The sequence below is a fragment of the Hevea brasiliensis genome, chromosome 16 (assembly GCF_030052815.1).
Source record: "Hevea brasiliensis isolate MT/VB/25A 57/8 chromosome 16, ASM3005281v1, whole genome shotgun sequence".
Classification (NCBI taxonomy): Eukaryota; Viridiplantae; Streptophyta; class Magnoliopsida; order Malpighiales; family Euphorbiaceae; genus Hevea; species Hevea brasiliensis.
In genome coordinates this window covers 9,053,064-9,125,152 of record NC_079508.1, presented here as the reverse complement: position 1 = coordinate 9,125,152, position 72,089 = coordinate 9,053,064, and the positions used below count along the sequence as shown (strand labels likewise).

General features: G+C 34.6%; 3 protein-coding genes and 1 long non-coding RNA gene across 4 annotated transcripts in view; 1 reads left to right on the top strand and 3 right to left on the bottom strand.

Annotated features, from left to right (window-relative positions):
- The window catches only part of LOC131174585 (uncharacterized), a 4,051-nt gene extending 1,696 nt beyond the window's left edge, over nt 1-2,355 (top strand). The window contains exons 2-3 of the mRNA XM_058138341.1: nt 1-534; nt 2,087-2,355. The exon at nt 1-534 is cut by the window's left edge and continues 484 nt beyond it. Coding sequence (XP_057994324.1) covers nt 1-534; nt 2,087-2,355 — 803 coding nt within the window. The remainder of the gene's footprint in view (nt 535-2,086) is intronic.
- A 23,970-nt stretch (nt 2,356-26,325) lies between these two features.
- Nucleotides 26,326-28,658, bottom strand: LOC131174464 (uncharacterized). The gene is made up of 2 exons (XR_009144778.1): nt 27,953-28,658; nt 26,326-26,822 (listed from the first exon to the last, which is right to left on the bottom strand). It is a non-coding gene; the product is annotated as an uncharacterized LOC131174464 (long non-coding RNA).
- Nucleotides 28,659-53,897: 25,239 nt separating this feature from the next.
- On the bottom strand, nt 53,898-54,879 carry LOC110655307 (uncharacterized). The gene is made up of 2 exons (XM_021811562.2): nt 54,451-54,879; nt 53,898-54,227 (listed from the first exon to the last, which is right to left on the bottom strand). Exon 1 carries the CDS (start codon nt 54,815-54,817, stop codon nt 54,464-54,466), a length of 354 nt encoding a protein of 117 aa, XP_021667254.2. The 5' UTR covers nt 54,818-54,879; the 3' UTR covers nt 53,898-54,227; nt 54,451-54,463.
- Nucleotides 54,880-56,186: 1,307 nt separating this feature from the next.
- On the bottom strand, nt 56,187-64,960 carry LOC131174584 (uncharacterized). Its single transcript, XM_058138340.1, has 3 exons — nt 64,886-64,960; nt 63,667-64,070; nt 56,187-56,250 (listed from the first exon to the last, which is right to left on the bottom strand). The coding sequence occupies exons 2-3, from the start codon at nt 64,044-64,046 to the stop codon at nt 56,187-56,189; spliced, it is 444 nt and encodes a 147-aa protein (XP_057994323.1). The 5' UTR covers nt 64,047-64,070; nt 64,886-64,960.
- Nucleotides 64,961-72,089: the final 7,129 nt, after the last annotated feature.

The window sequence follows — 72,089 nt, the reverse complement described above, 5'->3', positions numbered from 1 at the left end:
CTAGTATTTTCATGAGGTTAATGAACCATGTGCTTAGACAATTCATTGGCAGATTTGTGGTAGTTTATTTTGATGACATTTTGATCTATAGCAAAAACATGGATGAGCATTTGCATCATTTGAGATATGTGTTTAATGTGTTGAGATCTGAAAAACTGTATGCTAATATGAAGAAGTGTTCTTTTCATTTAGATAGAGTTGTCTTTCTTGGTTATGTTGTGAGTAGCAAAGGTGTGGAAGTAGACGAGCAAAAGGTCATAGTCATTAGGGATTGGTCAACTCCTAAAAATGCATCTGAGGTTAGGAGTTTTCATGGGTTGGCTAGTTTCTATAGGAGATTTGTGCCTAATTTTAGTACTATTATTGCTCCTTTGAATAAACTTGTGAAGAAGGATGTTATGTTTGAATGGAAAAAGAAGCATGAAAATGCATTTGTAGAATTGAAAGAAAAATTATGCACTGCACCATTGTTGAGCTTACCTAATTTTGATAAAATATTTGAAATTGATTGTGATGCCAGTAGTGTAGCTATAGGTGTGATTCTGATACAAGAGAAATACCCTATTGCATATTTTAGTGAGAAATTGAATGGTGCTGCCTTGAATTACTCTACTTATGATAAATAATTGTATGCACTTGTTAAGGCCTTGGAAACTTGGCAACATTATTTGTGGCCTAAAGAGTTTTTCATACATTCTAATCATGAATCATTGAAGCATCTTTAGAGTCAAAATAAGTTGAGTAAAAGGCATGCTAAATGGATTGCTTTTGTTAATTCATTTCCATATGTGATTAAATATAAGCAAGGAAAGGAAAATGTTGTTGCTGATGCGCTTTCTAGGAGGTACTCACTTTTATCTACACTTGATGTAAAGTTGTTTGGGTTTGAATTCATGAAAGATTTGTATGCTAATGATGATGACTTTGGTATTTTGTATGATGCTTGTGAGAAAGGTGCATTTCAAAAATATTATAGACATGATGGGTACTTATTTAAAGAGACTAAACTTTGTGTGCCTAAGTGTTTTATACGTGACTTGTTTGTGTTGGAATCGCATAGTGGGGGTTTAATGGGCCATTTTGGCATGGAAAGAACTTTGGACATCTTGCATGAACATTTCTTTTGGCCTAAGATGAGAAAAGATGTTGAAAATTTGTGTTTTAGTTGTGTGCAATGTAAAAAGGCCAAGTCTCAAGTTATGCCACATGGGTTGTATACACCATTGCCTGTGCCTAAGGAACCTTGGACTGACATTTTCATGGATTTTATATTAGGGTTACCTAGGACACAAAGAAAACATGACAGCATAGTTGTGGTTGTTGATAGATTTTCTAAGATGGCACATTTAATTCCATGCAATAAAACTGATGATGCTAGTCATATTGCTGATTTGTTCTTTCGGGAGGTTGTCAATTTGCATGGCATACCTAGGACGATAGTTAGTGATAGGGATGCTAAGTTCCTAAGTCACTTTTAAAAAGTCTTATGGGGTAAGTTAGGCACTAAACTTCTATTTTCCACTATTTGTCATCCACAGACTGATGGACAAATTGAGGTAGTGAATAGAACACTAACCACTCTATTGCACGCTATGATCCAAAAGAACTTGAAATCTTAGGAAGATTGTTTGCCATTTGTTGAGCTTGCTTATAACCGTGTTGTGCATTCTTCCACAGGATTTTCACCTTTTCAGCTTGTATATGGATATAATCCACCACACCACTAGACTTGCTACCATTGCCTATTGATTATATTGATAGTCTAGATGGTAAGAGAAAGGCTGAATTGGTTAACAAATACATGACCAAGCTAGTGTACACGTTGAAAAGAAAAATGCACAATATGCTTTTCATGTTAACAAAGGCCGTAGGGTACTTGTTTTTGAGCCAGGTGACTTGGTGTGGGTACATGTCAGAAAGGAATAGTTTCCAAACCAATGGAAATCGAAACTGCATCCAAGGTTTGATGGTCCATTCAAGGTGTTAGAGTGGATCAACAATAACGCCTACAAAATTGAACTGCCAGGTGAGTATGGCGTTAGTGTTACATTCAATATTTTTTATCTTTCTACTTTTATTAATGCAGGGCCGAATTCGAGGATGAATTCTTTTCAAGAAGGGGGGAATGATGAGGAGACGCCACCACTGAGGCCACTTCCATTGTTCAAGGGTCCAATTACAAAAGCAAGGGCAAGGGAGTTGCAAAGCTTGGTTAGTAGACTTTGGAGGCGTCAAGAGGATCAGAATGGGCTTGGGCTTGGGCCTTTGGAGGACAAATGGATCAGCTTCACACAATTGGACCTTGGAGAAGCAAGTGCTGCCACATCAGCAATTAGGCCATGTCATGGCGTGTGAGGGAGCATTTAGCCAGCCATGTGATTTGATGATTTGGAGCCTATGTGGATGTGACATCACTTGTCCACTTGTCTTCATGCTATTCGGCTGGTTGGATTCCAAAGGAACCAAATTTGTGCCACTTGTCAAGGAAGAAGAGAGCATTTTTTTTTGTCTCAATTTCAACATGTGCACATATTGGTCCCCACTTTTATTTTGCAGCCACCTAGCCTCTAGAATATTCTATTTTTGTTTCTTTATGCCATGTGGCAGATTAGTTATTTGTAACTCATATAAATACTTGTCTTCTACATCAAATGAGGATAGCTAATATCAAACATTGAGAGAGCATTGATTTTCGGCCGTCGCCATCAATTATGAGAGCTTTATGATTTCTTCTTTATTTCTTGAATAGAACTTGGACCTAAGAAAATTGACCACTTGCTTATTTTATCTTTATAATCAATGTGCTCTAGCCTAGCTACTATTGTGTCTTGATTGGTTTTCAATTCTGCCTTGTTTGTTGTTAAAAGATCTAATTCCATCTTTAGATATTATGTCTCTAATCTAAATATTGGGGATGTTCATCAGGTTGGAATTAAATCCCATGCATTTTTAAAATGTATCCATGGGGATATATGTGGACTTATACACCCAACTAGTGGACAATTTAGATATTTTATGGTCTTAATAAATGCATCTTCAAGTGTATATTGTCAAGTCGCAACCTAGCATTTGCGAAATTGCTTACACAAATAATTCGATTAGAGGCACAATTTTAAAATTTTTCAATTAAATCTATTCACCTTGATAATGCTACAGAGTTCTTATCCCATGCTTTCAATGAATATTGTTTATCAATTGGAATAACTATTGAACATCCCATAGTATATGTTCATACACAAAATGGCCTAACAGAGTCATTTATTAAATGTCTCCAAATAATAGCAAAACCATTACTTATTAGAACAAAATTACCCATTTTTGTTTGGGTCATGCTATTCTTCATGTGGTATCACTTTTTCATCTCAAGGCTAACAAATTATCATAAATTGTCCCTATTGCAATTGGTTTTTAGTTATAAACCAAATATTTCTCATCTAAAATTTTTAAATGTGCTGTATATGATGTAATAGCACCACCACAACGCATTAAGATATGTTATGAAAGAAGGTTGAGCTTATATGTTGGGTACAAATCACCCTTTATTATTTGCTACCTTGAACTATTGATATGAGATTTATTTACAGCTTGCTTTGCTGACTATCAATTTGATGAAATAGTTTTTCTAGAATTAGGAGGAGAAAGGAAGGAAATCAAAAGAGAATTGAAAAGAAGGCTCCACCATATCTTTTTGATCCTTATGTAACCATATGTGTACAAGAAGTTTAAAAGATCATTCATTTGCAAAGAATAGCAAATCAAATGCCAGACGCTTTTATCGATTCAAAAAGAATATCCAAATCACATATACCGGTTGTAAATATTCTAGTTCAGATTAAAGCCCCTACAAGACCATCCGTCAATGCTATTGCTGATGAATCTAAAGTACGCCTGAAGTATGGTAGACCATTAGGTTCTAAAGATAAAAATCTTAAAATGAAGAAAACAATAAATAATCAAAATAGCACTATTAGTGAATCAAATCAAAAGGATTAAGATATCATTAATCATGAAATTCCTATACAAATAATTCCTAAAGAAATTCATATACCTGAACCTTAAGAAAATGAGGAGAAAATCAATAAGTTTTGTTAATGCCAGGAGAAATTTAAATCAAATGGCAACAGTAATTGATGATGTTTTTGCCTATGCCATTACGTTTAATATTATAAAAGATAGTGAGGATCTTGAACCTCGATCTATTGAAGAATGTCAAAAAAGATATGATTGGCCAAATGGAAAGATGTAATTCAATCATAATTGAATTCACCTGCAAAACGTGAGTTTTTGGACCTGTAGTCCAAACACCAAAAGGTGTGAAACTAATCAGATACAAATGGATTTTTATGCAAAAATGAAATAAGCATAATAAAATTATAAGATATAAAGACTGCCTTGTGGCAATAGGTTTTTCATAAAGAACTATATTAATTATGAAGAAACATATTCTTTTATTATGGATGCAATTATATTTCGATATCTTATTAGTTTGGCAGTACAGGAAGGCCTTGAAATAAATTTGATGGACGTAGTTACAACATATCTATATGGCTTACTTAATAGTAACATCTATATGAAAATCCTAGAAGGATTTAAATTGCCTGAAGCATATAATTCAAATTCCCAGGAATTATATTCAATTAAATCATAAAGATCTTTGTATGGTTTGAAGCAATCTGGGCACATGTGGTACAATTGCCTTAGTGTAAATTTGGTAAAAAAAGGTTGTATAAATGACCTAATTTGTCCATGTGCCTTTATAAAGAAATCAGTATTTGAATTTGTTATTATTGTTGTATATGTTGATATAAATCTCATTGAAACTCTAGCAAAGCTCCAAAAGGCAATGGATTATTTGAAGAAAGAATTTGAGATGAAAGATCTTGGAAAGACAATTTTGTCTTTATCTACAAATTGGACATTTGCCAAAAAGAATTTTTGTTCATCAATCTACTAATACAAAAAAGATTTTGAAACAGTTTTATATGGATAAAGCACACTCATTGATCTCAATGGTTGTTCTATCACTTGATGTGAATAAAAACTCGTTTTTGCCTCAAGAAGATGAACTCCTTGGTCCTCAAGTATATACCTCAGTGCAATTTGTGCATTTATATATCTTACCACTACTATAAGACTAGATATAGCATTTTCTCTTAATATGGTCGCAAGATATAATTCCACTTCTACTCTAAGATATTGGAATGGAATCAAGCATATATTGCGATATTTAAAAGGAGCAATTGATATAAGTTTATTTTTTTCCAATAAATCTAGACCAGATTTAACTAGTTATGGAGATGCAGGGTATTTATCTAATCCACACAAAGTAAGATCTCAAACAATCTATTTATTCACTTGTGATAGTACAGCTATATCATGGTGATATACAAAACAATCTATAGCTGTTACTTCTTCAAATCATACAGAAATAATAATAATTCATGAAGCAAGTCGAGAATGTGTTTGGCTGAGGTCCATAACTCATTTTATTCAACATAAGTGTGGCTTATCTTACAATAACATACACATAGTATTATATGAAGATAATGCAATATGCTAGCCTAGTTAAAGGGAGGATTTATCAAAGGAGATAGAACGAAACATATTTCACCAAAGTTCTATTCCACCAATGATCTTCAGAATAATGGTGATATTGATGTGTAACAAATTTGTTCAAGTGAAAATCTGGCATATTTGTTCACCAAGTCTCTACCTACTGCAACATTTGAGAAAATGGTGTACAAGATTGGAATGCATTAACTTAAGATTTTAAAAGCAAATCTCCATATGAGGAGTTAAATTTTTAGGCATAAAGAATACTGTGCTCTTTTTCCTTTACTAGGATTTTTTTTTCCACTGGGTTATTTCCTAGTAAGGTTCTAATGAGACATATTCTTTGTATAATGGACATCCAAGGGGGAGTGTTATAAATCCATATTTATGATGGATGTCTATTTAGATTTTTAATGAATCCATTTTTCTTCTCTATAAGTATATTTAATATCCCATTTGATATTGTGTTTCTTGAGGTATAATTTGTATACTATAAATAGGGGTTTCATTTAGACTCATCTTCTATTCATATGATAATATTCTCTCTACATTCTCTTATCTTTGATTACTGTTATTTTTATAAGAGCCTTTATTTTTTTTTTACCTCTTTATTTTTGCCCCTTAGATTAAATGTGTAAAAACAAATTTATACATTTTCAATCTCTATCTTTCTTTTTGTAAAAATAAATCTCTTCCTTTAAAATTAAGGCTTTAACCTGTTATAAATACCAACTTTACTGTTCATGAAAGTGAGAGCCATTTTTATATAGAAATTCACTATCAGTATAAACAATTGTTATCAATCTTCTCACTTAAATGAAGAAAAATCCTTTTTGCGCCAATTTAAATTTTCACCTTTAGTTTTTTTTTTTAGGATTTAAAAAAGACAAATTTGATCCATTTTTAACCTTGACCATTTTTTTGAAGATTTAATTTAATCCATGTTCTAGAAAAATTAAAAAGCAAAAATTGTTTTCATTAATCCTTATCCTTGATTTTATTTTGTCTTTATTTCTTAGCCATTAGATTTATGAGCATAAAATAAAATAGGTACAAATCAAACCAAGCCATCAATTTTCTTTAGGTTTAATTTTCAACCCATAGATTTAAGGTAATGAAAACATTTTTATACTATTCAATACATATCATCAATTTTTTTTTTTAAGGACAAATCTAGTCCTATAGATAAAAAGTAAAGAAAACAAAGATGGTACAATCTAATCCCAGCCATCAATTTTTGTTATGGTTTAATTACAGCTATTGGATGAAGAGTTTGTTAAAGAAAAATGAAGAAAAAAATTAATACAATTTGATCTCTACCATTGGATTTTGTGTAAGGATAATTTTCAAAACCTTATATTAAGAATTGGGGGGAAAAAAACAAAATAATCCTCATTTCATCTTAGCCTTCATTTTTTTACCTTTTTTTTTTTTAGCCCCTAGATTGAAAATGTAAGAACAAATTTATACAACATTAACTCTACCTTTTTTTTTTTTTATACTAGTAAATCTCAGCCTTTAAAATTAAAACTTTAACCTGGTATAAATACGCACTTTACTATTGATGAAGGCGGAGAGCAATTTGTTATATAGAAAATCACCATCAACCTAAATAATTTTTATCAATCTTCTCACTCAAAAAAAGGAAAATCCTTTTTGGGCCAACTTAAATCTTGACCTTTAATGTCAACCATTAGATGTAGGGTCTTGAAAAAAAAAAAAAAAAGAAAAATTTGATCCATTTTCAATCTTGACAAATTTTTTTTTAGACTTAATTCAATCCATAAGATTTAGGGTTTTGTTCTAAAAAAATTAAAAAGCAAAAATTTTTTTAATTAATCTCTACACTTGATTTTATTTTGACTTTATTTCTTAACCATTAGATTTAAGAGAATAAGATAAAGTTGGTTTAAATCAATACAAGCCATCAATTTTCTTAGCATTTAATTTTCAATCCTTGGATTTGGGGTAGTCAACCAACTTTATACTATTCAATATAAGCTATCAATTTTTTTAAGAATAAACCTACTCCTGTAGTTAAAAAGTAAAGAAGACAAGGTTAGTAAAATTTAATCCTAACCATTAACTTTTAATAAGATTTAATTTCAACAATTGAACGAAGAGTTCGTTAAAGAAAAAAGATGACAAAAATTAATACAATTTAATCTCTACCATTGATTTTTATGTAAGGATAATTTTCAAACTTTTACATTGAAAAATTGGAAAAAAAATGATCATTATTTCATCTTAGCTTTTTTTTTTTTTTACCTCTATTCTTTTTTTGGCACTTAGATTAAAAGTATAAGAACAAATTTGTATAAATTTAATCTCTACTCTTCTTTTTGTAATAATAAATCTCAGCCTTTAAAAATAAGGTTCTAACCTAGCATAAATATCCACTCTACTGTTCATGAAAGGGAGAGCCATTTTTGTGTAAAAAATCACCATCGGCCTAAATAATTTTCATTAATCTCTTCACTTAAACAGAGGAAAATCTTTTTGGTGCCAATCTAACCTTCACCTTTAATTTTTAATATTTAATGTCAACTATTAGACGTAGTGCTTTTAAAAAAAGACAAATTTTATCCATTTTTAATCTTAACCTTCTTTTTTTTAAAAAAAAATAATAATTCCATCCATAAGATTTTTTATTTTGTTTTAGAAAAATCAAAAAGCAAAAATTATTTCAATTAATCACTATCCTTGATTTTATTTAATCTTTATTCCTCAACCATTAGATTTAGGAGAATAAAATAAAATTGGTACAAATCAATTCATGCCATCAATTTTCTTAGGGTGTAATTTTCAACCCTTGGATTTAAGATGGGTAAAGCATTTTTATACTATTCAATATAAGCCATCAATTTTTTGAAAAGGGCAAGCCTAGTCTTATAGATCAAAAAGTGAAGAAGACAAGGTTAGTACAATAGAATCTTAACCATTAACTTTTATCAGGTTTAATTGTAACCATTGGATGAAGAGTATATTAAAGAAAAAAAAGAAAACAAAAATTAATACAATTTAATCTCAACTATTACTTTTTGTATAAGGATAATTTTCAAACCCTTATGTTAAAAACTGGAAAAAAAAAACAAAATAATGATTATTTACTCCTAGCCTTTAACTTTTTTTATCTTATTTATTTTTTTCCTCCTAGATTAAAAGTGTAAGAACAAATTTATACATATGTAAACTCTACTAGGGGTGGAGCCAGAAAATTTATATGGGAATGGGGGGGGGGGGGGTGGGGGGGGGGAGGAGAGGGGGGATGGATAATGTAAAGTTTCAATATCATAAATTTAAAATAAAAATCCATGTAACTAATAGTTAATTTTGTAATAACTAACATTAAAAAAAATTGAAACTCTTTGTTTTTTAAGTTGTGCTTTACGCTATTTCATCATGTAGAAATTATCTATGATCTTGTCAATTGTAAACTTTTCAATAATTTCTTTTTCAATGTATACAACCATAGAATCTCTAAGAAATTCATCTTCTATCCTACTCTGAAACATTATCTTTATAATTTTCATAGCTGAAAAAGCTTGCTCAATGGTTGCTATTAAAATCAGGAGAGTTAAAATAAGTCAAATCAATCTGTCCACCAAAGGATAAGCTTTTGACTTCCTAGTTTCTACCAATCCTCTACATAAATCACAATAGTAGACAATGCCCAAAATATGGATGATTAGATACATCAACCTCATAATGTTGCAACTAAAATTTCAAGTGAAATTTTTCTTGATAAAAAAAATCTTGAGGATAAAACTTCTCAACAAGAGTACATATATCATCAATATTAAATGATTTGAAAGCATCTCTAGGATCCAAAGCTATGCTTAATATAAAAAGTTTTGTTGCTTGCTCACTAAACTTGCTATTTAGCTCCTGCAATTAATGATCTATAGCAGCTGTGGATATATCTACTCAAAAATGATGCTCCACTATTACAATGTCCTTCTGACGGTGAGATCAAATTATATCAAAGAAGCATGCATTCATATCAGGAACTTGAATATTGTGATGCTTACAAAATGATACCACATTCTCCAAAAGAGTTTCCCAACCTATATATCTTAATTTATGGATCAATAGTTTTGTACTAAAGACTAGATGCATAGCATTTAAAATATCCTGAGATTTTTACTACAAAGCCTAGCAGAGAATATTAGTGATTCCCATGGCCTCTTTCACATTAAAATGAAAACAAAAGCAAAAGATATTAGCAACTTAATTGAAAAAGTAGCATCACCACGTTGAGAGTAGGTAGATCCTTCAGTTGTTATGTTTTGGAGTACTGAGAAAGTTTTACCAAACATTCTTATACGGCTACATATTGAATTAAAATGAGAGCTCTATCTAGTATCTCTAGGTCATTGCAAAGTTCCAATCTTATTAACTCCTTTTCCAATATAAAGCTCATCAATTTCAACCAAATGTGTAATTTCAATAGCTTAACTAGCTTGTAACTTATCATTGCGTTTACAAGAAGCACCAACAATATTAATAGTAAAAGTCATATTTTGAAAAAATGCATGAAAATCTATTACTTCTTTAGCTACAACAATAAGAGGTAATTATAACTGGTGAGCTAAACAATGCACATAATGTGCATAAGGACATTCTTTAAGAAATAAAGTTTGTAATCCATTCCACTGTCCTCACATATTACTAGCTCCATCATACCCTTGACCATGCATATTTTGAATATTAAAGTTATGATGAGATAGAACAGAGTAAATCTCTTTATTAAGAGTTACTGTAGATGTACCTCTAACATGCACTAGATCTAAAAACTGCTCTCGTACAAATCCATCTCTGTCAACAAAACTCACAACAAGAGCCATTTGCTCTCTTTTAGATTCATCTCGAGCTTCATCAATAATTAAGCAAAATTTTGCAACATTTGTCTCATCTCGGATTACATTTTCCGCATTTCTAGCAAAAACATATAAAATTTCCTTTTGAATTGCTAGTAATGTGTACTTGGCATTTTGTGGTGCATTTTCCAAATAACATCAATCACGTCCTTATTGAATGATACTAAAATTTGCAACAGTTCAAGAAAATTACCTTCATTTTCTAAATTTGGACTTTCATCATGCCCTCAAAAAGTGCATGCTTGAAAGGTTAGCCATCGAACAACATCTATTGAAGCTTTTATATGCAACTGCTTATTCAAAATTTGCTAAGAGGTTTGCTTTTAAATTACCTTTTCAATATGGCATGATTGGTTCCTCAAATCTTTAAAGTATCTAACAGTCATGTTATGTGAAGAATTAGGATTTTTCCCTATATGAGATAAAAAGGCACAATCTTTTCAATTGTTAACTTTTCTCTAATTTCTGAAGCCTATTGCAATGAATGTATCTGATCCAGGCTTCCTAATTTATTTCTTAGAAAAAAAGATAGCATGGAAGAGAAAATGCAACATCTTTTGTAGGAGAATAATCTAACCATTAAAAACTTTTAAGCCAATGAGATTGAAATAGGCAAGGATGACTTTCTGAACCAGAGAATGGATATTCAAATTCAAATGGAGGAGGACAACATGGCCCAAATTTGATATATGCTCTTTGAATTTCATCTTATTGATTAACTAGATAATCCTAAATTTAAGGGCATAAACTTAGATCACGAATTAAAGAAGTGATATCAAAACAGTAATGCCCCACTCATAAGGTATACAAAATTCATACCTAAAGAAGAGTTCTATGAAATTCCAAAGAGAAGAAAACCCAAAGAAGTGGAGTGTTAGAGAGAGGACCAAAAAGGAGGGTTAAAGTGTAATAAAGTTTGTCCAATTAAGTTTAGTTGTTGAAGGGTTGGAGCTCTTTCCATTTCTCTCCCTCATTTTTTCCCCTTTTCTTCTCTTTTCTCCCCTCCTCCTCTGTTTCCTCTATTCCCTAGCCCTAACTTCCCTACCTTAGTTCTTCCAATAAGAATAAAAATCCTAAAAATTCTAGAAGGATAAGGAGTACCATTTTTCCTTCTCTTTTATGGGTTTGAAGAAGAAATGTGAGAGATTTCTCTTTTGGAAGCCACAACAAAAAAGGGCAAGGCTCCTTCTCAATCTTCTTAGTTTGATTAATGGTTCCACAATAGTAATAAAAGAGTTGTTTTAGAAATTATGTAACGTTATTTTAATGTTTGATGTAAAGACTAGGGATTTAAGTTAAAATGAAGATATTTAAGTTAATAATGGATATTTCTACTTGTTTTAAGTCTAAAATGGTATGTCGACACCATATTTTGGCCGATCCCCAGAATTAATAAACTTTGAAACCGATCCCCAGTACTAAGTCTCCCTTTGACAGCTAACCACATTTCCGATCTCTCCTCACAAGGAATTGAATCAATACTAAGTCCTCACATCAGTCAAAGCCTTACCGGTCTATTAAATCACTCACCGATCTCTCAAACCCATTGTCGAATCTCCTGACCAGTCAAGTATATTCCTGATCTCTGTTGACAAATGAAATTGAACTGACACTAGATCTTTGTTACCATTTTTATTGCCGATCTCCCTTTCAAAAGTTTAAGAATAATCAAAGGTTCCGTTCCGGTTTAATGATGATCCCGATCTTAAATGTTCAAGCCAAATTTCTAATTTTAATCAAGTCCCGTTTAGCGTTGGTTCCCTACCGATCTCATACTCATTGTGTTTTCCGATCTCTCACACTTAGGTTAACAATCACTTAGTTATTTCAACATACTCAGACAATCAAGTGTTTAAATAATTTAGAAATTTTTCGATCACAATCATTCATCGAACAAAAGAGGCATTCCATCTCATTTCATTTCAAGAATTTGTACATGTTATTCAGCTAGAGGATCACCCCCAGCCTGATCTACATTTTGTCCGTCCTCTCTCTCACCCTCAGCCTCTTCCTCGCTATCCTCACCTTCATCCTCGGGAGCCAGGTTAGCCATCCAAGAGAAGTCTTCCTCGGGATAATGCTTCTTGAGCTCGGCCAGGAGATCTCTGTGAGCATTCACATAAGCGCCGGCCACTCCGGTCACCATCTCTTCTTCTTTTGCCTTGAGCTCCTCAGCAAGGTGAGCGAGTTGAGCAGCTTCATCGGCCCGGAGCGCTTGCACTTCTTTAAGAGCATGATCTCACTCAGCCAGAACATGAGCTTGCTCGGCCAGCTTGTCCTCATAGTACTTCATTCGCCCCTCGAGTTGAGATATGTAGTCCCGAGCGGATGATAGTTGGGATCGGAGGGAAGCTGCTTCATGCCCTATCCTCTCGACCTCTTTACCCAGGCGATGCGCCTTCTCCCGGACCATGTGCTGGTTCACCAGACACTCAATGTTCAGGCTCATAGATCTGGTCAAGATATCATCAAGGCTATCCGGAGACAGCCTATCCCGATCCTCCCGAAGGCAGATGGAGGACCCCAATACCTTAGCAAAACCTGGGTTCTCCCGAACAGTCCGGTTCTTCTCCAGCGAGTGGATCAGAACTTGAGCGCCGCGGGAAAGGGGCCTCACCTGTTGTTGGGAAGGACCCCCTTCCGCGCCCGAAGTAACTGGAGGAGGAGGAGGCGGCTCCTCCTGGTGAGGGGGAGATCGGACCATTTCTATGATCGGCGGTCCTGAAGGTTGAGATGGGCCTTCTCGTATTTCTCTGGGCTCATGACGTGGTGTCTGCATCTCCTCGGCCCGCTTCATCTCCCCTACCTTCCAGGAGATCTCCCTCTTTCGCTTCCAGCTCTCCTTGGAGGCTTCGCTGCTTGCCATACCTGCACAAAGAAGAGATCAGTGAGATCGCTAAGGTCCTGAGATCTGAGATGTAGAAAATACAGATGCCGAGGTCAGAGAGCTGAAGCCCGCGATCTTTGTCGGTAATCAATTCGATAGTCCAATGGTGCAGCTCGGCGGTCACTGCATCCAAGCAAGAGAACTTCTCTCTGGACACCTGCTCCTTCAACTCTATCACCATTGTGCCCTCTTCCCTATTCAACACGAGACGCTTCAGAATTAAGGGGCCTTGGTGTAGCCAGCTACGTGGGAAACCCTCAAAGCCGTTCGGAATTTTGCTCCTTAGAATAAAGAAGCGGTTCTTCCAGTTTTTCAGGGAGGAGGGCAGATCGGTGAAGAGCCCGCAATGTGGCTTCGCCTGGAAAAACCAGTACTCATCGTCCTTTCGACGAGTTAACCTATGCAATTCGGCGAATACTTTAGGCGTAGGACGGAATCCCTTAGCTCGGCAGAGGCCTCGGAAGGCTACTAAGATCCGCCACGAGTTTGGGTGAACTTGAGCTATGCACACTTGGAAAATTTAAGACTTCTTTAAAGAAGTCGTCAAGAGGGAACCGCAGCCCGGCTTTCAACTGTTCTTCGTATACCATAATCATGTCGTTCTCTTCGAAGAAATGATCGGCCCGGAGATCGCCGTGACACCGGATAAGTTCATATGAATCAGGCTCAATGTTGTACTCCTGGCTGAATGACTGCAGATCGGTTTCTTGAAGGACCGATGGCAGCTCGTCCATGGGAAGATTCTCTTTCCCTGAAGAAGGCGCATGCCTTGATGATGTCACTTGTTCTCGAGCTGGAACGGAGACTCTAGGAGGTTCAGGTCGCGCGCTTAGCCCGACCACCTCTACTTCATCAGATGACCACGAGAACTGGATGGAAGGAGGGCTCGCCGCTCTCTGACCTTCGGCGCCGCTCATTTTCAAAGGAAATAAAGAATTTAAACTAAAAGAAGGATCAAAACCCTTACCGGAGCTTGATCGGAGTCGGAAGAGCTTGAGAAAACGAGAGAATTTTGAAGTTGTTCGCGAGAAACTGAAAATGACACAAGAGAGCAAATGGCTAACCCCCACCCCTATTTATACTCGTCCGAGCATTTAATGCTCACGATGTTCCAGGTGGTGCATCGGATAGCGGGACTCGCCAGCTGTTCTGACACGTCTCACGAATATTCCCAAGATTCCATGAAGAGATCGGTTAATTATAGAGCGGCAGATCAAGGTGTTTTGAGTTACGGATCGGATAAGTGTCATTCAAATGAAGAATCAGATCGGATAATCACATAAAAGATCGGAAAATAATTAATGCAATAATAATAAGATGATAATCGACAAAATAAAATCTTTATTTCCAAAAGATCGGATTACATCATTTGGGCGATCTCTAGGGATCGGATTACACTAAAATTGGATTACATCATTTCGGTGATCTCTAGAGATCGGACTACATTGAAAATAAAATACATCATTTGGGCGATCTCAGAGACCGGTGGAACATCCCATCTAAAGGGCCTATGTCAAAGCCCACATTGTGACTGATCCAAAGGATGTCATCGACCGGAACCGAGCCGCTGTCGGAACACCCAATGTGGAGGAAAGCCGCTGTCGGAACACCCAATGTGGTGAGAAGCCGAATAAACTTGGAAGAGCAACCGCCAAGGGTCGGCGGAACATTAGCAGTCTTCTCGGCCGAAATCGGTTCGCCGATTATACCGGTCGAACGACTCGAGATCGGCACGATCGAGGTCCGCGATCCAGATCGGTTAATTGGTCCAGTTCTCTCACCATCATCAGATAAGGTTATCACAATTATTCGATCACCGGGGTCGTAAATTTTCAGTCGGGGAATAAAGAGGTCCATCAGGAAGGGATCAACAGCCACAATCATGGCCGGAACTACTACCGGAGCAGCTAGAATAGGGAAGTAAGAAGGAAGAGAGAAAAATCAAATAAGGAAAGTCTCTTCTGTCAGGGATATATATAGGGGAAAATCGGGCATTTATTGCTAAGCAGAAAACGAAGCGGACACTTCGGGAATCGAGGGAAATTAATGCTTTGACCGGACTGGGCCTGATTAAAGAAAATATTGGAATAATAGAGATCGGAAGAGGGGAGACCGGTATGAAAGATCGGAGAAGGATCATGTTAAGAAGATCGGAAAGGAATAGAGAGCAGAAAACAAAAAGAATAAGGCGCCTACCGTTGTCGCCATGATCAGAGCCGAGGTAGTTAAAGCGTTGCAGGTAAAATCTCAACCGCACGCCCCAGAATCACCCGCATTACTGACAGGTGCCAGAATATGTCATGACAGCGTTGTACCTCCCAATCTCCACCCTTGATCCAACTTGTAAGGACGAGTCCAAGGCCCTTGGATCAAAGAAGAAGACGACAAAACCAGCGCCTTTCACTCCTAGCCCTTGGATCGCCCCGGACAAGAGAATTTGGGATCGTCAGATTAGAGGAGGAAAAAGACAAATATTCTGAAGCGGATCTCGGCCGTCTATTCTGATTCTCTTTAATTCTTGAGCTTAGGATTATGTCCTTTGAAATCTTGACCCTCCATCTCCCTCAAGATAGATCCTGACCCTTCAAGGGGAACATCCGGTCCCTATAAATACCTGCATGAAAAACTGTTTAAAGGACGGACAAAAAAGGAGGAAGTTACTATAGCGGAAGAACTCTGAAATTTAATTCAGATCGTTACTCTGCTTTCATAAGAAGAACTTTTGGAACCAGTTTTCTGAAGTGTTTTCTTAAAAGATTTTGAACATTGAAACTCTCCATTTTCAGCTCGTTCATTATCCCGTAGCGTTCACATTTTTTTTTTCAGTTCCTTGTTATCTTTATTTTCACTTTCATCGCCCATGCTCAATCTCATTTAAACTCGGGTATAATTCTGACTCGATTGCATTTAGTGAAGCACTCTTTGTTCCAAGGTGAACCTTGGTCTCCCAGCTATCAACTTGCAATCTTATTGCGTTTTGTGATTCTCGGTTAGTTCACTAGAATCGACTCCTTACAGGTCAGTATTCATGTTGCCATTTTATTAAGTTTAGTTCTTGTTTTACGCATTTCCATTCTTCTTTCTTTACGTATGTTATTTTCTTTAATTTCATATCATGCTAGAAAGATACAGAGAAAGGTTATGCTCTAGTTTATTCCCGTGTTGATACCTTTGTTAATCTTTATCATTTCTGAGCGTAAGTCATCTAGTTCCAAGCGATACATAAGTGGTTGGATGAGATGTGGGTAACGGCAACTTAAGAGTCCTTTTGAAATAATGAAAGGTCTGAATAATAAGCCTGGAAAATGGTAAAGCTGAGTCACTAGAATGACTCAGTAGGTCATAGGGCAAGACGTCATAAGACAGAGTAAAACCAAACCCTGGATAACTAAATGGAATAGATCGGCTACCAAAAAAATGCTGGTGAAGTGACCATATAGGAAGGTCGGAGGATTCGGTTTGCATCCCCTGCCCAGTCCTAAGGTACCAATAAGTTAAAGAAGTCTTGCGCAGACCCCCTGACACCTTTGAACGTCAGAACCCTTAGCCTTAGGCCCTCTCGATAGGTAAAATTTAGAGAGATCGAAAAATCCTTATCCGACTACCATTTAATTAAAAGAGATCGAAGGAGGGTTCTTATCCGGTTCTCAAGCTTAAAAATTTTAATAAATATTAAAAGAGATCGGAGGAGGGTTCTTATCCGGTTCTCAAGCTTAAAAATTTTAATAAATATTAAAAGAGATCGGAGGAGGGTTCTTATCCGGTTCTCAAGCTTAAAATTTTAATAAATATTAAAAGAGATCGGAGGAGGGTTCTTATCCGGTTCTCAAGCTTAAAAATTTTAATAAATATTTTAAAAGAGATCGGAGGAGGGTTCTTATCCTGTTCTCAAGCTTAAAAATTTTAATAAATATTAAAAGAGATCGGAGGAGGGTTCTTATCCGGTTCTCAAGCTTAAAAAATTTAATAAATATTAAAAGAGATCGGAGGAGAGTTCTTATCCGGTTCTCAACCTAAAATTTAAATGAATATTAAAAGAGATCGGAGGAGAGTTCTTATCCGGTTCTCAATCTAAAATTTAAATAAATATTTAAAAGAGATTGGAGGAGAGTTCTCATCCAATTTCAAAAATTGGATTCTAATAAAATAGCCCTTCAAACAAAACTAACATACAACAGTAACTCACTAAGGTTATCTCATTTACTTATGTATCTGGGTAATCCGAATTAGTGAAAAATCGAATATTCCTTTTGTCAAAAGGATTAACATTTCCATTCAAGTCATCCTAACTAATTTATAAAGAGTGCGAAGTTAAATCTACTTACCCTAATTAAGGGACGAGGTGGGGTGCCTAACACCTTCCCCATCCGTTTACGGACCCCGAACTTAGAATCTCTGTTTTGAAGTGGTTTTATTTCAATTTATCTTCACAAATGGTTTTCTTTAGTTTCCCTCAAAACTAAAGTGGCAACTCCTCATTCTTTTCCACTTCGGTGAGGGTTCGTTTAGGCGACCGCAAAACACCTTGCGACATGGTAAAAGGAACCTAGAATGAGAACCTTAAACATGATGTTGGAATTTAAGGGTTGAAGCCTTAGCCTTTGCATCGTGGATGAATTCTAGTAAACTTAGGTTTAGCTATCGAACCATAGATGTCTGGCCGCCTATTCATATAAACAATCACGTAAACAGTGCATGGTAGCCTTCGACTGCCAAACCTGTCTAAACTAAGAATCCCAAATTTAGTTAATTTTGTTTAAGTCCTAAACTAAGATCCTCTATAACCCTTCCCTTGTAGACTTGAAGATAAAGCATAAAGGACTTAAAGACAAGGGATTTAAGGGCTATCTAGTAGTAAGGTAGAAGAGTCCAGCAACTCTAGGTGAGTAAAACCTATTTAAACTTTTTAAAATGTATTTCTTTACTTAAATGTTTACAACATATATGGCACATTCATGCTATGATATTATATGATTTTATTGAGTATAGTTACATAATTGATTTCATATGTTAGTGATGGTTGCCGATTCCACCAAAAATTAACTGAAATTACTAGTAATGAAATATTTTATAAATGAATACAATAAGTGGTAATCCAAGTCGAATTGTAACAGCCCGATCCTTCTCCAGTTAGTATTGTCCGCTTTGGCCCATGGGCCTCACGGATTTGTCCCTTGGGAGGTTTCATTCCCAAAAGCGCGCTGACCAGGTGAGGAAGGCTCCCACATATATGACCCAAATCTTTTCTTCCCGTTTTCGATGTGGGACATGAAGTTTCCACCCCAGTGCGTAGCTGGTTGAACAAGCACGTCCCAACCCCATCCCTGGGTCGTAACAAGCCCACCAGCTTCCGCCTGGTGCGTCCTCGCACCACACACCGTACTAGAGGGAGTCTAGCTCTGATACCAAATTGTAACAGCCCGATCCTTCTCCAGTTAGTATTGTCCGCTTTGGCCCATGGGCCTCACGGATTTGTCCCTTGGGAGGTTTCATTCCCAAAAGCGCACGACTGTGTGAGGAAGGCTCCCACATATATGACCCAAATCTTTTCTTCCCGTTTCCGATGTGGGACACGAAGTTTCCACCCCAGTGCGTAGCTGGTTGAACAAGCACGTCCCAACCCCATCCCTGGGTCATGACACGAACCCTAGAGACTAAGTTACTAAATTTTGTGCACGTGTGTAACAGAAAAAGAAATAAAGGTGGGAGGAGGAGGGATTGTAACACTAAATCAGAAGAAATCAAGTTCAAAAATTAAAGAACTAAATTTAGGTATAAAACTCTCAATTTAAACAAACTTCAGTCCAAGGTAATTCGCATTCCAATGCATGACTTGATCATAGATAAAAGAAATATAATTATCTCTTATTGAACACTTAATGTAGATTTACCTAACAGCAAGGTAAAACCCCTAACTTCCCTATACTCATCAATTCGAGCCCAACACTCTTGTTGACTCTAATTATTAACTGAATTGGTATTCCTTAGGTTATTATCAAAAACTTGAATCATAATCAATAAAACCTAATCGCTACTCACATTCAATCTTTCACAATAATTACGGGTTATGAAGATGAACTAGCAATTAATCACATCAAACAATTAACTAGTAGGCCTTTTTAGCAAATCATTAAATAGATAAAAAACAATGAAATTAAGAAACAATAGATATTCAAAAAGGCATAATTTAAATTAAGAACCTGGTCTCACAAATCATGCATAAGAACTAGAATCCCTTGAACTGAATTTAGAAACTTAGCCGCTCATGTTCATGGCTTACAAAAGAAAAATAAAATGGAGAAATCTAAAACTATGGACGTGAATAGAGAATGAAGGTGTAATGAAGGCGTCAAAGGTCTGAATGAATGTGTCTCCACTGCTGCCGAAGATGAGCTTTATAATAAAAAACCTAATCCCAAAGATAAGAACCAAACTTGGAAAATTTCAAAATTCAAAAAGATAGATTATTTACTCTATAATCATAGCTAATTTTCAGCCACTTCCCTTGTGATTCCATCTCTGACTTCTTAAGGAAAGTTGTAGCCCTACTTCTTAGCTTTCCAACGGGTACTCATTTGCCTAAATTGGAGGTCTACAGCCCAAGTTATGGGCCAAAAACTAAAACAGGTTCTGTCAGGCGATCCAGCCCAAAATGACAAATTTGTTGTTATTTTTGACAATTAAAACGGCCTTATCTCACTTCCAGCCCTTCATAATAATTGTAGAGGCGGCCTCTGAGGTTCAAATGGGTCTGAGTTTGCTTTGATTGGACATCTAGAGCTTCAGATATGAATTAAAAACCAAACATGGGCTCACGGGTCCATGCTAAAAATCTATTCTGGCTTCAGGGCTAATTTTGATTGTCTTCGAGGCTGAACTGGGCTTTGGTCCCTCTTAGATGTTTGTAGTGCTCTATCTTAGCTTTCCAACAGATTAAATGACACTCCATTTGAAAACCTAAAACTTAAGTTTCACCTGAAAAACCAAACAAAGGTCAAGGTAAAAATGTCACACCCTACTCCTCCGTAAGATGTAACATGATCCCGTAGTACACCTAATGAATTACCGTACTTCGCCCATCAGTAACCCATTAAATATACTACAAGGGATTTTAAATCAATTTTCATGATATTTAAATCATCGATTAAAATCTAATGCTATAAAATTTTTTTTCAAAATTTTGGCAGAGTGCCGGTTGTATTTTGAGAAAACAGTTCTTCAAACCTAAAAAGGAAAACAATCCCAATATGTTTTCTCAAATAAAACTCCAATAAACTTCATTTCATCTCACAATTCAATCTCAATAATCAAATCAATTCATTTTCAAACCAACCTCATTATAAAAGAAATATTTCATTGATTACAAGACTCAAGAATTAATATTACAAAACTATACAGGTAAATGAAATCTCAAATTTATATTACAATAATTTGTATTTAATTACATATCAAAATATTTTACAAGAGTTTTTATACAACTGCTCAAATAATTTACATACATATTATTACATGCATACATCAAAACCTATGTACATGGGTATACCTATGATATACCTGGAGCTGATCTGAATGTGTCTTCAAGGAAGCTTACTCACCTACTCTATTCTCTTTTCACCTGCGACAGCATGCAAAGCTATCGCTGAGTGGTGAACTCAGTGGTGCATAACTATAATTTAAAATATAATACCATCTATATGTCGACAAAATTATAACAAACAATTTAGAAATCTTGAACTTCATAAAAATTCCAAAGGTCAAAATAATCGTTGCCAATAATATAATCATTTGTTAAAATAACCTTGATCAAGAATTTCAATTTGTCAAATCACAACTGAATAATTAAAGTAATTCCAGCAATCATAGAAATAAAGATTAATCCCAACAAAATCAATTATGCATAAATCCCATTTGAAATCAAAATTCTTTACTATCCAAAAACTATTTTTTATCTTACTAACTATGTAAGACTAATCCGAAAGGGCCATCTCCGAGGTGATTCTAACTCCCTATGGTCGGGAAGGTCAAATCGAATTCTAACTCCCTATGGTCAGGGAGGTCAAATCGTCGTGCACAGTACACATCACAATAATGAAACTTTCGAAAGGGCCATAACAAAAAAACTTAGATCTAACCTCTAATCAGAGAAGAATCCAAGCCTGTGTACCATGGTAATCAAAACAAAGTTAACTCTATTATCTCCTCAACAAATGAGAGAGACGGATAATAACCTAGTCAAACATCTATAGTGAGATATAAAACAATATCATCAATCTCTTTGTCTTTTTTGTGGGCATAAATCACAATACAATTCAATTCAAAATCAATCCCAATATCCAATAATTTTTATGCTCATCACAATTCAAAACATAAATTTGTATTTTTCCATGCAAATTGCCCATCACAATTCAAAACATATTCTATCACAATTTTCTAAAACATAATTTATTTAATCCACAACAATGCTTAATACTTATTGAAATACCATTTCTCAAAGCTAAATTCATACATACTATAACAATTTCAATAATCATTTAATTAAATCCAATACTTGATAAACATAATACATAAGGAAAATACATCATTTAGTCATATGAAATTTTCAGAACAAAATTAGTTAAAAACTAGTTGTGCACAAACCTCTGATAAGTCGCCTCTTGGCCTTGACTCAGTGGGTCTTTTCCCTTTCCAGTATCTCTTCTAACTGAAACACACAATTTAAAGTGTTTCAGTACTCATTTAAATTGTTTTTAGTAATAAGGTTCAATAATTAAATTTTATTGATACTATTCCTTTTATTAGTTAACCTATAATGTTGACATTTAATACACACTAGATGAATTAGTTTTAATGTCACTAATATGTTCCATTTTTCATTCCTCACATGTTGACATATGTTGCCAACTTCATTTCAAAGCTTATTGCATTTTGTTGCAATTATTCAGATTTCATGGCCAATGTTTACTGTGTATTGGACCAAGCTACAGTGTAAATTTAACAGATTTCTCTTCATTAAATTGTTTCTCATTGTGTCTTCTTTAATTTTCTTTTTGAATTACTCCATTTGGAGTTGTATAACTTAAGTTATGGTCATTTAACCATAACTCGGTCAAAGTTAAATTTTGACTTCCTTATTAGGCATTTTTGGTTCTGAATTTACTAATTTATTTGGATTGTTTGTAATCACATTGAGGTCTAACATTCTTCATAAGTAATGTTGCCCTATGTCTTAGGGTCAATCAGAAATTTTACTTGTAATTTGTCTAGTCTTATAGAATTATTTATAGCCAAATTATTGACTTGGACTCAAAGGTCTTATATTGGCATGATCCTTAATTAGGTCAATGGCTTTGACCTTAAATTCTGACCTTATACATTTATAATTTGAGGAAGTTGTCTCAAACAAAGTTTTAGGTCTCTTTCTTAGCTTTCCAGATTGGTATGGCTCATTTAAATTGGACACTTCTTGTGGGAGATATGCTTATTTGAATTTTCTGGATTTTATGGTCAAATTTGTCAATTCCAGATTTAGTGTGCCAACTTAATCAAGTTAATTGACCTAGTTCTCTTGATTTTTGGGTTTTGGTCAAATTACCAATATTGTAAATCTATGTCTTATTAAAATCTATGTCTTATGGTCATTTTACTATTGCTGGTCAAGTTGCACTTATATTGCAAAATTTAGGTCATTTTTTAGGTCATTTCCAATTCTGGCAGTTTTGGTACCCTAACTTGGGCAAGCAATTTGACTTGGTTCTAGCTATTCTGGGCTTTGGTGTCTTCATAAGAGTTGTAGCTCTATATCTAAGCTTTCCATCGTATAAATTTCAGGTCATTTGGACTTATTTTGAGTGAGTTATGGCCAAAAGACTGACTACTGTTCATATAGTCAAATTCTGGGTTCACATTTTAGGCAATCCGGATTTGGTCACTCTTAAGGTCAGTTTTTGAACAGAATTTCGGCATAACTTCTACATGAAAATTGGTCCATTACAAGTCTAATTTTACCTTCAATTGGTCTCACACCAATTGGGTCACATATTTTTATTTATGGCTCAATTTATCTACTGTTTTCAACACAACACAACCTGCACATGAAATAACACTTTCAATTGTCATTCCTCCTCCTCCCAAAACTATAATTCTGAATTCATGGCACTTCTATATCATTCATCACATCTCAATTTTCTCCATTTGGGCAGTTTATACAAGTGCTCAAAGTACATTATACAGCCTCAAGTCAATAAGTCAAAACTAACCTAATATATACATGAAATAACTAACTAATACACATGAATTCCACTTAACAATTTGCCATATACTTTCACTAATGTATTACACCATAATTCAATATTTATATTCATGAAATTAGCACTCTCCAATGGACCTCAAGGCTGCCAATTTCAAGTTTAATTGTCCAAGTCTTCAAATATTGTTCAAAACCCAAATTCACATTGTCAACGTCACATGTACTCTTACAATTAAATTCTAATACTTATAATCACATAAATTTAGCATCATTAATCAACAATTATATGCATAAATTAACCATTTTCATGCTTCTCAAGCTGCCCCAATTCAACAATTATCCAAGGTCTTCAACAATTCTTTCAAAATCCTAATTCAATTACTCAATCTCAACATACACATGAAGATAATTTGCTAGGACCTCTAATTACCTTAATCAATATCATTTCCCATCAAATACATGTAAAGATAATTCAAACCTCTTTAGGTTCCATGGCTGCTGAATTTAATCACCATTAATTACTCATCCAATTCTTCCAATTTTTCAATAATTCAACTCATCTCAACCTTAGTACAAAGTTTAATTAAGTGAGGTAAGGAAAACTAGCACTAACCTTATTTTGGAGCTTGCTAAACCTTAATATTTTCTCTCCTTTTTGCTACCTATGTGTTGCCTATGATGTGTAGACCAAGTTTAATGAAGACACTTGCAAGAAATCATGGCTTGATCATGTAACATTGGAGCTCTTGCATGAACAGTAATGGTGGACTTTAGGGATAAAATGGAATTCGGCATTTGATGAAGAATTGAGGAAGAAGATGATGAATGACTGATTTTTGTCTTTAAGTGCTTTATATAGTCTCACTTAGTGCTCCACTAATTGTCCACTAGAGGTAGATTGAGAATATTATAATTAAGCTTTTAATTATTCCCATATTTTTCCACTTAATTTCTCTTAATCACATTTTATCTTTAATCTCATTTTTCATTCAATTTTTCAAAATGAACTACCACTTATTTTTTATGGACATTTAGGACAAAAGCTAACTCTAGGTGTTAAATGACCAAAATACTCCTCTTCGGTTTGTATTCCCAATTTTTCGGTAACACCGATTTTTGTCGATTTATCGATTTTTTTTCATTTTTTCTTTGTATTAATTCATTAATTTTTCTTGGATATTTCTAATGTCAATTATACTTCAATAAGTCTTTAATTATGTCTCAAAACTTAATTCCGAGGGTTCTCTGCGGTCCCGGGGTCAGCTATTGCCTGCGCCATAACTTCCCGATGCGGTCACCCATCGCTTCGGTATCGGCTCGTTTAACTTAGTTTCACTTTCTCTCTTTTATTTTTCTTTAATTTTTCTTGTATTTTATTTTTATTTCTTTCATCATTATATATCTATTTACTATCACCAGAGTGTAGTTTCAGATAACCTGACTTGTCCGGACTGACTTTAGGTCACTGGAGTAGTCGAATGTACGGACTACGTAAAGTGAGGGCGTTACAAAAAAGATGTTGGAAATTTCCCAATTTAATGCCATTATTCCAAAAACTCATTAAGATCATGCCTAAATGATACGAAATGCCTAACCAACTAAATTAAACAAAAAAAAAAAAAAACTAGAAATACTAAATATGATGGGAGTAAAATTAATAAATTATGCATTTATCAGTTTGTAATGCATTTCACAAAGGTATTGCATTATTAGTTGTGTTATGTTAGTAGTTTATGGATGACCCACTGGTTCATAATGGGAAAGATAAAGGAAAAGTAAAGGAATAACATGCTTGCATATAATCTCATTTATAAAAGTAAAGGAAAGGGATATAAGGTAAGGCAATTATGTGTCTCTAATATCTAGATACCAAGGATTATAAAATCCAACCTAAGGTAGTGTCCTTAGTATACATTACATATTATATTAAGAGGAAGTCCTAAATAGCTCTTTTAATGGGCCGAGCACTTTGAAATTATGTATTATGTTATGAAATGGCTAGGGAACATTTCGTGACATGGATTACCTTTATATAAATTACTTGTGCCGTGAACCCCATATGATTATTGCATTGCATATGTATATATGTAAATCTTTTAATGTATATTTTCCTTCTCTAAAGCAGGCTTTTACTCACTGAGCTTCCAAGCTCATCCTCTTTCGCTATCTTCCGCTTTTAAGGACAATAGTTTTCCAGTTCAACACATATAGGTTATGAGTTTCGGTAACATGTAGATTTTAGTCGGTAATGTTGTCGCCAAACCTTATTATAGGAAGGGAGTTAACTACTTTTTGCCTATAGATATTTAGTCGATAATTACCTACTAAAATTATAGTCGGTAATACGCAAGATGTAGTTGATAATTTTGTTGCCAAACTTTATAGTAGAATGAAAGTTAGCTAATATTTACCAACTAAAAGTTAGTCGGTAATTACTTACTAAGATTATAGTCGGTAATAGGTAAATATGAGTTGGCTTTTACCTATAAATTATATAGTCGATACTATGCAAAATTTAGTCGGTAAAGAATGGAAATTACCTACTATTTGCTAACTTAAATTTACTCGATAATATTTTTAATTATTTAAAATTTATTTACCTATAAAAGGGACAATAGCTAAATTTTATACATCATTTTTATGCATATTAATTACCTATTATTTTTTATAATTTTTTTAAAATTTTTTATGATTAATTTGAAAGTTAATAATAAAAAAAAAATAATAATAATAATAATAATAATAATAATATTCAATAATAAAAATAATTACTAAATGTATCAAATTAAATATAAAATCCATATCTGTAAATAAAACATACTAAAATCCAATAAGTCAAATATAAAATTTAAAACCCACAATTTTATGGAGATGGAGGTGTTGGTAGACCTCAGACTAGTCTCATCACCTCCTCCATCATAGAGCTTCTCATACGTTCCATATTTGTCTCCATTTGCAACTCCATTTGCAATTTCAATTGATCAATACGATCTATCATAGCTTGCCTCTCATTCTCAAGCTGTTTCTCCAACTCTTTTATTCGTTGTTATAAGGCAGCATTTGGACTAGAGCTTAATGTAAACGCCCGACTCGAAGATGCTCCAATTAAAGGGTAAAAGGTAGATGATTCAGATCTAAGACCATACACTTTTCGTCTCTTCTCGCCGCCTTCGACAACATTCAAGTAAAGTGGGTTCTAATTGATGTTGTTGGGTGTGATTTGTGTTAGCTCCTCCCTCCTAGCTACTATAGCATCCTGTGTAATAAAAAAAAATAAAACCAATTATAATTCATTCATCATATAGTACAATAAAAAAATAATTAGGGGGAAATAAATAAAAGTATACTGTACATGTATCTCCTTAGATTTTTGGTCCACAAAAGTCTCCTTATCATGCTTTCGGGTGTGAGTGTAGACAAACAACTCAGTCGGAGGTGGCTTTCAACCCAATTATTTTCCCAAAACAAAAGATAAATAGTTTTCATAAACTATTATTGTATGTAAATATATAATAAATTATTAAAATTTTTTATGAAATTAAAATAAACGGACAGAATTTTCCCTATATTTTGACATTTTACCTTGTCATAAATTAATAAAATTCTCACAATTCAATCACACAGTAATTATTATGAAATTAAAATAAAAATAGACAGAGTTTCTCCTATATTTTGACATCTTACCTTGTCAAAAATCAACAAAAATCTTATAATTCAATCACACAACAATCCACAAAATTTTTCATCACAATTTCATCATATTTCTATCAACAATCATAGATGCCTTGTCCTCATAATTAATGTGTGTGTGTGTGTATATATATATTTTTTCAACTAAGTTTAAATTGTGATATAATAATGAACTTGTGATCTGTTTCTATGAAAATTACCAATTTATCTGACCATTCAATATATTTTATGGATCTGCCTGTATGAGTAGATGGTCCAGAAACATTTACAGCACCGCGGTGATTTCTAGAATATAGTTCTGACCACCGAATGACCTTAGGGTCATTCCAATACTGCTCAAAATTTTCCCAAATTTCTTCAGAAATATATGAGGGCTTTTTCCTAGAATTTTTCAAATTTATCATCATGTCCTTGTAGCGTTCAGCTGCCCTTAATCTCCATGCATCCTTTATCACTGCTTCATTAGAAGAATCCAAAAATATTTTTTCTAGAAAAAAAAAAGAATATATATTTTTAATGATTAAAGTATATTGAAATATGAAATAATAGAAGAGAAAAAAATGATGTTACTATTGCACATAACCAAACTAATACCATTCTGGGTGATAAAATCATAGTCACGAACCACAACTTCTGATAATAACACACAATTCAATGATAGTGCGTGAAGGGATTTATCAATAATGAAATGGTTACCAGAAAAGTCGATCTTTCATAGCTTATTGAGCTTCAATGCCAAATCAACAATCCCTTCATCCGTTACAACCCCGGAGAAAGATTGCAAATCCAAAGACCCATTAGGATTAAAACGAGAATTATACTGGGGAAAACTAATATCAAGATCTTCAAGCAATGGAAAACAAGTTCCAATTACAAATAGATCACTATCTTTAAAATGACCTAGCTTTGAGCAATTCAATTTCCTCAGATTCCTCATTCTCAACCCAATTCCCTCGAACCAACTAAGGGAAAGTGACTTTGGTTTGAGAAACCAAGGGTTTTGAGGTCCAACCTAGATTTAGAGATTAGATAGAGAAGGGAATTAAGGTCACCCTCGAATTCTCGAATTTCGATTGCTTTCAGATTTGGGAATCTTTCGAGAAAACGGGGAAGCAAAGGAACAACCTGGGAAGAGATTGTTAGGGTACAGCGGAGCTGATCGGTGATAGAGAGGAACAAAGTGGAGACTAATGAGAGGGATTCAAAGTGACGATGGTGGTCAAGGGAAGTGAAAACTAATTCCTAGCATTCCTATGGCAAATCCATGGATTTCTCAGTCATCTTGTCGGGTGGATTGAGAGATGGGATGGGGAGGAGGCGGAGAGAGAAGAGAATAGATGGGATTCTGAGATAGGAGCGGGCAAGGGCACGTTGATGTGTGCTTGTCTGTAGGCTCTACAAGCACATGGCAACGGTTTTGATCTCTTTCTTTCTTTCTTTATTTGTATATTTCATTTTCTCTTTGGACCTAATTATTTTGAATTCAAATCAGGAGGAGGCAATTTCCTTCAAGTTTTTTTTTATCCAATTTTGGTTTTTATTTCTTAATTAATTTTATTTAACTTTAAATATAATTATAATTACATTTAATTATTTTACTGTTTGAAGTTGAACTTCTCCGATTATATTTAATTATAATTAAAAGTTAGGTGGAATTGATTTAATTTAAAATATAAATAAATAAAAAGTTTTATATTTTAAAAATATTAAAGTAATTTACAAAAAAAAAATTTATGCACATTATGAATAAGGAATTTAGATCTCTATTTTTTTATATTTTTTTAAACTTAAAATTTTAAAATTTACCTTAAACTAAAATACAATATTTCTTAAACTAGCTATTAAATTTCTTTTAGTCAGAAAATTACCTACTACAACAAAAATAGAAGCAAATTATTTTGATCAATTTTTATTTTCTTATGCTAAAATATAATAATATTTATTAAAATAGCTACTAACTTTATTTTAGTAGGTAAATCACCTACTATGACCCACCATTGTAGGTACTTATTTTGATCAATTTATATTTTCTTTTGCTAAAATATAATAATATTTATTAAAATAGTTACCAACACATTTTAGTTAGTAAATTACCAACTGGACCTTGCAATAGTAACTACTTATTTTGATCAATTTATATTTTCTTTTGCTAAAATATAATAATATTTATTACAATAGCTACTAATTCTATATAGTAGCTAATTATTTTAATCAATTTATATTTTTTTTTGCTAAAATACTTAATTCTTCCATATCTTACCTACTAAAACTATTTAGTGGGTAAAATAGCTACTAATAAAAAAAATAGTTGCTAAAACTTTTCTTGAAATTATTTTTATGTTTATTAAAATACAAAGTTCTTTGTCAATTTACCTACTAACCTGGGATTAGTCGGTAAATTATCTACTAAGCATAGAAATAATCGAGAATACTTGTTTTATTTATATTTATTTTTACTAAAACTTAATTTTTTTTTTAACATTACCTACTACAACTTTTATAGTCAGTAAATCACCTATTATGCGTATAAATAGTCAGTAAAGTAGTATTTATATTGTAAAAATGCCAACTAAACGCTAAGTGGTTGGTAAATTACCAACTAAATTTTTCCATATTATAGACTAAATATTTTATAGTCGCTAAAAAATAATTATATAATATTTATTTTCTTCCCAATAATGTACTGACTAAAATTTGGTCGGTAAAGTACTGACATTAGTAGCTATACTTTGCGCGTCATAATTAGCGACTAAATATTTTAGTCAGTAAAATATAGTTGGTAAATAGTCGGGATAAATAATTTGTAATTGGTAATTTGATTTAACCTTTTTTTAGTCAGTGAATAGTCGGTATTTACCTATAAATTATTTTTGTCGGTAATATTAGTAGCTATTTTTTTAATTTCTTGTAGTGGAGGGCCATTTTTTATTAAAAAATCACCAGTAGCCCATATAATTTTAATAAATCTCCTCACTCAAACAACCCTTACCTATGCAATTTCTGTTCTCCAAAAGGACTTAGCTTCTCTCAAACTCCATCTCACGTAACGAGACCACTCTGTGACCTCACAGACCCCTATACTTAGCTCCACCTGAATAGAATCAACTTTATCTCCTCCATTTTAACCCACACAACATGTTGCTAATATCACAGCTCACAAATCACTTAGCTTCTCTTGCTCTTCACCACAAACATTTACTTTCTCACCCGCATTGCTCACATAAACCCACTTCAGACCCATTTCAGGTTCATTTTGCCTCCTCATTTCACTATAGACTCCAGCACTTCACTACTGCATAGCTTCAACTCCATTTCCACTGATCCATGACACTTCAAGAAATGATTTCCTCACCTACAAACAAAGCAACATCAAAGCCTCCATCAAGTTTTGACCAAATTATATACTATAACATTACTTCAATTCAAGTTCCATTTTGCCACCTTAAGAATTTTAGGTACCCACGCCACGATTCTAGTCTAGCATCTGTAATGACGTGGGTCCCAGTCGTTCTCTACCATTGACTTCCAAAGGACACAAAAAAATTCAACTTAACTCTAGACCTTCGAAGTGTGGCCTCCTTTCTACAACTTTGTTTTCACATCAGAGGTTCCAGTCCCACTTCATCACCCTACTTTCTCTTTAAATCACCTGTTTTGGGGCATAGGTGCAATCTTACTCTCTATCTTGTATCTTAAGCTTTTTTTTTTTTGGTAAGGGATTCATTGTTTCAAAAATATCATTTTGATGAGTTTTATCGAAGTATTGTCTAAGCGGGTGTTGTTAACATCTTCAAAATTCCAAAAACACTACTCGCCACACATGGTTATTCACCTTAAAAATTCTTGTCTAATAGTTATTGGGTCAAAATGTCCAAAGTGATTATATTTTCTAGGTTCTATTTTAGGATTTTTGAAATCTGTTTGATGAGTTGCATTGTGTTCTTCTTGTTATTTGCAAATCAGTATCAAAGATCATGATCTGCTTGTTATTGAAAATTAGTGCTGTTATTGTTTTGTGGTGATGTTCTATTCATTTTTTAGAAAAATTAATGTCAAGGTTACCACTTGATAGTGTCTTTCTTTTTTTCTACTAAAATCAGTGTTGTGGTTGATGTGTGATTGAGTCCTGTTAATCATCAGAATGTCTTATTTACTATGTGATCGTTATGTGGCTTAAAACATAAGAAATTTCTTTCGGTTCTAAGCATCCAAATTAAGAATGACATTGAGTTATTAGCAATGTGATGTCTCATACTGTGTATACTAATAAGTAAGAGTCCTTTGGTGCTTAATGCAATATCCAATGCTTGCGATAGAATATCAATAGTGTCAAACAGATTTTACATTTTTATCTTTACGTCTTAGATTAATGTCCTTAAGATTATATATGAGTGAGGCTTCAATAAGTGCCAGCACTTAGTCACATTTCACTGCTAGCATTGTTTATTTTAATTAAAATGCCAAAATTGAAGATGTGGGTTGCGAGTTCAATTTTAAAAGGGTCCCTTTTAAGCTGCTTAAATCAAATTGTTTTTATTATTATAGTACCCTTTGAATTATCTAAATTGGTAAATTTTAATTAATTAATAAAAATCATTATTTCCAAAACAAATATCAATTTTTAGTGGTTAAGGTGTACCCTTAAAGATTAATGTCCTTAAGATTATACATGAGTGAGGCTTCTATAAGTGCCAGCACTTAGTCACATTTCATTGCTAGCATTGTTACATTTCACTGTTAGCATTGTTTGTTTTAATTACAACTCAACTCAATTTAACTAAGCCTTTATCCCAAAAATTTGAGGTCGGCTATATGGATTCGCTTTCTCCACTCTAAACAATTTTGAATTAAATCATCAGAAATGTGTAATGCTTCTAGGTCATATTGTACTACTCTCCTCCAAGTTAATTTATGTCTATCCCTTTTTTTCTTTCTATCCTCTAACCTAATGTGCTCTACTTGTCTAACTGGAACCTCCGTATGTCTACGCTTCACATGACCAAACCACCTTAATCTCCCTTCTCTCAACTTATCCTTAATTGGCACCACACCTACCTTTTCTCGAATACTCTTGTTATGGACTTTATCTAGTCTAGTATGACCACTCATCCACCTTAACATTCTCATCTCTGTAACTCTTATCTTAGACTCATATGATTCATTCAGTGCCCAACACTCACTACCATATAACATAGCTGGTCATATGACTGTACGGTAAAATTTTCCTTTCAACTTATTGGGAATTTTACGATCACATAAAACTCCCGTGGCACGTCTCCACTTCAACTATCCGGCTTTAATTCTATGACTAATATCCTCCTCACATCCTCCATCTACTTGAATGACTGAGCCAAGATATTTAAAGTGATTACTTTGGGACAGTACCACTCCATCCAAACTAACTCCTTCCTTATCACTAGTTTGGCCTTCACTGAACTTGCAATGCATGTATTATGTCTTCATTCTACTTAACTTAAAGCCCTTTGACTCTAGAGTACTTCTTCAAAGCTTTAGCTTTCTATTTACTCCTTCTCGTGTCTCATCTATCAGAACAATATCATCCGCAAATATCATGCACCAAGGAATACTCTCTTGTATAAGTTTCTTCAATTCATCTAAAACTAATGTAAAAAGGTAACGGCTTATAGCTGATCCTTGGTGTAATCCAATTGAGATTAGAAAATCTCTTGTATCCCTTCTCACTGTGCGCATAATAGTAGTTGCTCCTTCATATATATCTTTCAACACTCATATGTACCTAATAGATATCCTCTTTTGTTCTAACACATTCCATAAGATATCTCTTAGAACACTATCATAAGCCTTCTCCAAATCAATAAAAACCATGTGTAGATCCTTATTCACATCTCTATATTTCTCCATTAAACTTTTAATGAGAAAGATCGCTTCCATAGTTGAACGACCAGGCATGAAGCCAAATTGATTGAGAGAGATAGAAGTATCATGACGTAGTTGATGCTACACAACTCTCTCCCACAACTTTATAGTATGGCTCATGAGTTTAATTCCCCTATAGTTTGAGCAACTCTTTATGTCTTCCTTATTTTTAAAAATAGGTACTAAAGTACTCCTCCTCTATTCATCAGGCATTTTCTTTGAGTTTAGAATCTTATTAAATAATTTAGTTAACCATGCCACTCCCATATCTCCCAAATACTTTCATACTTCAATTGGTATTTCATCGAGTCCACAGGCTTTACCTACTTTCATTCTCTTAAGTGCTTCCTTTTACTTCTAAAGATCTAATCCTTCTAGTATAATTCACATTCTTTTCTATTACTCTATAGTCTATATTCACGCTATTATCATTTTGACTATTATTAAAGAGATCATTAAAATAATTTCTCCGTCTTTCTTTAATGTCCTCATCTTTCACCAACACTTTTCCTTCTTTATCCTTAATGCACCTAACTTGATTGAGATATTGAAATTTCCTTTCTCTCCTCCTTGCTAATCTATAAATATCTTTCTCCCATTCTTTAGTTTCAAGTTTCTCATATAACTTTTCAAAGGCCTCTGCTTTTGCTTGACTAACTGCCTTTTTTGCCTTTTTCTTTGCTATCTTGTACTGTTCATATGTCTCATTATTATCACATTTAGGTAATTTCTTATACCATTCCCTTTTTCTCTTCATTGCCTTTTGTACTTCCTCATCCCACCACCATCTCTTTTGAGGGCGATCCATGTCCTTTAGACTCTCCAAGTACTTTTCTAGCTACTTCTCTAATCTTTGATGCCATCTGTATCCACATATCATTGGCCTCCATATCCAGCTTCCATGCTTCGGACTCAAGAAGCTCATTTTTGAACTTCACTTGCTTTACTACTTTGAACTCCCACCACTTTGTTCGAGCTACACTATTTCTTCCGACCTTACTTGAATTATTCCTAAAGTTAACATCCAAGACCACTAACCGATGTTGACTTGTTAAAGCCTCTCCTGGAATGACCTTGCAATCCTTGCATAGAGCTCTATTTGTCTTTCAGATTAAGAGGAAGTCAATTTGACTTCTATGTTGCCCACTTTTGAAAGTCACTAAATGTGACTCTTTTTTTATAAAGTAGGGATTTGCTAGTATTAGGTCGTATGCCATTGCAAAATCCAGGATGCTTTTTCCCTCCTCATTTTGACTGCCAAAACCAAAATCTCAATGAATATTCTCATAACCTTGCCTATCACTTCCTATATGTCCGTTCAAATCTCCACCAATGAAAACATTCTCTTCATTTGGTATCTTTGTATTAAATCGTCTATATCTTCCTAAAACCTTTGTTTACTCTCACTATCTAGTCCTATTTGTGGGGCATAAGCACTAACTATATTTATTGTTTCTCCTTCTAGTACTAGCTTTACTAGTATAATTCTATCTCGTACTCTTTTCACAGCTATTACAGCGTCTTTCAATATTCAGTCTATGATTATGCCCACTCCGTTCTTGTTTCTCTCCTTTTCGGTAAACCATAGTTTGTATCCTGAATTACCCACTTTCTTGCTTTTCTCTCCTACCCATTTAGTCTCCTGAATGTAAGTAATATTCACCCTTCTCCTTTCCAAGGTATCCACAAGCTCCATTAATTTTCCTGTAAGTGATCCAACATTCTAAGTACCAACCCTGATCCTCCTCCTATCCTGTTCCTTCCTAATTGGTCTCCTTCTATGATATATTCTATTGTTTTCTATGTCTATCTTGTGTTCTGTTCCATTATCTGTTATACTATCTGTCCTATGGACTAACTTCTTTACCCACACCTATCCATGATATGGGAACCCTTGCTCATTTAACACCACACCCAGGCACAGGCATGGCACGTCACTTTCGATGAACGCCCTACACACTTGCATATTTCTCACTACACCCGGGCTCTGATGTAATGCGTCGTAAGTAGAGGACGTCCCAACGTTTATATCATTTGAATCCATATCATAAGGTATGACAAAATATGTGGGTTATGAGTTCAATTTTAAAAGGGTCCCTTTTAAGCTGCTTAAATCAAATTGTTTTTATAAAAATTTCTTCTTTACTATAATAATTCTAGGGGTACCCTTTGAATTATCTAAATTGGTAAAAATTAATTAATTAATAAAAATCATTTTTTCCAAAACAAATATCAATTTTTAGTGATTAAGGTGTACCTTAAACTACTTAACTAAGGATACACCTTTGATTATCTAATTTAATAAAATTTAATTAAAAAAATTTATATAAAAAACAAGTATCAATTTTTTAGTGGTTAAAGGGTACCCTTAAACTATTTAAATAGGGGTACTCCTTGAACTACCTAATATTAAAATTAAAAAAAAAATCACTAAAATAATTCTAAAGAAAAACTTTTTTTTTCCTTGGGAGTTTTAGGGTTTTGTTCTTAAGTAATCTAACAAAATAATTCTTATATAAAAAAATAATAAATAATCTTGTAAGGTTCTTCTACCCCTTTTCCTTTTAAGATTTAATTTTGGAAAGGTAAAATAGATAAAAATAATTTGCAACTAGGCGCATTTTAAAGTCCTTTCTTGAAACCTAGGACAACCTCTAGCTGAACCTCATCTCATTTCATTTCATTTCATTTATTTATTTATTCATGTCGAGAAGAAGATGTGTGAATTTATTACAAGTAAATTTAATTTCAAACAAATTTATCTTTTACTTAATAAAGACCTCGAGGCTTACATTTTATTTTCTGCTCACATACTTTTAATTTCATTTTCAGCAAAGAAGTCTAGGTTTACATTTTTAATTTTTTGCTGGCAAAAATCATCTTTTAGCTTCTACCTTTAAATTTTTAAATTGCAATTATATTTCATTGAAACTTGCCTATTTCAAATTTAAAAGTCTTTTTTTTAAGACGTATCTTTATCGTTTTAATATTTCATTTCTTAATAATCATAAACTAGGATTTATTTTAAAAAAATGTTTTAAAAATAAAATAAAATAAAAATAAAAATGGAGTCAAATTCACTTTTAGGGTCGCTTCATTTATTTTTATATTTGACTTACCCTAATAGTAAGATATTTATGTATTTCTAAATTGATGCATTTTATTTATTTTCTAAATAAACATGAGGAACCAATATCATAATTTAAACTCTATTTTAAAATTATTTACATTAATTAATTATGAGCATATTTTTATGGCCTATTAGCTAAATAAATTCAAATATTTACGTTTGTTACTAATTATATCCAAACCTTTTAATCCCGGACAATTTAATCATAACTTTTAAAATTGAAGAATTTTTATCCAAAATTCAAAATCCAATTTGAGAATTTTAGCTTTTTCTATACATGGATTGCCAGTGGAATGCCATGTAAGTTTTTCTAATTATTTTAACCCACATTATCACTTAACAACCTAACCATGCTTAATAATCCTAACCTACTAAATTTATTTAATACCAAACCTAACCCTATTAACTTATAATTACAGTAGAACATATCAATGCTCAACAAAATCAAACATATTTTCTACCATCTCAATCTCAAATCAACGACATAAAATCTTAGAGAAGCAAACAAAAAATCTCATCAAATCAAATCCCAGCACAAATCTTAGAGAAATAAACAAGAAATCTCAACAAAATACAAATTTTTCAAGTAAACAACAAACAATCACATAAACCCAAGTCCTAATATGTGAAGGTTGTCGATCGTAAGGATTGAAAGGAACTACATAGATGGTTGTGCTTGAGGATTGAGAGAAAGGGAATGGATGGTGAAGATTGAGAGGATCACAAGACAGCGACAGGACTCCTTGGCTCCTCGCTGCCCGTATTTGGTTCTTTGTGGATCTGGCCTTCATCTTCACATCGACTTTAGCATAAGCAGGAGGGCTGTGCATGTGCATCCTCGTCTTCAAGCCACCAGGTTAGGTGGAGGCACTAAAGAATGAAAATGATGAATGGAAAAGTGAGGACAAGGAGGCATTGAGGGCTAAGGAGGCACTAAAGAATGAAAAAGAATGAAAAGGATTCATGTAATTTTAACACAGAGACGAGAGATCGATATGAATCTTATTTTCTCTTTTTCTTTCTATGGAGAATAACACTCTGTTTGGGAAATCTTTTAGGGGGGAAGGAAAATAAAGAGTGAAAAATAAAGAATATTTTTCTTTTGTTATTTTCTTTCTTCTTGTTTGGATAGAAAGAGAGGAAAATAAAGAGAGGAAAGAAAAGTATAATAAATTTATAATTTTATCCAATGTATTTAAAAAAAAAAACTTTAGAAAAGGGTAATTTTGTAATTTTAATTTATAATTCCACACTTTTGTTATTTTCTTTCTAAATTGAAGAGAAAATAACAAGGGGAAAATAAGCGTTATTTTCCCTCCTCCCCTTATTTTCCCTTCATTTCCAAACAAGGGAAAGTATCAATCTCAATTTATTTTCCCTTGTTTATTTTCTTTCCTCTCCCTTTTCCTCATATCCAAAAAGGGTGTAAAGGCAGAAGGCATGAGGATAGTAAAAGAGAAATTAGTTTGATTCAGTTGTTAGCGACAGTAATTGTAAGTTAATAGGATTAGTTTTGGTATTAAGTAAATTTAGCGGGTTAGATTTATTAAGTATTGTTAGGTTAAGTAATGATGTGGATTAAAATAATTAGAATACCTTACATTGCATTCTAAATGATAATTCAGGTGTAAAAAGTCAAAATCCCCAAATTGGATTTTGAATTTTGGATAAAAATTTTTTAAGTTTAAAAATTATGATTAAATTGTCTAAAATTAAAAGATTTAGATATAATCAATAACAAATGCAAAGGTTTAGATTTATTTAGTCAATAAGCCTATTTTTAAATCTACATACCCTATTTAGGGACGATTGTGATGTGTCTAATATATATAAGGAGCCCAAACTTTAGATATCTGAATCAGAATTGGTAAACAATTTTTTTTCTAAAATTTTCAAAATAAATAGTTTTATATGATTTTCCTCAAAATTAGAGTGGCAAATTGTTATTTGGCGACCACAAAAACCTTTACAACACAATGGTCGTTTATAAATTTTTAGTATACTAATTTTTAGTGCAATTCGAGTGCATTTTATAATTTGTCTAAATATATGATAATTTTATTAACTATTTCTTATGAATTATAACGATGCAGCTCGCTCCTCTTAATTTGTATCTCAAACCCAAACATCAATTTAAGTACATTAATATCCTTCTTGTCAGATTTCAATTCAAAAAATTATATATAGATTATTAAATTGACATGAATTCATTGTAGTTGTGATGGTGCAGCTGAGGTCTAGACAGTCTCCTTGCTAGCCATCACACACAAAGATTTCGTTATAGTTGTGAGAATCAAAGTAGGTAATTCAAGTTCTTAAAAACTTTGATTTGCTAGTCCTTCAAAAATCTGGGTGAAACGCACGGCTAAGAAAGGTTATGAGGTTAGAGGTAATGTGGAAAGGTTAGGTGGTTTGGTATGCTCCCCCCCCCCTCTCTCTCTCTCTCTCTCTCTCTCTCTAGGAAAAGCCCTATTTTTGTTTTAAAAAAATTCTGGTTCAATTTTTTCAAATTCTATTATTATCGTTGGGTTAGATTAAATTAAATTGTTGGATTTATTATTGACTTCATTTAGAATAAATTATTTGTAAAAATTTAATGAAATCCGCATATGATCATGCTTGATTTTTATTTCTCTAAAATTTTTTTTTCAAGTTAAAAAAAAAATAAATTCTTCCATTCTAAAAATGAGATTTGACAAAAAAGAAATATATTGAATTAAATTCTTGTAAAATTTTAAATTCCAACTATAGGAATCGGGTTTGATTGGATTGAATTGTTTTGTTGACTTGTTTTGTTTGATCAAAAGCAAGACAGAAAGTGGTGAAGGGAGACGAGGCAGGAGGGCTTGAGAGAGAGAGAGTGTGGGAGGAAGATGAAGAGCAAGTGAAGAGGAAGAGAGAGAGCTACATATGCACATATAGACCATGTTTGACAATATTAGCTATTTTAAGGCTATTAGCTATTTTAATAGCTGTCAGCTATTTTACTAGCCGTTAGCTGTGAAATATTAACGGTTAGTAGTTAATTTTTTATATAGTGATATAAAACAAAAATATTCTGTAAAAATAATTATTGAATTAGCTGTTAAATATAAAAATAGTAGTATCATCTTATTAACCCTAGTCAAAATGCTCTATCGACATTTAACAAAAGAGTGACAATAAAGAAGAGAGAGAATATTTTTTAATTAATGAAAATCTAGTGTGGAAGCGCCACATTAACGTCTCATTGAAGTCTCTAATGGAATTAGTTAAGAATAATTTCACTATTAATCAAATTGATTAGTGAATTTCATCAATATTGTTATTTGTAATAATATTGTCCTTAAACTTTAATTTGTATTTTAAAATTTAAATTTCAATTCTCCCAACTTCGGTTTGATTAACAGTAAAATTATTTTACCTAATATCGAAGGTTTCTCAATTAACAAGTTGATATGGCATCTCCATTTGGTACTAAATGAATAAAATAAATTCTTATGTAAGGAAAAATTATACTATAAAATTGATTTATGTGCAATTATTTTTTTATAATCATTGATTGTGGTGAGTACTTAATATTAGAGTGAGCGCTACTCTGTTCGAATAGAAATTTTAAATTGAACCATCTCAGTTCAGAAATTTAGCTTGCTTTATTTGACACTTTGGGGGTTACTCAATTTGGTTTGGTTTCTGAAAAAAAAAAAAAAGAAAATTGTGTAATACATTGCATTTTGTAATGCATTGCGTTTTATATTTCACTAGGGTTTATAATTTTTGCCTCCTGTTAAGATCCATCCTTCTTCCATTTTGCAAAAGTGTCGGCCCAGAGCCAGAGACCTAGTAGCATGTCTTCATGGCGTGCCCCCAGCCCTTGCCGCTTCTCGATCTCTTATCTTTCCCAACAACTGGTCCATCCTCTCATCTTCTGCATTTCTGTCATACCCACGAGTCCGCAACACTAACCACTCCCAATACCCTCCCTTCCCCTTCTATCTGTTTGCTCTATGGTCTCTCTCTGCTGGACTGTGGCATGATCGATTAATCGCTCTAAATCTTCCCTCTAGTTATCACTCTTGCTCAACCTTTTGATCTTTTTTTGTTGTCACTCTACCTTTTGATCTCTAATACCAGGTGAAATGTTTTTTTATTCATCTAGTACCAATTGAGAGAAAAGAAAGGGTGAGAGGAAGAGAAATGGGACAGTGAAAGATTGAAGAGAAACAACTTACATAGGAATTTTTATTTGACAAAACCGATGCACATATAATAGTTTTATTATAACCAATGTACATACACATGTTTCACAGTATAATTTTTCTCCAGGCATTGGTTTCAATGAACCAACAACATCAAAACCAACTGATTAACCAACTGAAAAAAGAATGGCAAATTGAATTTAGAAAATACACTCGCGCAATCTACAATTATTGGAATTTTTCTTTGCTCAATTAGCTTTTTTTTTTTTTTTTTGCCTGCCTACATTTCATTTTCTCCCCAACTCTAAACAATACTTTTTTCTTCTTTCTTTTTTTTTTGTTATTTTTTTAAATGTAAAAAAGCTGCTTATTTGGACAATGATCTGGCAAATGGTACAAGAATTTCCCCAACCATGTTGAGGAGAAGCTTAAAAAAATAAAATAAAAAGGAGCCCCACCGCACTTGCCAAATAGGATATTAAGAGTCTGTTTGACGTTACTGTTGAAAATGTTATTGAGAAAATCATTTTTTTAAATACACTAGTTAGAGAGTATTAAAAAATAATTAAAAATTAAATTTGATCAATTTTAGACATAAGAACACTAAAATGATAAAACAGTTTTTTCCAAACTGCTTTTTTCAATAGCATCTAAAATTATGCTTTTATTCGAAAATACAGTTTCAGTCTTCAAAACTCAATGCCAAACAGTCAGAAAGTTGGTAAAGAATTCAAATGGCTCAACATGGATGCCCATGGAGATATTCAAAACAATACCTTATTTGAATGATTTAAACCTACCTTCACCATTCCTGAAGCTAAATCTCACAAAGAAAGCTCAATTGAATTTCAACTATACTTGCATCCTTATTTTCCATGAGAAACCAACAAGGAAAATATATTTCATCAGATTTTCTTCCCACCAAATGCCTTGCGAAAACTTAAAACTTTTCTATTCTTCAAGTTGTGAAATCAATAAACATGGGAAGTTGGAACTAGATGCACCAATTGGGAATAGCATACAGAATCAATTTCATTCATAATTGGCTTGGTTGACGAATTACAAAATGGTTGATGAATTAAATTTATACATCAATTTCCTGGCAAGCACTATTGCCGCATCAAAAATTCTGGGAAAGGGTTGATATTTTAATCATGTAACAAAGTTAGTGACTTTAAAGTTACAAACTGAAATTGAGGGACAAAACTGAAATATAGTGTAAGTTACAGGATTACGGATGAAATTTACCCCTCAACCATGTAATGGAGAAAGAGATCAGGTTTCTAAATTATAGCTTATACAATTCAATAGAGTCATCAGAACAAAAAATTTTCCTATCAACCTAATCATATGTACTTTCTCCAACATGTTTGCTACAGAGACAAGAGGACCATATTGAAAAACAAGTACTCATTTTGCTGAGATAATTTGCTCTCAGCGTGGTCTAGCTGATGGTGTACTCATAATAAGAGTTGACCTACCTCATCTGGAAAAATACTTAATTCTCTTTTTTTCTTTTTCCAACTCAGAATTCTTATCTCAATCCTTTTAATCCCCTATTCCAAACCTCAAAGCCTCAGAATTCTAAAGAGCAGCCCAGCAACAGACTCCAATAACTCATGAAAATTGAACCAATTAATAATTCTTGCTAGATCTTCTGCTGTTTTAACCTCCCTACCAGTCACCAACTTACTATTAGCCAAATTAATATTGAGTGATGCTAATCCTAGCCAAATGATCCATCGTCTATATACCTCTTACTAAGCAACAACTTCAACACCAGGATTAACCTTACAACTAAAACAATGCCTGAAAGCACAATACCAAGCATTTCAAAACCAGTTTTCACCCCCCAAAAGGGGCGAAAAGAAGGAAACAAATGTATTTTTTGCTACGACCACACACGTACAGAATATTCATTTAAAAGTCGGCATGACCAAGGTGAAAAGAGGTGGAAACAGCAGAATCAAGAAGTGCATCCTTTCAAACTAAAAACCAAACTTTTTCAACTTATGATCCACTGCATCTCATCTGACTCTATACACATATTAGTATGCTACAGGTATTGAATATTGAATATAACTATTTTTCCTCACAAGATAATTATTTTGAGTCTGAAAACAATTTACGTGCCATCACCATTGAATACCTAGCTAATATTTAGCAACCAACTTGGTAAGTTGATTTCCACATTCTAGTTACCCCAGCTAGACACCATTAATTAAGTAGAACTCAGTTTAGCATTTTACTAGATGGTTACCCCAGAACAATAAGAAGGTACAGTAGATGAGGACTTCATCACTAGGGCATCATCATTACCACTTGAAGTGGTACATTATTTGATAAGTTCTGGAAAGTTGAGTTGCAGGTTTAAGCATAACTGTGACATAGACATGTATTATGTGTACAAGTGTATAGATTAAGGGAATGAAAGGCAGAAATTAAGGAAGCGGCAATTACCGTCATAAGTCCAAGCCATTAACACTGCTACTTGAATGCTTATTATTATCTTTAGTTTTATTTTATTTGACTTTTGATGGATTATTCCCATTTATTTCCTAGTCAGAATTTGAAATATAGTATGGCTTTTAAGACATTAATATATAAAATAGTCTAGTTTTATTTTATTTGGATTGCAAAAATATTGTTAGTTGTTTATTTGATTGTTAATATTACACAGTATTGATATAAACAATTGTCTTATATGTTATATTATTTTATTTTTTTTACTTTTTTTTTGTTCAAGTCATTCAGTTGCATGCCTGCACCTTGCACCTAGGCCCCTGTCACGTACAGAAGAAGGAAGTATAAGAATAAGTGAAATGATTAATTAGTTGTGATGGTAGTTGAAACTGTTTTAGCTTTCTGTTAGAGGTTGTTGGAGAAATTGTAGCAAAAGTTAGGCAGTTGTTTTTGGAGGGAAAGTGGCAATAAATAGGGCTGTGAGATATTGTAAAGATTCATTCAAACTCTCAATGAAATATTATCTTCTTCCTTACAATTCTCTTCTCTCTCTCTCTCTCTCTCTCTCTCTCTCTCTCTCTATCTTTTGATTTTCTGTTCTTTTAATTTCAACTCTGAAATAACTGTTGTTAGGGTTTCTACCTAACATTTGGTATCAGAGCCTGAAAACTGGGTAGATTCATCTGCAATCTGGTTCCTTGGTGTCGCAAATCATGACTAAATCAGCAGTGGTGGGTCAAGATGCTGTTAAGATGGCACAAATGGAAGAAAGGTTGGATCTGTTGCAAGGGGAATCTCGGGAGACCAGGAAGGAAATGGAAATTCTGAAGCAAAACTTCAAGAAGTTACAAGAAGGAATCAAGAAAGATGCTACAGAGAATAAAATTGCAATTGAGACTGCTGTGGGAAGATTGGAAACCCTAATGCTAGGGTTTTTTGGGGAAAAAGGGAAGGAAATCATCAACTCTGATGAAAGGAATTCTAATGGAGTGATAGGTAAGAATTCTTTAACAACTCCAAAGGAAACTCTAAATCTTCATTCTAGAGATCAGGGTAGTTCTGATTTTTTTAGTGAATCAGTGGGGTCAGAAAAGATTTTGCCTAAGATTGAATTAGTAACTTTTGATGGGAGTGAGCCAAGGGCTTGGGTTAGGAAGTGTTTCAAGTACTTTGAAGTTTTTAGGGTTCCTAAAGATAAGATGGTGGGAATAGCAAGCTTGTATATGGTAGGAAGAGCTGACTCTTGGTTTCAAAATTGGAATAAGTCTAAAATTAGTGGATCTTGGGAAGAATTTGAGATAGCAGTATGCAATAGATTTGGAGAACAAGGTTTTGAGGATGTAGTTGAGGAGTTTATGAGACTAAGGCAAGAGGGTAGTGTTGGGGAATATCAAGATAGGTTTGAGGATCTTAGGGTAAGAATGGAGAGGTTTATGCCTGATTTAGGGGAAGCTTATTTTTTGTCTGGATTCATTGGAGGATTGAGGGATGAAATTAGGCCAATGGTGAGAATGGTTAGGCCTACAACCCTAGCTCATGCTTTTGAAGCAGCTAGACTACAAGAGCAGTGGATGCTATGTAATAGTAAAGCCTTTTCTCTACCAAGATCTGGGTATAATAGTGCTTATAGGCCTAATTTTGCATTTTCTTCTTCAAACCAATCCTATAAAATTTCTCAACCACTTTCTTATCCACCAAAACCTCCAAATGATAACAACCACAGCCAAAAACCTTCTACAACCATTGCTAAGTCCTCTTTTGCTACCAGTAGTAATTCACTACCTCAACCCTTGTTTAAACCAGGTTTGCTTCCAACTCCAGCAGCAAGTAGACAGTCCAAACCCTGTTACAGATGTGGGGAAAAGTTCTTCCCTGGTCACCAGTGTAAATCTAAGACTGCTATGGCCATTTAGTTGGAGGAACAAGGAGTGGAAAAATTGGAGGAAGAGTATCAAGAAATGGTAGAAGGTGAGGAAATTGGGGAAGGACAATCAGAAATGACTCTATCAGTTCATGCTATGGAAGGTAGTCAAGGTGTAGACACAATTAAGGTGGTGGGGAGACATAAGGATAGACAATTAGTTATATTGGTGGATAGTGGGAGCACTAACAGTTTCTTGGATGCAAAAGTGGCCAAAGATTTAAAACTTCCAATGGTGCAAGCACCTGTGTCAATGGTTATTGTAGCTGATGGAAGGAAATTACTAAGTTCTACAATGTGTCCTTCATTTCAATGGCACACTCAGAACCAATGTTTCTCTTTTCCTATGAGACTTTTGGAGTTGGGTGGATTTGATGTTATATTGGGGGTAGATTGGATGAGAAGTGTGAGTCCAATTTTATTTGATTTCAAGGGATTGCAAATCTCATTTCAAAAGGGGGATACTTTAGTTACTTTGCAAGGGATTAAAGAGGGGATGGAACCTGGTAGCCTTCAAGAATGTAATTCCTTGCAGCAGTTGTTGCATAGGAAGGGAAATGATTTCCAGTCTCCATTATTCTGTGTTAATTTGATAGAGCAGGCTATTGGAATTCATTTTGTTGCTGCTTGTAGAAAGAGATGATTCTCATTGATTTCAATTAATCTGTACATGGGTATATATATACAATTGATTCCTATAATTGTGTTCTACTAATTAGGAAGAAATTCTAAATAAGAAATCCTAAATAGGAATACAGAATACAGAATATACAGAGAAATAATGTAGTGATTGACTTTCCATAACACTCCCCCTCAAGTTGGAGCATAGATGTTAATCATGCCCAACTTGTTACAAATGTAGTCAATCCTAGCTCCGTTTAGAGCTTTTGTGAAAATATCTCCTAGCGCTCTCCGGTTTTGATGTGTCTGTTGAGATGATCTGTTGAATCTTTTCACGAATAAAATGACAATCAATCTCAATATGTTTGGTCCGCTCATGAAACACCGGATTAGAAGCAATATGAAGAGCGACTTGATTATCACACCACAATTTCGCAGCGGGGAGGTCTTAAAACTGTCTCATCTAGTAATTGAAGTATCCACATTACCTCACATACCGATTGTGCCATGGCTCGTATTCGGATTCAGCACTAGATCGAGAAACTACACTCGCTTCTTGCTTCTCCAAGACACTAAATTTCCTCCAATAAAAACGCAATATCCGATGAGTTGACCTTACACAACCTTAGATCAGCCAGTCGGCATCGAAAAACATTCAATATTCAAATGCCCATGATTACCATATAGCAAACCTCTTCTGGAGTGCCCTTGGATAACATAAGATTTGTTCCAAGGCTTCCCAATGAGCAACAGCTTGGGAAGACATAAAGCGACTTATCACACTAACGGCATAAGCAATGTCGACGAGTGACTATTAGGTAGTTCAATTTTCCTACCAATCTCCTGTATCTCTCTGGATCTTCAAACAACTCACTATCCCACGCTATGATTGTAAAGTTGGAGTCATTGGTGCGCTATAAGGCTTAGCACCTAATTTTCCTGTCTCTGTCAATAGATCGAGGACATATTTTCTTTGAGACAAGAAAATACCCTTCTTACTTCTCATAACTTCGATACCCAAGAAATACTTTAACAATCCCAAGTCTTTGGTCTGAAACTGAGTTTGGAGGAAGGTTTTAAGAGATGAAATACCTGCAGAATCACTCCCAGTGATGACAATGTCATCCACATAGACTATCAAGAGAATTAGACCAACCACAGCTTGCCTATAAAATACTGAGTGATCACACTTACTCTTTTGCATACCAAATTCCTGTACTGCTTCACTGAATCTCCCAAAACATGCCCTAGGACTTTGTTTCAAGCCATAAAGAGACTTCCGAAGCCTACAAACTTTACCCAACTCCCCCTGAGCAACAAACCCAGGTGGTTGCTCCATATACACCTCCTCTTGAAGATCACCATGAAGGAAAGCATTCTTGATATCCAATTGATGCAGGGGCCAATCATATGTAGCTGCTAAAGAGATAAATAAGCGAATAGAAGTAAGTTTAGCTACAGGAGAAAAAGTATCAGAGTAATCAATCCCATATGTCTGAGCATATCCTTTTGCTACAAGACGTGCTTTTAACCTAGCCACAGAACCATCAGGATTTACCTTTACTGTAAATACCCATTTGCAACCAATAGCTTTCTTACCAGTAGGCAAAGGCAATAGTTCCCATGTACCATTAGCATCTAAAGCCTCCATTTTCCTCTTTCATAGCATCACACCAGCCAGGATGAGACAGTGCCTCACCAACAGTATTAGGGATAGGAACAGAGTCTAAAGAAGTAACAAAACACCAAGAACAAGAAAACAATTAATTATAAGAAACAAAAGAAGAGATAGGGTAAGTACATGAACGTTTACCTTTACGAAGAGCAATGGGTAAGTCTAGATCAGAATCATGATCAGTATGAGGTACAGGATCTCCCAACGAAGTAGCTGGTGGAGGATCTGAGTCAGGAATCTCCAATCTCCTGGAATAAACATGAACAACGGGAGGTCAAGTAGGTCTAGAGACAGAAGGAACAGGCTGTGGGAGAGGACTAGACATTGGTTGGACAGTATATATTAAGAGATCATCCTCCTCCCCCTGACTCTCATACACAGATGATGGAGGAAAAAATAGAGTGGACTCAAAAAATGTGACATCTGCAGAAACAAGATAACGATTAAGAGTAGGAGAGAAACAACGGTACCCTTTTTGGAGCCGGGAGTACCCAAGGAAGACACATTTGAGAGATTTTGGATCCAATTTAGTAACCTGTGGACGAACATCACGCACAAAACATGTACAACCAAAAATACGGGGTTCAATAGGGAACAAAGATTTTGTAGGGAACAAAGCAGTATAAGGAATATCCCCATTAAGGACAGAAGACGGCATACGATTGATCAAAAAACATGCCATAGAAACTGCGTCTGCCCAAAAGTGTTTAGGTACTTTCATATGAAAAAGAAGAGCACGAGGTACCTCAAGAAGATGCCGATTTTTTCTTTCAGCCACACCATTTTGGGATGGGGTATCCACACAGGAAGACTGATGAAGAATGCCATTTTGTGTCATATAAGACTGAAATTGTGCTGAAAAGTATTCTTTGGCATTGTCACTTCTTAATATGCGCATAGAAATATTAAATTGAGTTTTGATTTCATTATAAAAGGCACAAAAGATAGAAAACAACTCAGAACAATTCTTCATTCAATATAACTAGGTAACACGAGAGTAATCATCAACAAAAGTAACAAAATAACGAAATCCGGTTTTAGAAGTAATGCAACAAGGACCCCAAACATCGAATGAACTAACTCAAAAGGGGATGAAGCGTTTATTGACTCTAGACACGAGAAGGCAAGCGATGATGTTTTGCAAACCGACAAGACTCACATTCTAGTACCGATAAAGATCAAATTGAGGACACGACTTCTTCATGGTAGACAAAGAAGGATGACCCAATCTACAATGAGCTTCAAGAGGTGTTAAGGTACTGGAGCAAACAAGCGACGCGGTACATGATTTTCGAGCGTAGAGACCACGACTCGCGTCCTCTACCAATAATGCGCCGTCGTAAGATCCTCAAACAAACACCGTCGGAAAAAGGAAACAGAACAATTTAAGGTACGAGTAAGTTTACTAACGAAAGTAGATTAAAAGAGAATTTTGGTAGACACAAAATGTAAGATAAAGAAATTGTGAAGTCGGGTTCGCGATTTGAGAACCCATGACACAAGAAGTAGAACCATCTAAAGTAATGTGATGTTGGAAGTGAGATTAGAAAAGCAGATAGAAGACTAGAATTACTTGTTATGTGATCTGTCGCACCAGAATCAATAACCCATTTGGATGAGGAAGACACAAGGCATGTAGTGGATTTACCTGACTCAGCGATCGCAGTGACAGGAGAACTGGTAGGCTTTAGAGATGCCTGATACTGGGAAAATTGTGCAAAATCATCTGCAGATACCAAAATAGTTTTCTCAGAGGGAGATCCTGTAGAATTCTCTGCTGCCATATTTGCCATCTGTGATCGCTGATTTTTCTTCTGAAGTTGCGGACAATTATATTTTGTATGGCCAGGCTCATGGCAATAATAACAAATGACTCCTCTTGAGTCCTGATTAGAACTAGCCTCTCCATTACGATTATACATTTGCTGTAATTCCTCCTCTACTTCCTCTTCTATTACCCTGTTGTCCACTTGGATTACGGCTAATAAGAGCACTACTGGCAGGCTGTGAAGATTGAGTACTCTCTGTACGAAGGACCCGTGTGAACGTTTCATGCAAAAAGGAAATCTCAGAACTGGAGAGAATCTGAGATTTAGCAGTCTCATACTCTGAAGGAAGGCATGCAAGAAAACTCATAACAGCCAGTTGCTCCCGTTGCGCCTGCTGAACTTTCACATCAGGACTAAAAGGCAACAATACATTAAGTTCCTCATATACTCGTTTAAAATCCATAAAATAAGCCGTGAGAGACTTATCCTCTTTCTCAGCACGGTAGAATGCCTTACAAACATCATAAATACGGGAGATATTCCCTTTACGAATCTGAGAAAATCTAAGTAATCCATCAATTCCTTAACAAATTCACAGTGATTAATTAAACTAATTACCTCACTATGAATCGAGTTCCGAAGCTGCAAAAACAACCGAGCATCCTCCCTTAGCCAAGTTTGTCGTGTATCATCAGTGGGTGGATCTTTAGTAAGGTGATCATCCTTATCAATGCAACGCAAATACTCCAGGTAATTCAAACCATTAAGTTTGTGTTCCGTGATCTTAGTCATCACCGGAATCACATCAGAAATAACATTCTTATTGTCTGCCATTTGTTGAGACAAAGAAAACTAATCGAAACGCTAATCCAAAGTGTTTATAGCAGCAAAATAATCCAAAATCACAAATCAAGCAAATACCGAAATAGGATCTGAGAGCCAAACCTCAGAAGTCCTTTAATGGTGTACTGGATCGAACAAAGACACACAGTGGTGGAATGAGGGGGTTGAGATGATGCCGGCGATGTTGATCGGGGTTGAAACGGCCGATCGGCGGCCAAGGTCTCTCCTGAGCTGAGTAGTGAGAACAAATAGTCACCCTAGATTGATGACCAGCTCTGATACCATGTAGAAAGAGATGATTCTCATTGATTTCAATTAATCTGTACATGGGTATATATATACAATTGATTCCTATAATTGTGTTCTACTAATTAGGAAAAAATCCTAAATAAGAAATCCTAAATAGGAATACAGAATACAGAATATACAGAGAAATAATATAGTGATTGACTTTCCATAACACTGCTACTACTCTGTTTGCAGCTAACAGAGGTAATATTCATCCTGATATTCAGAAAGTTATTCATAAATACCCTCAAGTTTTTGCTGAACCTACTTCCTTACCCCCTTTTAGAAGTCATAACCACAATATTCCATTACAACCTGATACTAAACCTATAAATGTGAGACCTTATAGGTATCCCCATTATCAGAAAAATGAGATTGAAAAGTTGGTGACTGAAATGTTGAATTCCAAAGTTATTCAGCCTAGCACTAGTCCATTTTCTTCCCCTGTTTTATTGGTTAAGAAGAATGATGGCACTTGGAGATTTTGCGTTGATTACAGAAAGTTGAATGACCACACCATTAAGAATAAATTTCCTATTCCTATCATAGATGATCTATTGGATGAATTACATGGAGCAAAAATGTTTTCTAAGATGGATTTAAGGGCTGGATATCACCAAATTCGAATGGATCCTCCTGATATTCCCAAGACTGCATTTAAAACCCACCATGGACATTTTGAATTCACAGTCATGCCTTTTGGGTTGACCAATGCCCCTGCCACCTTTCAAGCCCTCATGAACCAAATTTTTCAACCATTTTTAAGGAAGTTTGTTCTGGTTTTTTTTGATGACATACTCATTTACAGCCCTGATTTAGAATCTCATTCTGACATTTAGAATCTGTTTTCAAGGTGTTGGAAGAGCAGCAGCTTTTGCTAAAATGTCTAAGTGCTCTTTTGGTCGAATGTTGATTATTTAGGGCATATTATTTGAGAAAAGGAGTATCTACAGATCCGGACAAAATTGAGGCTATGGTAGCTTGGCCTTATCCAACTTCACAAGGAATTGAGGAGTTTCTTGGGATTGACAGGTATTACAGAAGTTTGTTAGAAATTATGGGGTGATTACTACGCCTCTTACAGATTTATTAAAGAGGGACAACTTCCAATGGACTGAAGTTACTAGACAAGCATTTGACTCGTTAAAAGTAGCTATGTCTTCTGCTCCTGTTCCGGCATTACCAAATTTTACTCAGCCATTTATCATTGAAACTGATGCTAGCAGCTATGGTATGGGAGCTGTATTCTGACAAAATGGACACCCTATTGCCTATATTTCTAAGGCTTTTGGGATTAGGAATCAAAGCCTTTCAGATAATCGACAAAGAGTTGCCGGCAATCACTTTTGCTATCACTAAATGGAGGCATTACCTTGAGCAAGGTCCCTTCTTCATTAAAACTGATCATGAAAGTATCAAGCACCTTTTAGAGCAAAGACTTCACACTAACCTACAACAGAAAGGTATTTCTAAACTCTTGGGTTTAGATTATAAAATTTTGTATAAAGAGGGATAGAGAATAGAGTGGTGATGCTTTATCTAGAAGGCCACATTCTGTGTGACTCAATTATCATTGCTCATTCAAATCATTCCTACTTGGATGGCTAATGTCCTTAATAGCTATGTTAATGATTCTAAGGTCATGGATTTAATTACTCAACTTTCTTTGGATAGCAAGGCTCATTTGAAGTTTCATTTGAAGCAAGGGTGTTGTATTACAACAATAGATTGTATGTGGGTTGTCATGGTAATTTGAGGAAGCAATTAATAGCATTGTATCATGACGGTGCTATGGGAGGGCACTCGGCATTCACAATTCTTATAGTAGGCTGCAGAGACATTTTTATTGGCACGGCATGTATCTTGAAGTCTTGCAATGGGTGCAACAATGTGCGTAATGTGCTAAATGTAAGGGAATGACATCCGCTACCCACGGTTATTACTGACCTTTACCAATACCTTCTCAAGCATGGCGGACATCACTATGGATTTTATTGAGCACTTCCTAAGTCCGGAGGTAAGGATACCGTCCTAGTGGTGGTTGATAGTTATACAAAATATGGCCATTTCATTGGATTGGCTCATCCCTTCTTGCATCTTCTGTAGCAAGGGTCTTTATAGAACACATTTATAAGCTTCATGGTGCCCTGTCACAATTGTTTTGATCGAGATAAAGTATTTACAAGTGTGTTTTGGAAAGAATTTTTCAGCGGTGGGCACTACTCTTTCTTATAGTAGTGCTTACCACCCTCAAAGTGATGGCCAAACAGGCGTTTGAATCGGTGTTTGAAACCTATTTGAGATGCATGACTCATCGAGATCCCAAAGCCTGGTTTGATGGTTGTCACTGCAGTGGTGGTACAATTCCTCATACCATTCTGCTATAAAATGACTCCATTTGAAGCCTTATATGGCTATTACCCTCCATCATTACTGCTATTCCTTCTTTTGCATCACGATTCAGGTGTTGACCAATTTTTCGGAGAGGCAGCGGTTGAATGATGTTCTCAAGAGTAATTTGGAGCAAGCTAGAAGCAGGATGAAACGACAAGCTGATAAGGGTAGAGTTGAGAAAGAATTTGAGGTAGGGGATATGGTATATCTAAAGCTTCAACCTTATAGACAAACATCTGTTGCCTTAAGAAGGAATTTAAAGCTAGCTGCTAGGTATTATGGACCATTTCAAATTCTGCAGAAGGTTGGCAACGTAGCATACAAGTTACAGCTTCCTCCTAGTGCTGCTATTCACCCTGTCTTTCATGTCTCGCTTCTCAAGAGAAAACTTAGAGACAATGTTGTGCCACAATTACAGTTACCCGAAATGTTGGAGAATGAAATAATAGTGGCCCCTGAGAAAATCTTGCAAACTAGAACCATTACAAGGAATGGTCAGGCTGTAATTCAAGGACTGGTCAAATGGTTTAATCTTCCATTAGAAGATGCTACTTGAGAGGATCAGTCATTCATCCAGGCCCAATTTCCAACTTTCATACATTCTTGGGGACAAGAATGTTCTCGAGATGGGGGTATTGTCACGTACAGAAGAAGGAAGTATAAGAAAAAGTGAAATGATTAATTAGTTGTGATGGTAGTTGAAACTGTTTTAGCTTTCTGTTAGAGGTTGTTGGAGAAATTGTAGCAAAAGTTAGGCAGTTGTTTTTGGAGGGAAAGTGGCAATAAATAGGGCTGTGAGATATTGTAAAGATTCATTCAAACTCTCAATGAAATATTATCTTCTTCCTTACAATTATCTTCTCTCTCTCTCTCTCTCTCTCTCTCTCTCTCTATCTTCTGATTTTCTGTTCTTTTTAATTTCAACTCTGAAATAACTGTTGTTAGGGTTTCCACCTAACAGCCCCAAAACCCCTTTGTGCCTTCATGTGCCTTGCATCTTTAACAACTATGAACCCAAACAAAAAGTCAACAATTGTGATGATAGACTTAATGCAGTAGGTGGTAGAAGAAGACTGGTGCCTACAAAAATTGTTAAAAAACTCAAGTGTCTTATTAAGATAGATATAGATTATGAATTGTAATCACTAATGGGGGTAGATAAGCTTGGGTTAAATACACAAAAGCATTCTCACCATTCTCTGAAACCATTGGTTAACAAAGAACCCATTCACACAACTATTCAATGTTCAGCTTATTTCTTATCTGACAAGGATTTGGGAGAATCTGATCTGTGTAAATATTTTGCCTATGGCGACTGCTCATATTTTGCTTGGGGCTTTACAATCTAAAGGTCAAACACGGTCAAACACTATGGTTGTCTAAAGATTTCCACGCCTATGTAGCACAACAAAGACCTTTCAACCAGTAAAAGATTTCCACACAAACAAAAAGAAGCCAAACTGATGTAGAACATAGGTCTCAAACCCAAAATACTAATTCAATTCCAAAAACCAAATATGCCTTCAAAGGCTATTACCTTATATATGAAGAATAAAAATAGCTCTATCAAATAAAATAAATAAAAAAATATAGCAAACTGTTAAATTGTCCCACCAAAATATAAAACTTCCTAACAATCCCATCAAAATATAAAATTACTTGCTAAACTTCCTATTACTAGGAAAGAAATAATTATTCTTAAGATGCCCTTCTGTCCAAGATGGATTGGATCAAGGTCAGGACTCAGGCTATGCGAGAACATAAACTGCACCACAAACAGCCACAAACATTCTGTGCCATAGGAAAGTAATACAAAGTACTGATTATAATTGCTTATTTACTTTAAATAGTTTTCGAGGCGTTAAAATCGAACTAGGAAGTTATCAACATTACTGAAACAAGAACCCTAAACCCTAATTAAAGGTTAAACAGGGATTTTCTTAGTTTTGAGATCATCAATACTACAAAGATGCAGGCAAATCTACATAACAAAAACTCTAATAGAGAAGTGGACCTGAGAGATTGCATCATTTACAGTAACGATCGGCCTTCTTCTTCACTCGGTCGTCGAGGGCATCCTCCATAGATTTGAAATTTGATTTTTCATTATAACCGAATTTCTTGGCCTCCACGGGGAAGAGCTCCTCGTACTGGAGGCGCTTCGCCGCATCGATTGTGTAAACCTCGCCTGCAGCACCAACATCGCCGCCAGTTTCAGTATTCTCTGTCTCTACCTCGGCAGCGGAGGATATATTTGTTTCATCCTTAATCTTGTTCTTTTTCTTCTTCTTCTTCTTGTCGATGGCTTTGCTGGTGGTGGCGACGCTTCCTCCCTTGAAGGTGAGTCTCCCTCCTTTCACTTTCTCATATGGATTCGACATCGCATCGCACAGCTCTTGGCGGCATTCTTACCCTCGCTGCTTCGTTCCTCAAATATATAACACGCGCGTATATAAACCGATCATTAAAACGACGTCACTCTATTTGCGCTTCCGTATTATGTTTTCACTCCACGACCACGGAAATTCTTACACGTACACAGGAACATGCACACATCTAATTAGAAATTGATAAGTAAAATTATGGTCAACCTTATCTACAAATATAATGGAGCCTAATATTATAATTTCTTATTAGTTGAATGTATAATTAATTTATAATCTCAAATGCCTATAAGAAATTTCCTCAATATCACACCACATCCATTGTCTTCCCAGTTTTGGATTAAATGTATATTAAGCAACTTAATTTTCATTGATAAATAAATATAAACAATAGAATAAATTACCATAGGCATCTATATTTTATTAAAATTGATTACTTAGTTTTTACTTTTTAAAAGTCTCTATATTTTATAAAATTAAATTATTTTTTTTTTCCAATTTCTGTCAAATAAAATATTAGTTTAACTTATTTTAGGGTTCGTTTGGATAGGATGAAGGGAGATTTGGTAAAATAAGGTAAGGTAAGGTAAAGGAATAAGATAAGATAATAGTTTTATTTATATTTGGGAGGAAGGTAACGTAAATGAAGACTTTATAATCTTGTTTTGTTTGGTTGGATGATATTGAAAGGTAAGGTTAAATATAAAAATTATAAAATTATCCTGTTTATGAAAATTTTATAGTAAGAAGGATATTTTAAAATTGATATGGGTAATATAAGAAATCAAAAAATAAAAACATTTTCAACCCTTTCCAACCCACCAAATTGATGAGTTAGAAATTGGAAGGTTTTGAGGGGTTGAAAACCCCCCAAAAAAACCCTCTAAAATCCTTCCTATCCCTCAACCCTCCATCCCAAATAAGTAAAAAATTCCTTAAAACCATCTCTTACTTTCCTTTATCACTGTAATCCCTCAATTCAAACAAAGGGTTAGTCTCAGTTTGAAAACTTTTGTGATTCAATTTTTTGCAAATGATTCTAAGCTGTCAGACCTTACTCTTCTGTAAGGCATAACATGATCCCGTAGAATACCTAATGAACTATCGAACTTCACCTACCAATAACTTATTAAGTACCCTACAATGGATTTTAAAACAATTTTCTTACTTTTGATAAGTGGTGAACATTTTCTAATAGGTATTAAAATATTTAATTAAAGTTCAAAACTAGTTAAAATTTTTTGCCCATTTTATTTTTTCGCAAATTTTATAAAAATTTTGGCAGAATTTCGTCTATATTTTAAGAAAATAGTTCTTCAAATACCTGAAAAAAAGCACTTCCAATAATTTTCCTCAACAACTTCTTCTAATTTACAATTATCTCAATCAATTTCAACAGATTTATCAACTTCCAAAATTCAGATTCGCCACTTCCAATATCCAACAATCATCAAATACCATTAATGAATTTCATTCAATTCAAAATAAAATACTACCATTCATATTTAATTAATGACAAAGTAATATGTATACATCATTGCAAAAAAATTTACATTAAAAGAAATTCAAACTAAATTTTATTATAAACTTTATACAAACTTGTACAAGCTGTTTAAGACCCATTTTACATGTCCATATATTATGTGCATCATAAACATCAAAATAAATATTTACAGTCGGGATATAAATTATACCCGATATAACCTCAGGATGAGTCACTCCACAATCCTCAGCAGCTCACTCTGCTGCTCCTCTAGTCTCTAAATCTGCGACAGCAATAACAGCTATCGCTAAGTACTAGGACTCAGTAGTGCAGAACATACTAAAATAATATTTATGCAGAATTTAAAATCACATTTATTCAAATTTTGGATTGGATTAAATACAAAACATGAATTATGATAATTTAATCCAAACAAGTTCATTTCGAAGTGTCAAAACACATTTTATAAAACCCACAGTTATATCATGCCATTTGAAACAAATATAATCTCAATAGCCAGAGGCTAAAAAGAAGTCACATCATAAGACTAGCTAGCTCAAATATATGGATATCTATTCAATTTCCTCTTCTACTGGCACACCTCAACACTTCTCCAGAGAAGGAATCAAAATTTGAAACTGATTACCCCCACTAGACATGCTAGTGAGGTGTTCAAATATATGGTCATGACACTGTGGTTTCAAAACTTATCGTAACAATTTGCTAAACATTGCCATTTCAAATATACACAATAACTTTCAACAATTTAAATCAAAAGCATCATAATAATGTCACAATTCAATATTTCACAATATTCAAAACAACATGCAAAAGATAATTTACAAAAATTATACATTGTGCACAAACCTTAAACGAGTCGCCTCTTGGCCATGACTCGATTCCTCGGGTTCTTTCCCGCTGTTCTTTTCAACTGAAACACACAATTTCACAGTGTTTCAGTACCATAACTTAGCATAAATCCAAAAATAAATTTACATTCACTTATACCTAGCTCTAATGTGCTAATTTTGACGTTATTTAATTTTTGTGTTTTGAAATTACTATTCACTACACTATTCAAGTTAAATTGTTGACTTTCTAAGGCTTAATAGGTATGAGAATTCCAACTTCACCCACATACCACATTTTGGTCACTAAATTTGTTGGTTTCGGTTGTTTACTCAAATTCTAAGTCTTTTAGGCAAATTTGTAAATTTTCAGTTTTGGTGTCTTAAGTTGCACTATTCCATTGGTCATTTTACTATTAGAATTTGACAAAACTTTCTTCATAGAAAATGTTCCCTATTGTCTTAATTTTATTCTCCTTTTTGAATCACTCCAATTAGAGTTTTGTAGCTCAAGTTATAGCCATTTGAACCATGGCTGCCGGATTGGACTTAACCCAGATTTTCCGGGCAAATTTTGGTTCTGGCAATTTTAGGTCACCAACTTGGGGTGACCAAATGACTTGGTTAATGGCATAATTTGGGTTTGTGTTTTTCATGAAAGTTTTAAGTCTATATCTCATCTGTCCACTGGTAAAATTTCAAGTCATTTAGACCGGCCTAGCTCAAGTTATGGCCAAATGAACAAATGGTCAGTTTGTATAGGGCAGACTGAGATTTTCCGGATTTGGTCAATTTCTTCACTAGGTTTTGGTCACTTTTTGGGCATGGTTCCTAAATGAAAATTGTGTCATTTTGCGTCTATTTGCATTCCCAATTGGTCTCACACCAATTGGACTTGTAAATTTTCAGTTTTGGTCCCTCAAAGGGACCTTGGTCATGCTCATTGAATCCGAATTTGCTTTTGTTTCAACCACTTCTAACACACTTCATTTGGTCACAAATGATCATTTCTCACTTCATACTAGGTCAAAGACATCATTTACCAATTTCTCACATTTTTGGTCTCTAAACCTTAAGTGTCCAAAGCCTAACCACACTAATTCATTGCATTTAACTAATTCAAGACATTTAATCATTATCATTCAACACCAATAAGCTCACATACACCTTTAAATTCACCAAGTTCATGCATACATATATCAAACCTTAGTTGACCAAAATTTAGGTTTGGTCCTCCACAAATATTTTCTTTTGATTTCTTTAGTTTCTAAGTTACTTTAAGCATATTTGCATGAAATTTAAAGAAATAATTTAGAGTTTATTACTAACCTTTGGGTAGCAATTTCTAACTCCCCTTTCCTCCTATTTGCTTTCTATTTCTTGCTCCTCTACACTCTTCAAGATGCAAGGATGAGGTTTAAGTTAATAATTTAGGGAAATTAGGGTTTAATTAGTGGATTCAAAAGCTTGAGTGCAAGCTTTAATGGAGTTTAGAAATGGAGAGGGAGAGAGGGATGGGAGACGACAACTTAGGGAAGAAGAAGACTTTGAATATATTTTTTTTTCTTTCTTTTCTTTTCCTCTTTTTTTATGTCTTATGAAGACCATAAATCAATTTAGATAAAATTTTAATTATGATATTTATGGCATCATGCATGATGTCATCTCCCTTCACTTTTTCATTTTCTTTTTTTTTTTCTATTAGTTCTTTTATTTAATTCCCGACTCTAAAATTTTCTTTTCTCTGATTTTATTTAACAGTTAAGTTAGTAGTCAGCTCTCGGGGTCAATTGACCAAATTGCCCCTCGTCAGTTCAACCCGGTTTGCAATTAATTCAATATTTCTTGCGGCTCCCTGACCTAATTATTTGACTGGCTTAACAACCTTTTTCCATGATTTTCTCTTTTCCACTGTGTTCACAAAAGTCTTAAGGACCGCAGCGTCACATTTTACGGTTCGAAATTTGAGTTTAAATCGACTTCGCAGTTGTTCCCGAGAATGTCACCCATTGCCGTGACTCTCGGCTCGTTTAACTTCTTATGTTCTGTTTTTCTTATTTATACTTAACTAATTGACAATTACTAATTATTTATGTTTATAGCTTCTCTAGTTGTCTTAAGTGTGGTTCTAATCCCCTTAATTGTCTGGACCGACACCGTCACCGGAATAGTAAAATATACCAGGCTATACAAATAGGGGTGTTACAATTCTCCCCCCCTTAAATAAATTTCGTCTTGAAATTTTACCCGGTATCAATCTCTGAACAACTGTGGGTGCTGTTTGCTTATGTCCTCCTCTCGTTCCCAAGTAGCCTCCTGGCCCGAATGATGGGTCCACAACACTTTCACTAACGGTATTTGCTTGTTCCGTAGCTGCTTCACCTTATAAGCCAGAATCTCTATGGATTCTTCCTCATATGTGAGGTTTGGGTTTACTTCAATTTCCTCTACTGGTAGTACATGAGATGGGTCTGATCAATACCTCCTCAACATAGATACATGGAAGACATTATGTATCTTCTCCAACTCTTGAGGTAGTGCCAAACGATATGCCAAAGGACCCACTCTTTCCAATACCTCATATGGCCCGATAAAACGAGGACTTAGTTTCCCCTTTTTGCCGAATCTCATAATCCTCTTCCAAGGAGAAACCTTAAGGAAAACTTTATCACCCACTGCATATTCAACATCCCTTCTTTTCAAATCAATATAGGACTTCTGACGGTCTGATGCAGCTTTAAGTCGGTCTCTGATCACCCTGATTTTCTCCTCAGTTTGCTGAACAATTTCGGGTCCAATCATCTTTCTTTCACCCACGTCATCCCAACACAACGGGGTTCTACATTTTCTGCCATACAAAGCTTCATATGGAGGCATCCCAATGCTTGATTGGTAGCTGTTGTTGTAAGCAAACTCAATCAAAGGCAAGTGTGTATCCCAACTACCCTCAAATTCAATCACACAAGCCCGTAGCATGTCCTCCAAGATCTGAATTACCCTTTCAGACTGGCCATTTGTCTGTGGGTGGAATGCAGTACTGAAGTTCAATCTAGTTCCTAGGGCTCTCTGAAGACTACCCCAGAATCTAGAAGTGAACCTAGGATCTCTGTCTGATACAATGGATACTGGCACTCCATGTAGTCTCACAATCTCATCTATATACATCTTGGCCAATCTTTCTAAACTGTAGTCCATCCGGACTGGCAGAAAATGAGCAGACTTAGTCTGTCTGTCAACAATGACTCATACTGCATCATGACTCTTCTGTGCCCTCGAAAGTTCCATCACAAAATCCATCGTTATTCTCTCCCATTTCCATTCCGGTACTGGTAGTGGATGTAATAACCCAGCGGGTACTTGATGCTCTGCCTTTACTTGCTGACAAGTTAGGCATTTAGAAACAAGCTCTGCCACATCTCTTTTCATACCCATCCACCAGTAATGCTCCTTTAGCCCCCTATATATTTTTGTGCCACCAGGGTGCATGGCAAAAGGAAACTCATGTGCTTCCTTCAAAATGATCTGTCTCAAAACAACATTATTAGGAACACATATTCTACCCTGGTGTAGCAATAGACCATCATCTCTTATTGAGAATTCTGGTTTCTTGCCCTGTCTGATTTCTTCCAATAGCTTCTGATACCTTTCATCATTCTGAGCAGCCATACTGATCTGATCAATCAACACTGGCTGTACATGCCATGCAACTGCTGTCTGCCCATCATCATTAATCTCTAAGCTGGCATGCAATGATCTCAACTCATGTACCATAGACAAAGGAGTAACCCGTAGACTTGCCATAGTCTTGCGACTTAAGGCATCAGCCACAACATTAGCTTTCCCTAGCTGATAGTCTATCAGACAATTATAGTCTTTTATCAACTCTAACCATCTTCTCTGTCTCAAATTCAACTCTTTCTGGGTGCCCAAATACTTCAAACTCCTATGATCTGTGTAGATGTAACACTTTTCCCCATATAAATAGTGTCTCCAAATCTTAAGAGCAAACACTATAGCTGCAGGCTCTAAGTCATGTGTCGGATAATTCCTCTTGTGCGGTTTTAGCTGGCGTGATGCATAAGCAATGATATTTCGATCTTGCATCAATACACAGCCTAACCCATTGTGAGAAGCATCACTATAAACTGTGTATTATTTACCCAGAGTAGGTAAAGTAAGGACTGGAGCTTCAGTCAAACATTTCTTCAATTCATCAAAACTCTGTTAGAATTTATCCGTCCACTGAAATTTCACATCTTTTCTAAGTAGCTTGGTCAATGGAGATGCCAACATGGAGAATCCCTTCACAAATCGACGATAGTATCCAGCTAAACCCAGAAAACTACGAATCTCTGTGATATTTCTGGGTAGCCTCCAATAAAGGATAGCTTCAATCTTACTTGGATCTACCTTGATGCCCTCTTCTGATACTACATGCCCCAAGAAAGATATTTCTTTCAGCCAAAATTCACACTTCGACAATTTGGCATATAGCTGTTTCTCCCTCAAAGTCTGCAGTACAATCCGCAGATGTCTATCATGCTCTTCTGCATTCCTCGAATAGACTAATATATCATCTATGAATACCACAACAAACTGGTCAAGGTATGGTCTGAAGATAATGTTCATCAGATCCATAAAAGCAGCCGGAGCATTAGTTAACCCAAATGGCATGACTAAGAACTCATAATGGCCATAGCGGGTTCTGAAGGCAGTTTTAGGAATACTCTGCTCTTGTACTTTCAACTGATAATAACCTGATCTCAGTCAATTTTGGAGAACACAGCTGCACCCCTCAACTGATCAAACAAGTCATCAATGCGGGGCAAAGGATATTTATTATTTATTGTCACCTTATTCAACTGCCAATAATCAATACACAAGCGGAGAGTGCCTTCCTTCTTCTTTACAAACAACACTGGCACTCCCCAAGGTGACACACTAGGGTGGATAAAGCCCTTGTCAACTAGCTCTTGCAACTGCACTTTCAGCTCTTTCAATTCTGCAGGTGCCATTCTATATGGCGTTATGGAGATTGGGTCCACACCAGGCATAACATCAATTTCAAACTACACCTCTCTTTCTGGAGGTAATCCTGGCAATTCATCAGGAAACACATCCGGAAAGTCACATACAGTAGGGATGTCCCTCAGTGCTGGACTCCCCACTTGGGTGTCTATCACATGTGCCAAGTATGCTTCACACCCCTTTCTGATCATCCTTCTGGCTAGTGCAGCCGAAATGATGTTTGATGGCAGTAAATGCCTCTCCCCATGTATTACCACATCACCGTATAGAAGGAGACCAAAAGTGACTGTCTTCAGTCTACAGTCAATCATGGCGTGATGCCTGGCTAACCAATCCATGCCCAAGATGATATCATACTCTCTGAAGGGCATTTCAATCAAATCTGACAGAAAAATATGTCATTAGATCATTAAAGGACAGTCCCTATAAATTCTGTTGACCTGAACCTCTTGTCCTAACGGACTAGTTACTAGCACTTCAAAACCCATTTGCACACATGGAACAGCGAGTGAACTGACTTTGCTAGCACTAACATATGAATGGGTTGAACCCGGATCAAACAATACAAATACTTCTTGATCAGAGATAGAAAATGTACCAGCTACCACATCGGAAGTCTCAGCCTCTTCTTGCTGTCTCATCGTATAAACTTTGGCTGAAGCATTTCCTTTTGCTGACTGACCAACCATACCTTGACTGCCTGAAGTAGTGCCTCTACCTCTGCCTCTTCCTCTGCCAACTGATTGTGAACCTCTGGAAGTAGAACTCTGAATAGATCCTTCGGCAGTAGTAGGAGCTGGATCATATTTAGGAGCACTAGTGCAGTCTCTTGCCAAATGGCCCTTGCCTCCACAGTTAAAACAGGCTCTAGTGGCCCAATAGCATTCCCCCCCATGAATCTTGCCACAAGTCTCACAGGGGCGGGCAGAATGTGAACCCCTGCTCGACTGCTGACCAGACTTAGGGGGTCTCTGTCCAGAAAATCTGCCCCTACCAAATCTTTCACCTCGACCCCTGCTGGGTCCACTAAACTTCTTTTTCTTTCCAGAGGTAGCACCAGAACTCTGTTCAACTAATTTTTCCCCCTTGTCTTTTTTTTTTTGATTTCTCAGCTTTCTCTAATTTTTCTTTCACTGGGGTTGCTTCTGAGTGCTTGAGACATAAGTTCTGAAAAATTGCTGTGTCGAAATCCCACAACTTGCATCCTTATGCTGGGCTTCAAACCCGTCTCAAATCTCTTGCATCTTGCCTTGCTGGTAGTAAGGTGACTCCCTGCATAGTGACTTAGGCAGGAGAACTCCCTCTCATACTCTGCCACTGATCGGTTCCCTTGTTTTAGACTCAAAAACTCTTGTAACTTCTGATCAACATATGCGTCTGGGATGTATTTCTGTCTGAACTCTCTAATGAAGTCATCCTAGGTTAGCACTGGTGGTTCAGCTAAGCTGTGGGGGATGGTCTTCCACCAATCATATGCATCCCCTTGCAGTAGTGACACAGAGTATTCAAACTTCAGTTCATCTTGGCAGTGCAGCTTTTTAAACACTCTATCCATCCTTTCAAGCCATTGTTTTACCTCTAAAGGGTCCACTGTACCCTTAAATTCAGTAGCTCCATACTTCAATAACTTATCATACTGTCTGGCTGGAGGCAGTGGTTGTGCTACAGGTGTCTGGGGTGGAGCTTGAGCAGACATACCCCCAGCCATTTGTTGAAACATCGCAGCCATCTGCTGTGCAAACTGTGCAGGAAACTGCGGCATTTGTGGGGCTGGTGCTACTGATCCACTGACATTCTGTAAAGCTGGGGCTTCCCCTTGTGCCTTAGCTTCAACAGATTGCTCGACTGAATGATCCCCTTCTTCCATTTCAGTCTGAAGTTAGGGTATCTCCTAAACAAATAACACATGGAGATTTTCCTCCGTTAGTTCATATTTATGATGTAATGCAATGTATGTAACAAATATGGACATTGAGCAGTTGTAGTTAACAAGAAAAGACACAAATTCTCAAGTTAAAACATACTTAAAAAATTTTGCTCTGATACCACTAAAACATGTCACACCTTACCCTTCTGTAAGGCATAACACGATCCCATAGAATACCTAATGAACTACCGAACTTCACCTACCAATAACTCATTAAGTACCCTACAAGGGATTTTAAAACAATTTTCTTACTTTTGATAAGTGGTGAACATTTTCTAATAGGTATTAAAATATTTAATTAAAGTTCAAAACTAGTTAAAATTTTTGGCCCGATTTATTTTTCCGTAAATTTTATAAAAATTTTGGCAGAGTTCCTTCTATATTTTAAGAAAACAGTTCTTCAAATACCTGAAAAAAAGCACTTCCAATAATTTTCCTCAACAACTTCTTCTAATTTACAATTATCTCAATCAATTTCAACAGATTTATCAACTTCCAAAATTCAAATTCGCCATTTCCAATATCCAACAATCATCAAATACCATTAATGAATTTCATTCAATTCAAAATAAAATACTACCATTCATATTTCATTAATGACAAAGTAATATGTATACATCATTGCAAAAAAATTTACATTAAAAGAAATTCAAACTAAATTTTATTATAAACTTTATACAAACTTGTACAAGCTGCTCAAGACCCATTTTACATGTCCATATATTTATGTGCATCATAAACATCAAAATAAATATTTACAGTCGGGATATAAATTATACCCGATATAACCTCAGGATGAGTCGCTCCACAATCCTCAGCAGCTCACTCTGCTGCTCCTCTAGTCTCTAAATCTGCGACAGCAATAACAGCTATCGCTAAGTACTAGGACTCAGTAGTGCATAACATACTAAAATAATCTTTATGCAGAATTTAAAATCACATTTATTCAAAATTTGGAATGGATTAAATACAAAACATGAATTATGAGAATTTAATCCAAACAAGTTCATTTCGAAGTGTCAAAACACATTTTATAAAACCCACAGTTATATCATGCCATTCGAAACAAATATAATCTCAATAGCCAGAGGCTAAAGAGAAGTCACATCACAAGGCTAGCTAGCTCAAATATATGGATATCCATTCAATTTCCTCTTCTACTGGCACACCTCAACACTTCTCCAGAGAAGGAATCAAAATTCGAAACTGATTACCCCCACTAGACATGCTAGTGAGGTGTTCAAATATATGGTCATGACACTGTGGTTTCAAAACTTATTTTAACAATTTGCTAAACATTGCCATTTCAAATATACACAATAACTTTTAACAATTTAAATCAAAAGCATCATAATAATGTCACAATTCAATATTTCACAATATTCAAAACAATATGCAGAAGATAATTTACAAAAATTATACATTGTGCACAAACCTTAAACGAGTCACCTCTTGGCCTTGACTCGATTCTTCGGGTTCTTTCCCGCTGTTCTTTTCAACTGAAACACACAATTTCACAGTGTTTCAGTATCATAACTTAGCATAAATCCAAAAATAAATTTACATTCACTTATACCTAGCTCTAATGTGCTAATTTTGACGTTCTTTAATTTTTGTGTTTTGAAATTACTATTCACGACACTATTCAAGTCAAATTGTTAACTTTCTAAGGCTTAATAGGTATGGGAATTCCAACTTCACCCACATACCACATTTTGGTCACTAAATTTGTTGGTTTCGGTTGTTTACTCAAATTCTAAGTCTTTTAGGCAAATTTGTAAATTTTTAGTTTTGGTGTCTTAAGTTGCACTGTTCCATTAGTCATTTTACTGTTGGAATTTGGCAAAACTTTCTTCATAGAAAATGTTCCCTATTGTCTTAAGTTTATTTTCCTTTTTGAATCACTCCAATTGGAGTTTTGTAGCTCAAGTTATAGCCATTTGAACCATGGTTGCCGGATTGGACTTAACCCAGATTTTTTGGGCAAATTTTGGTTCTGGCAATTTTAGGTCACCAACTTGGGGTGACCAAATGACTTGGTTAATGGCATAATTTGAGTTTGTGTTCTTCATGAAAGTTTTAAGTCTATATCTCATCTGTCCACTGGTAAAATTTCAGGTCATTTAGACTGGCCTAGCTCAAGTTATGGCCAAATGAACAAATGGTCAGTTTGTACAGGGCATACTGAGATTTTCCGGATTTGGTCAATTTCTTCACTAGGTTTGGTCACTTTTTGGGCATGGTTCCTAAATGAAAATTGTGTCATTTTGCATCTATTTTCATTCCCAATTGGTCTCACACCAATTGGACTTGTAAATTTTCAGTTTTGGTCCCTCAAAGGGACCTTGGTCATGCTCATTGAATCCGAATTTGCTTTTGTTTCAACCACTTCTAACACACTTCATTTGGTCACAAATGATCATTTCTCACTTCATACTAGGTCAAAGACATCATTTACCAATTTCTCACATTTTTGGTCTCTAAACCCTAAGTGTCCAAAGCCTAACCACACTAATTCATTGCATTTAACTAATTCAAGACATTTAATCATTATCATTCAACACCAATAAGCTCACATACACCTTTAAATTCACCAAGTTCATGCATACATATATCAAACCCTAGTTGGCCAAAATTTAGGTTTGGTCCTCCACAAATATTTTCTTTTGATTTCTTTAGTTTCTAAGTTACTTTAAGCATATTTGCATGAAATTTAAAGAAATAATTTAGAGTTTATTACTAACCTTTGGGTAGCAATTTCTAACTCCCCTTTCCTCCTATTTGCTTTCTATTTCTTGCTCCTCTACACTCTTCAAGATGCAAGGATGAGTTTAAGTTAATAATTTAGGAAAATTAGGGTTTAATTAGTGGATTCAAAAGCTTGAGTGCAAGCTTTAATGGAGTTTAGAAATGGAGAGGGGGAGATGGATGGGAGACGGAAACTTAGGGAAGAAGAAGACTTTGAATATATTTTTTTTCTTTCTTTTCTTTTCTTTTTTTTTTTTATGTCTTATGAAGACCATAAATCAATTTAGATAAATTTTTAATTATGATCTTTATGGCATCATGCACGATGTCATGCATGATGTCATCTCCCTTCACTTTTTCATTTTCTTTTTTTTTTCTATTTATTTTTATATTAGTTCTTTTATTTAATTCCCGACTCTAAAATTTTCTTTTCTCCAATTTTATTTAACAGTTAAGTCAGTAGTCAGCTCTCGGGGTCAATTGCCCCTCGTCGGTTCAACCCGGTTTGCAATTAATTTAATATTTCTTCCGGATCCTTGACCTAATTATTTGACTGGCTTAACAACCTTTTTCCATGATTTTCTCTTTTCCACTGTGTTCACAATAGTCTTAAGGACCGCAGCGTCATATTTTACGGTTCGAAATTTGAGTTTAAATCAACTTCGCAGTTGTTCCCAAGAATGTCACCCATTGCCGTGACTCTCGGCTCGTTTAACTTCTTATGTTCTATTTTTCTTATTTATACTTAACTAATTGACAATTACTAATTATTTATGTTTATAGCTTCTCTAGTTGTCTTAAGTGTGGTTCTAATCCCCTTAATTGTCTGGACCGACACCGTCACCGGAATAGTGAAATATACCAGGCTATACAAATAGGGGTGTTACATAAGCAGTATATATATAATTAAAATTATAAGAACGAAAATACTATCGATTAAGGGTGATTGTTGTTTTTGAACCTAATTTGACTCACCTATACCCGATTAATTTTCTTAGAATTGCCCCGATTCTATTATTTTACAGAGAGTAGATAGGAAGAACCTATAATCTACGCTGATAATAATATGTTATTATTTTATTAAAAATAATTTATTTTATATATTTAAACATTATAATTTAAAAAAAAATATGTATATTATTAAGATTATGTTTAAAACTTATATTTGTAATTTATAATTTATTTGTTAACAAATAAATTTATATTATATAATAACAAATTAACTAAAAAAATAAAAAGAAAAATTTCCATGTGAAAAATTGCCCTGCCTTGCTCCCTGACAGGTAAGCCCCCGCCCCGACCTCAATCTCCTGTTGGGCGGGGATTGAGGAGAGATTCCCACCTTATTGCCATTCCTAGTAGTGGATATTGGGCATGAAAGAGGGAAGGTATTAGGCACCCTCTTCACTTGGACTTATCTTAGAATAAGGGCCAACCTCCACTTGTATTTCGTATAGCCTGTCTTATTATTTCCTTATTAATGTCCTCAGTTTTACAATATGCAAATCTAAATTGAACAGCACACGTTGTTCAATTAAGCACACTACAACCATTTAATACACATTTTATAGCCCTAGGTCATGCATTGTTTCTATATTTAAACGTATTACAATATTTAACATGTTTCTCTAATTAACATGTTGCCAAGTTTATGACATACCTTGGGTTTCTTTGCAATATTGAAGTCAATCAAGGATAAGAACAACCCTTAAGCATGCATTTTATGTCTATGCAACACTTCTTTTAATCTTACCTTATTTCCTAAGTTACTTTATTAAGTCAATTTATATGCTGTTAGAATTATAACTCAAAATCCTAGTAGTGTTTGAAGATACATTTCTTAATTTGAGTATGAGAAATATTATTCAATAAGATAGGATAGAGAAATATTTTCTATATAAAGTAGAACTCTTATTTAAGCATTATTTCTAAATTGAGTGGGACTCCTAATCAGATTAGGATTAAAGGATTAACACTATAAATAGGGAAATGGTGGAAAAGGTTATTTAGCTTTCAGCTCATGGAATGAGGCTGTCGCCCATTATAGAGAGAGACTTTGCTAATTATTGAGGATTTGGCTCAGCCCATTGATGAGTGGCTCCTGTCCATTGCAATCCCAATGAGGGAAAGAGACTTTGGCCTAAGGTGGAGAAAGGGCATAGAATTCAAAAGGAAGAAATTCTTGTCCATTGGTGAGCGGTGTAACACCCCTCACCCGGCTACAGTGTAGCAGAGCAAGGCATGTCACACTCGGTGCCAGAGCACCCTAACTTATCTTACTTTTTTTCTTTAAAAATTTTGAATTCGTTTAATTAAATATCAATTGTTTTTCGACAAAGAAATTGGCAGAGTTTTCCTTATTTTATTATCGTTTGACGTGTTTTACTGTTCACCTGTTTGAAATTTTCAATAATATTTTAAAATAAAAATCTCATCATTTCATGCATCATCTATATATTTCAATTCCGTATTCAAATCCATACAATTTCATTCATATCCATTTTCATACATTCCCATTCATGCTCTCATATATGAAAAATTTCAGTCTTCATTAATTTACATGATATACAATTTAATCACATATGAACTAACTGATTTATTAATTTACATCACATACCTATTAATTACATTTTCATAATCTACATTACAATACTATAACTAAGCATTTTATACAACATACAAATTATAACCTATATGGGCCCTATCTACATGCATTGCTGATGAGGTAACAACCTTGAATACTTCATACACTTCTACAGATCAGAACTCTAAAATCTCTGTTTAATATTCGCTGGGCTTTACCTTTAGTACCTGCGCGAGGAAACAAATCCATCGCGCTAAGCATTGCTTCTTAGTGGTGCAATAATATAATAAGAAAATAATATACAATAAAAAATGAAATGGATCAAAATTTGGATACTCTGGAATTTAATTTAATTTCATATAATACTTCTAGTATTAACTATCCTTTGTTCTAATTTATTCCTCTTCAGAAGAGCTCAATTCTTTCATAATAATTAAATTTTAATATCACTCCAATTCATTTCAATTCTTTCTGCTAAATAACTAATCTAATTTATTTTAAATATTCTTACTCATTTATTTAATTACTAATATTTTCAGTTGCTAATATTCTTAACTTATTTCAATAAATTTCATTGCCCAAGTAACCTATAACAGGTTGACTAAACTGGATAACAGATTGTTGGCACTAGACACCGCGGTGCCTCGGCCCATCATACCATGGGACACAAAACATCAACCACGTATGCAATCAGTATGGCTGAAAAGCCATGATAATATATCAGTATGGCTAAAAGCCATGATAACATATAATCGGGCGTAAAAGCCATGAGCACGAGCATAAAGCTATGAATATAGGCATAAAACCTTATGCAGTACTACTAAAACAATACCCTATTAGTATGCCAATCTATCCAATCTGACACACGTGTCTAGGTAATACATGGGCACATAGTACCATTAAATGTTAATATTTTGTGTTTTATGACTTCATTATTTCATAACAAATTCCAATTATAATTTATACATTCATTTGATCATTCATATGATCGCAATTCACATTAATTATCCTTCTATACCATTGTACTCAAAATATTAGTCCTTCTACAATAATGAGAACTAATGTCTCATTCATATATTAATATGATTCAATTATTCATTCATTATGTCATTCATATTGATCACAATTTATAACAATTGTTTCATTAATCACATTAACGATAGTAACCATCCTAATAGTTTTTTTAATTTATTATATCATTTTCTATATCATTGGGGTTACTATTCACTTGACCATTTCCCTTCAAAGGTTGATTTTTTAATTCATAATAGATTTTTTAAGCCTAAGTTCACCAAGATACCACATTTTGCATTTTATTTTTGTTGGCATTGATTGCCAAACTCAATTTCTAGCCTCCTAGGTTTTATTTCAAATTTTCAGAATTTGATGTCCAAATTCACTGTTCCATTGGACCTAGCTACAGTAAAAATTTAATAAAACTTTCTTCATGAAAGTTGTTCCTTATTGTGTCTTCTTTAATTATCTTTTGGAATCACTCCATTTGGAGTTTTTTTAGCTTAAGTTATAGCTATTTTATCATAACTGGCCGGATTGACCTGTACCCAGAATTTCTGGGCAAAACTGGTTCTACCAAATTTGGTATCTTGACTTTGATGGATAATTTCATTAAGTTTTGGTCACAATTTGGAGTTATGTTTTTCATGAAAGTTGTTCTAAATTGTCTAATCTTTCCATTGATATAAAATTCAGATCAATTGGATATTTCTACACTGAGTTATGGCCAAATGTTCATTTGGTCACTTTTACCAGGTCCAGAATTGGTTGCCCGAATTTGGTCAATTTTTAGGATATTCTAAATTTGTTTTCTAGGCAAGGTTTCTTCATTAAAGTTGTGCCATTATGTGTCTAGTTTCATATTAAATTGGCCTTTCACCAATTGAACCTACATCTCTCAAGTTACAGCTACCCAAACTTGCTGGACTCACATCTAACCCTGTAGGTCCTATGAGGCAGCATACCCAACCTTAAATCCAAAGCCATAATTCACTTCAATTTCTCATTAAACACAACCAAATGGTTACTAATTTACCATTAGGACTTCCATGTACCAACACATGAGCAAAACCCTAAGTTTGCCCCAAACTCTAACTCCAAAATTCTAATTCATACAACATACATCAATTAACGTACTAATTCACTATCAATCTACACATACACTTCAAACACCATCTCAAATTCACTTTAATCCATCAAAATAATCAAAACTACTCCCCCCCATAAGGTTGCCAAAATTCAACATATCCTCTAACATAAGTACTTTGTTAAATTTTACAATAATTTCTCATTCAATTTACCTTACTAACAAAAATTAAAGGGGGAGGAAGGTGAATATATGCACTAACCTCTTTGGAGCTTCACTTAACCTTGCCTAAACTTCACTATTTCTAATCCTTATGGCTGCTAAGAGCTTTCTTGTGATGTGGGGATGAATTTTAGTGAAGATGGTTTAGGGTTTTGGGGTGAGATGTAAGGAGAATCAAGCTTGAGGAAAAAGAAGAAAAAAAAATTAAAATGGAGGAAGTGAGGGATAGCTGGTTCGGCCAGCTGAAATAAAAGGAAGAAGATGGGTCAATTTTTGGTCTTCTTTATCTTCTTTAATGTCCCTTAATCATATTTGTCCAAGTTTGATT

Excerpts from the sequence above, each read along its gene's own strand:
- LOC110655307 (XM_021811562.2), bottom strand. The coding sequence starts at position 54,817 with ATGTCGAATCCATATGAGAAAGTGAAAGGAGGGAGACTCACCTTCAAG.
- LOC131174584 (XM_058138340.1), bottom strand. The coding sequence starts at position 64,046 with ATGGAAGAAGGGGATCATTCAGTCGAGCAATCTGTTGAAGCTAAGGCA. Across the intron at positions 56,251-63,666 it reads GAATACTCTGTGTCACTACT|TGGCGAATCTGAATTTTGGA; the intron begins GCAAGGGGATGC and ends GGATATTGGAAG.